This window comes from Magnolia sinica, chromosome 7, assembly GCF_029962835.1.
Source record: "Magnolia sinica isolate HGM2019 chromosome 7, MsV1, whole genome shotgun sequence".
NCBI lineage: Eukaryota > Viridiplantae > Streptophyta > Magnoliopsida > Magnoliales > Magnoliaceae > Magnolia > Magnolia sinica.
The window spans coordinates 88,717,886-88,789,974 of NC_080579.1; the positions used below are offsets into that span (position 1 = coordinate 88,717,886).

The window sequence follows — 72,089 nt, forward strand, 5'->3', positions numbered from 1 at the left end:
CTGATGTGAGGATATAAATCAGGACGATCAAAACTCAAGTGGACCACACACTTCGGAAACAGTGGTAATGTGTACGCCCACCATTGAAACCTTCCTGGGGTCATCCCTGATGTTTATATGGCATCCAAACCGTTGAAAAGGTGAATCCCATCAGGATGAAACTAAAAAAAATCTAAATATCGGTCTGATCCAGAACCTCAGTGGGTCAGAATAAGGTTTCAATGGTCGCCCTCTCCATACCCAATTCCTCATGATGTGACCCACTTGAATTTTAGATTGTTCTTATTTTTATGATAGCGTTCTAACACGATCTATCGAAAATGATGGACGGATAAGATGGAAGTTTTACATCACGGTGGGCCCCACATAGCCGTTTGTTGTACGGTCTCCTAACAACAAGCGTGCTTAGAAATGCCACCATATGGCAAAAGCCAAAAGCCTCCCTTCTAGCCGTTTTTGCCGTTTCTCCCTGCGCGCCATTTCCTCTCGCTCTCCCTTCTAAATTCCCTCTCGCTTCGCTATTCTCTCCCTCTGCATTTCCTTCTAGGTTTTCTCCATTTCCTCTCCTCTTCTCATTCTCTGCAAAAGCTAGGGTTTCTTTCCATTTCCCTTTTCCCTCCATTTTCAGATCCTTCCTGCAAGAATGCTAACCGTCGATCTTGTCTGGAAGTCTAATCATCGATCCGATCCTCAGATCAGGTCAGTTCGTTTTTTCGATGTTTAGATCTTTCACTATCTATTCCTTTAGTTTGTCATTATTTCGTGAATTTGATACTTCTTGTTCAGATTCTATGCAAAGTCGAAGAGTTTGAACCAGGAGATTGGGTTTTTTTCCAGGAAATCTGGAAATTGAGTGAGAAACGAATGTTTTGGTCTTCCCGATTTGTAGATTTAGTGGCATTTTCGTCGGTTTCAATTTGATATCTTTTTCTATTCTTGTACATTATTGTGCATTGTTCCGAAAATTGGAGTTTGCATTTTGGCATTTTGAGTTGGGATTATGAATGAATCCAAATCATGTATGGCACCCTGGATAACTCTGGATTTCAAATCCAACTAGGATTGAAAATCCTTCAAAAGGGTTCCTTTTAAAATCCAAGAGAAAGGTGGATTGCAAAATTTTGGAATTTGAAAATCCTTTCCAATTGTCATGACTGATCTCTCCTCTCAATGAAGTGGCCTTTTCAAAAATCCACGTTGCCAAACACAGTTTCTGAATTCCACAGGATAAAAGACCCATGCTGCCGAACACAACTGATAGAATGGAAATCTCTGGGATTGAAAATTCTGGATTTGGATTGTTAAAACCCAAATCTAATATATTTTCTAATTCTGGATTCGGATTTTTAAGTTAAGAGCCATATCTAATGTATTTTCTAATTCTGGTCATTGTTTGGTTCTAATATTTTGGTTTACTGTAGAACAGCTGCATATGCACAACAAGAGATCTTAGACTCATGCTGCGCGTATTTGTTCAAACTTCAAACTGAATTAAGCATTTTCAAAACCATCCCTTAATTTTATATTCCCATCCTATATAGTGTGTGATACTTTTCACATATGAAATGCTATGGCAATATGCACAACAAGAGATCTTATACTCATGCTAATGTGGCACACTTGTGCAAGACTTGGGCGAGTGATCAGGTGAAACCATCCGTGAACATGCCCTGACCCATAAAGTAGGCTGATCTGTTGGAGTGTTAAAGTCCCTTGATATACATTGATACACCATCCTCTAACAGCTTGAGGAGAAACTGGTTGTTTGACTTGGTATTAGAGCCTAGATCAGGCCATTCTGCATCAAACAGTTGAGAGGCGACATGTCAGCTTGCTGACATCAGCAGCAGTATGATTGGCGTCAGCATTGTATGGACGCATGAACTCTATTTGAGCTAAAAGTTTAGGGGTTTGATAGATCTTGATTTTAGAGGATTTTTCATTGATTTTTTGAGAAAATTTGAGACCTTTTATGGTGTTGTGGCCGAAATAGAGAAATTCAAAAACTGGGTCCCCAATAAGATTTTCTTTGATTTATCTTAAATCGATAAGTTTTTCTCTAGTTTCTTTTCTCAAAATGGATTAAAATATTCCTCCCAAGCTAATCATGAAGGAGTTTTTAGTTAGAATTCATGTTTGAGTGGGTTGTACCCTCAAACAGACGTGCGGCCATGCTTTTTTAACCTTTTTGAGTCAGATCTAACTATATTTGTTGTTGTTTTGGAGGATTGTTGTTTGTTTGTGGTTTATCTCTCATTTCCTTGAAGGATTGAATGAGAGAGAGAGAGAGAGAGAGAGAGAGAGAGAGTTGGTCGAAGTTTTTTTTTTTGGTTTTACTTGAAGCCGTCCTATGGACGACAAAGGCCCCTCATCTCTTGGCATGAGCTCTCTCAAATCCAGCCCCTTGCAGATCACCTCCATTAAATTGCATGGTGACAGCTATCTTCAATGGGCACAATCTGTAAAAGTATTCTTGAGAGCTCGTGAGAAGCTGTTGTATATTTTGGATGATCCTTCAAGCTTTATGGATGTCATCTACAAGTCCTAGACAAAGGAGAACTATCAAGTTATTACATGGTTGATGAATAGTATGGATTCTTTAGGTAGCCACTTAGTGATGTTTTCATTCTCGGTTAAAGGCATTTGAGATACATTTTATGATATGTTCTTCGAGTCTTAAAATTTTTCTGGGGCATTCCAGCTTATTAAAGAAATCGGTCGGTTCCAACGAGACTCAAGATCATTAAAAGATTACTATTCGACACTTTGAGGCATGTGGGATGAGTTGGACTTATATCAGTTACTTCCTTCCAAATGTAAAGACACATGCACATAAGTAGTGGGATGACACTCGCATTATGCAGTTCCCAGCTGAGTTGAACTCCGATTACCTTTGTGTTCGAGATCAAGTTGTTGTGTAGGATCCTCTTCCCCCGTTGACGACAATCTATACCATGTGCCAACGTGCTACTGGTTCTAGTATTCCTTCCCATTCATTTGTGCTACCAGAGCATTTGACACACCTTGATGGCAATTAGTCTTCTCTTCTTCCTGGCCTTCAAGCACCATTCTTGAGTTCGAGGCGCACTTTTAGTGATAGTGGTCATGGTAGAGGCCGTGAGGGAGATCGCAATCGAGGCAGTCATAATCTTCGTGGTCGTGATGGACGTGGACGATGATATGATGGTTCCTGCATTTGTTCCCATTGCGGTAGAACCAATCACATTGTTGATTATTGCTAGCAGTTCCATGGTCGTCCAACATGTGTCATCCCTTTTGTTACCGCCATAGATACTCCTGAGGGACAACTTTCCACACCTGCAGTTGAGCAGCCTCCTTCAGGGGAGTCTCTTATCATTTCTCGGGCTACATATGATGCCCTGAAGCGGTTTCATGTTCGTGATGTTCTCGAGCCTTCTCATGCAGCTTCGACCCAGTCAAGTACCACTGTTTTTGCGTCTTTCTCTCTTACCTCCTAGGTCATAGACTCTAGAGCATCCTCCCACATGACTGGTAAGTCATTAACTCTTTTCCTCTTATTCCCCTTCTCACCAATCTCAGTATGTCACTGTCGCATATGGAACCCAAACTCCCATTTCTGGGATTGGATCCATCTCTCTTTCCCATTCCTTGCCATTATCCACAGTCTTGCTTGTGTCTTGTTTTCCATTAAACCTATTATTTGTTAGCTCTCTTACTAAATCATTAAATTGTTCTATTACCTTTTTCCCTTCTCATTATCTTTTTCAGGACCTACAGACGAAGAGAGTGATTGGCGGGGGGCATGAGGGAAGGTTGTGATGAATGGTCAGGTAGGGGTTATAGGTTAGGGACTGGATCATAGTCTGTGGGAGGGTCTGAAAATGGATCAAAAGGTAACGTAGCAGGACCTTTGTATTGTACTAGATCTTCCACATTAAAAGTAGAGTTAATCCCCATGGTAGGTGGAAGGTCTATTACATATGCATTAGGACCCAGTTTCTGCAGTATTTTGTATGGTCTTGTACGATGCACTTGCAACTTTTTAACAGTCCCATGTGGGAACCGTTCAGGCCTCATACAAACCATGACGTAATCTCCTACTTGGAATTCCAGAAACCTGCGATGAGAATCAACAAATGCTTTGTATTTTTCATAACTTAAGTTAATCCACTTCATGATCTCACTATGCAACTCATGTATGTGACGTGCAAACTCATGTGCTGACTCAGAGGATGAGCTGCAGACTTTGGATCCTAACATCTTGGAGCGTTGTAGGAGTTTTAGTCTGCCAGAGGCGAACTCTTATCAGTTGAGGAGGGTTGATGAGGACATCGCTTCACGTACACCTTTACGTACGTATCAGAGGAGGAGGTGGGCCACACCAACTTCTCTGTGGCTAGGTGGGTACCCATGATCATATTGAAGACCCCATGTGCATGTGTGCGCATTTGGAAGACCCCACACTAGGAAGATGGTCATGGGTCGCTTCAGGGAGTGATTCGGACCGTCAGATTCAAGGGATGTGACGATCGGGCCGTTGGATTGCATGGATTACATGATCAGGTCATTGATCGTGGATCGTTTTCATCATTATTGGACATTATTAACTTTTAGGATTTATTTTATGATTGATTTATCTTTTAGACGCCTTATGAGTGATTTTATTTGATTTTTCATTAGACTAGGGTTATTTTGGTCAAAATTCATGAGATAGGGTTTAAATTGTAATTTTGAAAAGTTGTTGAAGCTATTGGGGGGGGGGGGGTGGGGCGGGGGGGGGGGACCTCACTAGGTTTTTTGAGAAAAAAAAAGAAAAAAGAGAAAGCTCTTTGTTTTCTTCTTCCATCTTTATTTGATGTGAGGGTGACTTCCATGTGAATTGGAAAGAAGATTGGTGCGAAGCTTATCTTCATCAACGGAAGTACTAGGCTTCCTTCTATCCCCTGCACTCTCATCTCTTCATCAACAATCAAGGTATTCTTCTAAGTTCTTCAATCTTCTTTCTCCTTCATCCCAAGCCATCAACGTTCTCCCAATCTTCATCCCTTACATATCTATCGATGAGCTAAACCTTCGAAACCTGAAACCCCACCTACCTAGCCCACACGTGTGATCATATGACCACACATGTGAACCCTTAGGGTTGGCCGTTCAACCTCACCCTTGCTCATTTGGCTTCCCATCACCCATACCACAAAACCTTGCATTCTCTTGTCCAAACCCTAACCCTAAACCTAGAAATCCCAAATCTTCCTATTTCGCTAAATTACCAAACCCTAGTTCTTTATAATCTTCAATTAAACCCAAATTCCTACATTCCCTTCATCTAAAACTCTAATTCTCTTATCCTAGTACCTAAACCCTTTAACCCCTTTACCAAATTTACCCCATTAACCATAATTCCAAGTCTTCCCCAATGTCCCTTGACCCTAATCTCACCCTAGGTAGTATTAGACCTTCTCCTTTCAAATAGGCTTAACCCTATGCAATTTGGGTGTCCTTACATCCATTAGATCCTAGTTTTCCTTATTTAATGGTCTTGTAGGATGATGCTTGTTAACCTAGGCTTGAATTATATATGATCTCCTTTTGGGATTTTGGTATTTGTAATGATGGTAGCAAGTTTTTTTTATTTTAATTAATTAATTTAATTTTGTTGGTTGATCTCACACAATATTTGAGTTCATGCATTAGTCGTACATCAAATTTGGTCTACATCTCACAATGAATCTAAAGCAGATTGCTGAGGCCCCTAATGCTATCAATCACCGTCTAACGATCATTAAAGTGCACAATAGAGGCACTGCTACTCAATTAATTGTGACCAATGCGCACATCAATCAACTTGAGGCCTTCATACAGGCAAACCCCGACACTGTGGAAGATGTTCAATCTTAGGCTGGAGATCAAGTTGAAAGGCGAGGGTGTGGTCTTGACCTAGGCATTGGTCGTAGTCGAGCACAAGTGCAACCACAACGTGAGGAACTTCATGACTGTCATGATTTAGACGCACAAACCATGAAAGGTGTAAAAGTTGAGGCTCCCAATTTTAATGGTCGGTTGGACCCCAAAGCATTCCTTAATTGGGTGGCAGACATGGACCACTATTTTGACTGGTATGATATGTTTGATGCCCGTTGAGTGATATTTGCCAAGATGAAGTTGGTGAGCCAGGCCAAACTTTTTTAGGCCAACATGGAGCGTAAAATTGAAAGGAGAGGAGAACCCCCAATTGTGCACTAGGCTGAGATGAAAGAGGTCCTTAAAAAATATCTCTTTCTTTCTTATCGCTAGAGGCTCCTAGACCAGTGGCAGGCCTTGCGCCAGGGACCCATGACTGTGTCAGACTACATCGCCAGGTTTGAGGAGTACATGATGTGATGTGAAATTGAGAAGGACCCGATGATTACATTGTCCGGATTTAGGATGGGCCTCCGATTTGAGATCCAACGAGAAGTTTATTCTTATGACATTGTAACATTAGAGCACATGTACCAAGTGGTGCAAAACATTGAATACTACCTCAAAGCACCAGTTGGTAAGCGTTATGATTCTCAAGAAAAGTGTTAAGACTTACCTTCAAGGAACTAGGTCTAACATGGGGAGTTAGTCCAAGCCCCAAATTGGTTCCCAGCCCAACCCTAGAGATGTCAAAGGAAAAGGAATAGCAAGTGCTAGCTATACGGGAGGTGAACAAATGCGGTGCTTCAATTGCCAAGGATTTGGTCACTTCGTGCATCAATGTCCCTCAAAAGAGAGGAACAAGGCCCTGGTAATTGATGATGGTGAGGAAGAAGGGGATGAACAGGGCAATTTTGAAGTAAAAGTCTATCAGTCCAATATCACCGGTGCTAGTGATGAGAAAGTAGAGGAAGAAGAGACCACCACTTGCAGTAGTTAGGTGTGCCCTGGCCAATGCTAAGGAGAATGATGATTGGTGTCAAATTACGGTATTTTACACCTATGCAAAATGTGGAGAGAAGAATTAAAAGGTGATCATCGATGGTGGTAGTTGTACCAATGTGGTCTTCACTAGCACTTTATCTTATTTGGGTTTTAAACTTGAACCACACCCTTAGCCCTATAGAGTTTCATGGGTGGACGCATCTTCCAAGCCTGTTACCCAGCGATGTCTTGTACCTGTTAATTTTGGATCCTATTCAGATTTGCTGCGGTGCGACGTTTTGCTATGGATGTTGGACACATTATCCATAGTCAAAATGTCGAGTTACACCCGGATTACAGATGATGAGTTGCAGACTTTGGATGTCGATATCTTGGAGCGCTACAGGAGTACCCATCACACGAGACCTCCCGCTTTGATACCGATTTGATGCAAGACAATTAACCACTTGCTCTAAAAGCTCGAACTGATAGAGCGTGGTGAATCAATTCCTTTATCTCATAGCCTAGGCCCCACATCTATTTTCACACCGAACTCAAGTGGGGTGCAGGGGCACACTCGGGGTGGGCAGCCCATATGAGGCAGGTGGCTGGTGTGAAGTGGGGCCCACGAGGGGGGTTCAGCCGGGGACCTAACCCATGGGATGTAGGGCCTGAGATATGAGATAAAGGGATTGATTCGCCATGCTTTACGAGTTCGAGCTTTTAAAGCAAGTGGTTAGTTGCCTTGCATTATCAAGCAGGACAACTAACCACTTGCTCTAAAAGCTCGAATTGGTAGAGCATGGCGAATCAATCCCTTTATCTCATATCCCAGGCCCCACATCCCATGGGTTAGGTCCTCGGCTGAAACCCCCTTGTGGGCCCCACTTCACGTGGGTCTCCCCTCATACGAGCCACCCGCCTCACATGGGCCGCCCACCCCGAGCATGCCCCCGCTTCACATAGGCCACCCCACTCGAGCCTGGTGTGAAAATGCCCTTGCATTAGTGTGTCAGCTGAAGAAGGTTCTTTATGGACTCAAATAGTCACCGCGTGCATGGTTCGAAAAATTTAGTCAGGCTCTCATAGAGTTTGGCTTTGTTCATAGTCATGCCAACCATTCCCTCTTTATATGTCATCGATTGACGGGCATCATGGTTCTCACTGTGTATGTGGATGATATTGTATTGTCAGGCAGTGATTTTGTTGGAATGGGAGATGTTAAAGAATTTCTGAATACCAAGTTCGAAATCAAGGATCTTGGTCATCTTTGCTACTTCCCAGGAATTGAGGTTGGTCGATCCCCATTTGAGGTGGTCTTGTTACATTGAAAATATGCTCTTGATTTTCTCATGGAGACTAGGATGTTCGGATGCAAACCTATTACTACCCCCTTGGATACTTCGCAGAAGCTTCGGTCAGATGATGGTATTCTTTTTTATCCTGGGATTTATCAACATCTTGTAGGCCGGCTCATTTACTTGACTATTATTGGCCCAAATCTCTCATTTGCGGTGAGCATTGTTAACCAATTTATGCAAGCTCCCCGTTCTTCACATCTCACATAACGCATACTTCGGTATCTTAAATCAGCCTCGGGCCTTGGCCTTCGCTTTCAATCTCATGGTCATCTTCATCTTTTTGGCTATTCTGTTGTTGATTGTGCTGGTGGTACCTATGATCGCCGCTTTACGTCAGGCTTCTGTATCTTCTTAGGTGGCAATCTTGTCACACGGAAGAGCAAGAAGCAACCGGTTGTTGCTCGGTCCTCGGCTTTGGCTCATGCGACGTTTGAGCTCATGTGGCTTCGCACCCTTCTTGAAGAACTTGGCTATTCTCCTTCAGCTCCTATTCCTCTTCATTGCAACAATCAAGTCGCCATACATATTGCTCGTAACCCGGTTTTCTATAAGTGCAACAAGCATATTGAGGTTGATTGTCACTTTATTCGAGAGAAAGTTGCCTCTAAGGAAATCTTCATTCCTTTTGTTCGATTCGGGGATCAACTTGCTTATGTTCTTACAAAGTCTTTAAGTCAATATGCTCTTTATTGTGTTCGTGACAAGTTGATTATGATCAACATCTATGCTCCAACTTGAGGGGGAGTCTAGAGGGTGTTAGTGTAAAGTGTGTGTTAAGTGGCTCTTTTAATGTAAATGCATGCGCACACTTTCTTCTTCTCCTGTAGTGTACTATATGTTCTATTTTAATAAAACATAGTGTGTGTGGGCATGTTACATATACACAACATACACACAACATTTTCCCCAAACTCTCTTCCTCTCTCTCACTTTTCTCTTCTCTTCTCGACACCCTAGTCATCAAATCATCTTCTACTTGATCCACTCATTAATGGAGTCATACTTGTATGACAAAAAGTGGATGGTTAGAAAGGAAACCACTGCAGCTTGTATTCAACATATGCATGGCTGGGGTACATGGGCACACGTTAACTAAATCTCAACTGTTCAAAATGTTTTTAGACGGCAACTCTGGAGGAAGACAGAGTGATCAGATTACTCTAATATTTATTAGAGGACATATGTTTGTTGAATGAGGAAAATGAGTGGTCCACATTGATTATCCTATAAAACATGAGGGAGGATTGGAAAGCATGTTGGGGAGAGTATTTATATAACAAATTGTATTATATTTTTAAAAATTGAAAATAGAATGCATTATTCACATGTAACATGGAATTTGAAATTTAAATAAGGGTTATTAAACATTTTGAGAACAACATATTAATACTATAATAGATTGTTTCCTAACATAGAATGCATGTCATTCATACATTGAATTTGTAATTTAAAAAAGTGTTATAAACATTGTTTAACATACTATGTCACACGCAATGGATTCTTTTCTTGAACTTTTATTCTATCCACACGGGCCATCCAAACTTGCCTTGCATTTCTTTCCTTCAACTATTTATATGGTGGCAGCAATCCGGAGTATTTATATGTTGGCAGCAATCTGGAGTTGTTACATTAGATGGTCGGGATTGAACTACATATACATGCAATGTGTACTGCATAGGTAGAATGTGGAAGGATGAATTCCAAAATTGCTTGGAGTTGATGAATTACAGTGAAAGATAAAAAAAAAACTGGACATGTGTATTGAGAGCGAATGCTGCATTTAGGCATATTTTTGGCTATTCTTGTTAATATGGGAATTGTATGACATGAGTATATACATTGTATTCAAATTTCAATTCTAAAAGTGGATCCTCGGACTCAGATCTCAAAACCATTGGGATGGATCTCACATTCGATGTTGCGTACAAAAAAAATTTCTTTAATGGGGCAATCGCTTTCAATTTGCGACCTGCAAACAGATGAGTAAGCTATAACATTCATGCAATGGATGGATCAAAGTTTGACGAAATAATGGCATGTTCACACAGAACCCATCTGTTATATGTCCTAGATTTGCACAAGTGTGCCATCGGGGACCGTGGGATGCGTGCTACAATTTGTTTCATCAGTCCTTTTTTGCTAAAGTTGCTCTAGCAATATCAAGGCTGGCCCCCTTAAGTGAGCATTCCACTCTCTCCCTCCTTACAATCTCTGTGTGCATGGAACATGACTAGGGTGATTGGACAATTGGTTTGATGGGCTACCATGTGGATGGACCACATCTCTAAAATTTTGTTATTGGATGATCCTAGATCCATTTGGTATAAGTTCTCCTGATTCAGATTGGACTTCTGTTCATTTTTTTCTCAACCCTCAGTCCCTTACCAGCTTTCCATTTTCAGACCTCTGATTCATGACTAAGATAGTTTGGTTGCCTTGATTTTTACGTTATGGCTCATTTCCTCACAGTCCAGTAGATTAATGGTCCTAGTCTCTCAAAGCATGTGCCTCATGTGCAGGAGATGTGTAAGAGAGGGAAAGAGTGAAATGCTTGCTTGAAGAGTATGCCTTGTTAGTTTTGTGATCTAATAATCGAGATGCAAGTATTGTATTTAATTGAAGGAGATGAATTTGGAGAAGATGGAGGATGAAGGGTTTGTTAGAATGCAACATCCATATGAATCTTTGGAACACATTATTTGAACATTTAACTAGTGTATGTTACCTTATTTCCCATTTCTGATATGCTTGGTTCTAACTAGTCTTTACTTTTGTACTCAATAGGAACTTGTTTAAAGGCAACAACCCCCAATTTTTTACTTGCTAAAAACATTTCATAGTGCTCATTATAGGTGATTAAAAAAAAGAAAAAAATAAAAAAAAAAAGAAAAAAGAGGAGGATTGGATTGGAAAGGGGCAATTGGGAGTTTAGCAGAACTAGCAACTGCACATCCGTAGGCACTGATGTTAGATTTAAGTGGGTAACCAAAACAAGAAATAAATCTGATTGTCAATTGTATCCCATACATATCTTGGCACAAGCATTAAGGCATAAGTTTTAGATAATTGGACCTAGTGAGTTTCAAACCAACATTCAAGTAAAAAAGAAAAAGAAGAAGCTTAAGAGTCATTGTGATGCAGGGAAGAGCATGAAATAACAATGAAGAAGATCATCGTCTTCCTCAAGTGATTAAAACCTTGAATCCACAAGGAGAGTTCTTGAGTCCACAAGAAAATAAGTGAGAAAATTTGGGCATTTTATTGAATAATAATCTAAAACTTTTCGATTACATCGCTTGTATATATGACTCAAAACCCTAATTCGAAAGTTACCTAAAAATAGTAAAACTCTTCTAAAGCCTAATTTGGCAAAAATATAAAGTCTAGATAGACCTTACTGGAGGATTTCTAGCATGATTACAAGAAATTTCTAGAAAGACGGAAATCCTAAAACTCTAAAAATAAGGAGATACGACACAAATAGAAATTACTAAAAATAGTAAATTTTCCTAAAATCGCAATGTTGAACCAGAGGGGTGCGTTTTCTGGCAAAACGGATGAATTCGGCCAGCATATCAAGCCGGTTGACCCTAGAAGCATCGTTCCATAAAGATCTATAGGTCGTGCATTTTGTGATGATGCCCAGATCGAAAGTTACGGCTGATTTACGATCTTCACATCGAATGGCAATTTCTCCCTATCTGGAATGAATTTCTTCAAACCGGATGCCCCTAGGGCCTAGTTACATCATGCCCTATGTAGGACTTGGCCCAAATCTGATGGACTACTTCCACTCTTGTTTGGGCTTCTTTTCGTCCAACCATGCAAGGAATGCATCTGTGGCACGTCTTGCATCACATTGGACCCCTAGGGGTTCTCGAGATGTGGCCTTGATTTGGAATCTCATGGTTTCTGTGCACTTTGGCTGATTACTTATCTCAATTCTTGCTCCTGCTTTTATTGGCGTTCCTGTTAACTAGCTCTTGAAGGGTTAGCCCACCACCATTCCTTCCACACGCTCCGACTATAACAGAGGAGTTGAAACTTGTTATCATTTGAATAAATTTATATTACTGTAATAATTTAAATAGAAAAATTATTACATGATGATCCATTGCCTTAATGGACTGTTGTATTGCCTTTTCTTTTGAATAATATCTTTGGATATCCAAAGAAGGTCTATGATAGTATCATGTGGTTAATTTGTTAACTGTGAAGAAGTAAATGTCCTTAGTTATGACAAAATTAATGTAGCATTATCGTTTTTCCAGTGAAATAACTAGGAAATATGTTTTTCTGTCTGCAGGTCCTAATAAGTAGCAGAGATACTTTGAAGCCATTGTATATGTTATATCTTCAGCCATGTTTGGAGTTCCTGCATTGGTTTCTACTAGAAACCCTATACTACGTCGTTCTAGTAGCAAACTCATTGACCCTGGTAAAAAAAGCTTTGATCTCTGGATCAACACCAATTTTCTTTAATCTTTTAATTTATCAATTTTCTGCATTCTAATCTTTCAGAGCTATTCCAGGTTCATCTGAACTGGGAAATAATGTTGAAGAGGGCTCCTTGTTTCCAACAGAAGTTAATGAAATGAAAACTGGAAATTCACAAATTCACAGTGGTGTATTAATGCCATCACCAATCTTTTTATGGAGATTCAAGGTCAGGTTCTCAAATCCATCATAGGCATTTCTTCAGTGATTTTAGTTGAATGAATATCAAAATGATCCAAAGTTATCTAACCGAGGTGCTTGTTGAAGAGCCATGAACATTTTCATTTAACTTTTTCTTTTCATTTTCAAAAAGCTGGTGAACCATGATGCCTCTCTTCAATAGATTTGAATCAAAGAGTTCCATCATAGTCCAGCTACATTTTTACTATTCTCTATTCTCATTATGGCAGTTCTCAATTGAAAGTATAAGAGATATTGTTTTTAAGGACAGAAAAAAAAAGAAGAAGAAGAAGAAGAAGAAAAGAAACTACATAGTGAGTTGTGATTATATTCTCATTATGGCAATCCTTAATTGGAACTATAAGGGATTCTATCCACCCCCCACCCCCCCCCCCGAAAAAAAAAAAGGGTAAAAAGAAAGAAACATGTTGGGATCATTTATGCTTCCCTTTAAATTATTGTCTAGCTTCCTTTTTTCAATCAAATATGGCAGGCACTAAGAGAGGTGGTTAAATTGCAGCATGATAGTGAAGTTGGTAATGTGCTAAAATTTCTATAAACCAATGTTAAGTCTGCTGCTACGTTTTTTTTTTTTTTTTTCTCAGCATGCCTTGCTTGCTTTGTAGGCTTTTGGTTGGAATTCTATTCAGCTCTCTCATTATTTACTTTACCTTTAAACCAAATTATGTTGAAGGAGTATGTGGCTGTGATGCTCAATAGAAGTATCTTTGAACAAGAAGTTCACTGATGGCTTTCTTTTCCCACTAGCTATCTTCCACATCATTTTTATCACAATTGCACCATCTCTTCTCCATGTATCTCCAACAATGTAAGGGAAATTGTGGAGACAATGCGCGTTGAATTGTAATTTTTTTATATCTATATGGTAAATACATTTAATCTGCCAGAACTCATATATTAAAAGGGTTGCAGCAGTTCCCAAATACCTTCTAATGCAGCAAACCATAACTCCATGAGCTCTTTTTCTTTCAAAGACTTCTATATATGATGTTCCTTCTGGTGTTTGTTCGATGTAAAACACACCCACACACACACACACAGTTCTTCAACCATCTATTGACTTCCTCTTTCTCTTCTGCCTGCTGTCACATGGGAGTTGTTTGGTCCTACGGCACCCCTCTAAAGATGGCAGCGTTTGGATGGCTCACTGGAACAAACAAGGTCCAAAAAAAGAAAAAAAGAAAAAAAGGGAATGATCCTGCCTAATAATATCTGTAGCCCTTGCCTTAAGAATGAAGAGACAGTGGACCATCTTTTTATCCACAATCCTTTTATTTTAGACATTTGGTGGAGCGTCTTGCATTTGGCATGTGTATCTTGGGTAATGCCATCCAAAGTAGATCCCCTTTTTTGCTCCTAGCACACGGAGGATGGAGGGAAATCCAGCAGGAGGAAGTGGCGGGTTTTGTTGCTTGCCGTCTTTTGGGTGGTTTGGGCGGAGAGACAATCGAGTCTTTAGGAATCTCTCTCTATCTTTTGTGACTTTTGATTGATTTTCTTCAAAGTCTTAATTTTGTTCAGGGATTGGGCGCTGTAATTGGGTCAGTTGGGGTGTAGCCTTTGTTTCCTTCCCCTCTCCTCAGCTTCTTTAGTGTGTTGGCTCCCTCTTTTCTTTTCTTTTCTTTGTTTCCTTTTTGTTTTGTTTTTTTTTGTTTTTAAATTTTTTTTTTTTTTTTTTTTTTTAAATTTTTTATTGTGTCTCTCTCTTCCTGCTTGTCTTCTTTCGTGGGTTTTTTTGCCCTTTCTAATAAAGTCGTTCATCTTTTTCTTTTTTTTTTTTTTTTGTTCCCTGTAATTTATATAAAAAAAAATCAATTCTCAAAGAAGTTTATCGTTTCTTTTTTAGTATTTCGATCCTCCAACCTCCAAAGTTGGAGTGCTTGCAGCACATGTTGAAATTTTAGCAATAGTTAGCTCAATCTTTGGGTGGTCCTTTCCTGTATGACCTTCATCCCGCTACGATGTCTTTGTTGGTCTCATATAACCATTGTAATTGGAAATCATCTATGGATTTCGGGAGTATTATTTATTTGAGTTGAGTGGATTTAGAGAAGAAAATAAGAAGAAGGAGAGGAGAAAAAGGTGTTTGGAAGAGAAGAGTGTTGTGTGTTAGGGCTTCCAAGAGCTAACAAACCTTCTAGTATATTACTAATGAAAAAGAGTTACATACTTCTTAAGAGTAGACAAAGTGATACACACGTACACACCCAAGATACATAAATACAACAGTCGAAGCATTGATGTTGATCATGCCTAACTTGTCGGTAATGCGATGAAGAGCATCACGACCAATAGATTTGGTGAGAACGTTTGCTAGCTACTCCTTGGAACTAATGAAAGGGGTCTCAATTTCCTTATTAGCAACTTTTCTTGAATGAAATGACAATGTCTCAATGTGCTTAGCATGCTCATGAAACGTAGGATTGCTGGCAATGTGAATCATAGCCTGAGTATCACAATGTAGGAGAATGAGACTAAAAGAAACTATATCCAAGTTCCTACTTAGGGGTCTGAAGTCATCGGCTTACTTCCTAACATCTCTATCTTGGAGAGAAGATCAAGTGCATATTTCCTTTGAGATAGCGCCACTCTCGACTTAGATCGAGCGACTTCAATTCTTAGAAAATATTAAAGAGTCCCAAGGTCTTTGATCTCAAATCTAGTCTTGAGGAATGATTTAAGGGCAACAATACTCTTAGTATCATTTCCGGACAACACAATGTCATCCACATAAATGATCAGCATCATAACCCCTATGGGCCGATGACAAATGAAAAGAGAGTGATCTACTTGGCTTCGACCAAAGCCAAAATTGACAGAATTGATCAAACCAGGCACGAGGAGACTACTCGAGACCATAAATAGACTTCTTCAAATGGCACACAAGATGTGAATTGCTTAGCGAAAAAAATCCCGGTGACTGATTGATATGCACTTCCTTAGTATGATCACCATGAAGGAAGGCATTCTTTACATCCAATAGAAACAAGGGCCAAGACAAATTTACCACCAAAGAAATAACCACCCAACCAGAGTTAAGTTTCACCACAAGAGAAAACCTTTCAAAACAGTCAACTGCATATGTCTGCGTATAACCCTTGGTGACCAATCGAGCCTTCTATCGGTCAATAGAACCATCCGAAAGGTACCTAATGGTATAAATCCATTAGCATCCAACTATCTTCTTACCCTCAGGTAAAGGAACTAGCTCCCATGTATTATTTTTCTCAAGCGCTTGCATTTCCTCCATCATAGTCTGTTTCCAGTCAGGGCTACTCACAACTTCCTTCAAATTATGTGGAACAATGGAGGAGGATATAGAAGCTACAAAAGATTGGAAGGAAGGCAAAAGGTGCTGACAGGAAATAAAAGTACTAATGGGATGTTTAATGCATGAACGGGAAGATTTACATAGGGCAATGGAAAGATCATCATGAGATTGAGAGATTGTATGTGAACCACTAGTAGAAGCAGATGGAATGATAGTAGGTTGATCAGTGGAGGGTTTAGTCTATCGTTGATACACAAGTATAGCTTGGACGAGTCCTAAGGAGTGGGGGCATCATCAAGACAAGGGATTGAAGGAGGTATATAATTATATTGCAGAAGCTCTCCCTAATTAGTAAGAGGATCGTGTAGTGATTGACCTTCATTAGAGAAGTAAAGGACATCTTCAAAGAAGGTCACATCAGCTGATACATATCTCATATAGGTCAAAGGGTTATAACATTTAAATCTCTTTTAAGACCGAGAGTAACCTAAGAAAATGCACTTGATAGTTTGATGACTCAACTTGTCGTTACTACCATCAAGAATTTGAACAAAGCAAGTACATGCAAAGACTTCAGGGGATAAGGGAAAAGGTTTATCATGTGGGTGCAAGGTTTCAAATGATGTCTTATTTAACAATATTCTAGATGGTATATAGTTGATAAAAATAGAAGCAATGAGTAAAGCATCATCCCAAAAGTGTTTAGGAAGGTTCATACCCAGTAGAAGAGCACGTGTGACCTCAAGAAAACGATGATTATTGCTCTCAGCAACACCATTTTGTTGAGAGGTTTGAGGACATGAAGTATGGGATAAGATACCACGACCCTACACCCTGATCCATAGCTGAAGTGGTAGACTGAGTGAAAGATACCTTGTTTCAACACTGAGGTCTTGGTATCGATCCCTAGTGGGGTGGGCTAACAGTGAAGTGTGAACTGACGGTGGGGTGTGCTAACAAGCTAACAAAAAAAAGAAAAAAAAGAAGAAGAAGATACCACGGTCCTGCAAAAACAACAAGAAAGCATTCAACATATACTCGCTGCCATTGTTAGGCTGAAGAATTTTAATAGAAAATGGAAATTGGGTGATAACTTCATTGTAAAAAATCTTGAACATATCAAACACTTCATGTTTAGATTTCATATGATACACTCGTGTCATCCATGAACAATCATCAATAAAGGTGATAAAATATTTAATAGGAGCAGGATCTTCAACATCAGAATGAACTGACTCAAACGATTTAGATTTCCTCTCAGATGAACTAGGAGGAAATACAGCCTGGTGATGTTTGGAGAACTCGCATGTCTCACAATGTAAAAACTTAGAGACAAAAATCGAAGAAAATAAAAGCTTTAACATAGACAACGATAGATGTCCTAACGACAATGCCATATACACATCGACTCTCTATCTAAAGAAAAAGCATTAGATGTTATTACTGGTGCATCATCTAAGAAATAAATCCTTTCATATTCATGGCTCCCATCAATCATCTGCTTCTTCAGGAGGTTTTAAAACACACGGTGAGAAGGGAAAAAGGTAATTGAATGGTTTAAGGATTTTGTAATAGAACTGTTAGATAAAGGACTAAGAGAAAATTTGGGAACATGTGGGATAAATGATAAATGCATGGTGGGAGAAAGGTTGATGGAACCAGTATTAGAAATAGGAGTCTGGTTTCCATTAGCAACAGTAACAAAGTGTGACTAGCTAGAAGATAGATAAGAGTTGAGCAGATGAGATTTACCAGTCATATGAGAAGTGGCTCTAGAGTCAATGATTTGGGGGGGGGGGGGGGGAGAGCGTTACCTGACTAGGATACAGTGACTCTGGAAGTAGTAGTAGTATCATGGACATGAAGTCGTATCAAGTCATCATAGACCCCATGTCACAAGACAACAGAATCACTTGAGGTAGACGTCTCATGGGGCACTACAAAAGATGGGTTTGAAGTTTTCCCAGAACCAATGGAGGCAATACTAGCCAGAGATGAGTAGAGAACGGTTTGATGATTATAATGTGAAGAAAAGAGGAGAAATTGAGAAAGAAGAAGAAGATGGAGGAGAGTTTGGGAAAGATGTTGTGTTAGGCTATCTTGCCCTAACACACAATATTTTATTATAATAGAGCATATAGTACACCGCAGGAGAAGAGGAAAGTGTGCAAATGCACTTACACCAAAAAGGGCCACTAGGCCACTACACTATACACTACACTATACACTAACATTTTCTATATTCCCCCTTAAGTTGGAGCATAGATGTTGATCATGCCCAACTTGTCACGAACACAATGAAGAGCATCTCGACTCAAGGACTTTGTAAGGACATCAGCAAGTTGATCCCCAGATCAAACAAAAGGAGTGACGATTTCCTTAGAAGCTACTTTTTCCCGAATAAAGTGACAGTCGACCTCAATATGCTTGGTTCGCTCGTGAAAAACCGGGTTACGAGCAATATGGATGGCCACTTGGTTGTCACAATGAAGAGGAACATGATTCGAATGAGGAAAGTCAAGTTCTTCAAGAAGGTTGTGAAGCCACACGAGCTCACACATCGCATGAGCCATAACACAATATTCTGCTTCAGCCGAGGACCGAGCAACAACTGGTTGCTTTTTCCTCTTCCATGTTATAAGATTGCCACCTAGGAAGGTACAGAAGCCGGATGTAGAGTGGCGATCATAAATACTACCTGCACAATCAGCATTGAAATAGCCAGAAAGATGAAGTTGACCATGCAACTGAAAGCGGAGGCCAAGACCCGGGGCCGATTTTAGATACCGAAGTACGCAGTAGACAGCCGTGAGATGAGAAGTACGGGGAGCTTGCATGAATTAGCTAACAACGCCCACCGCAAATGAGAGATCTGGGCGAGTAATAGTTGGGTAAATAAGTCGGCCTACAAGTCGTCGATACATTCTAGGATTAGTAAGGAGAGCACCATGGGAGTGGTAGCAGGCTTGTACCCTAACATGCCGGTCTCCATGAGAAGATTGAGCGCATATTTTTGTTGTGATAAGACCAATCCGGATGATGAGCGGCCAACTTCAATTCCGAGGAAGTAACGAAGAGGACCAAGGTCCTTAATCTCAAACTTAGTCTTCAAAAATTCTTTGACCTCCCTTATTCCAACCGAATCACTACCGGATAAAATAATATCATCCACATAGACAATGAGAACCATGATGCCTGTCTATTGATGACATATAAAGAAAGAATGATCGGCATGACTACAAACAAAACCGAACTCTAAGAAAGCCTGACTAAAATTTTCAAATCATGCACATGGGGACTGTTTGAGTCCATAAAGAGCCTTCTTCAATCGACATACAAGCGCAGGGTTGTGAGAAGCAAGAAAGCGAGGAGGTTGATGCATGTAAACTTCCTCTGCAAGGTCCCCATGGAGAAATGTATTCTTAACATCAAGTTGAAACAAGGGCCATGATAAATTAACGGCCAAGGAGATCACAACGTGAATTGAATTAAGCTTAGCCACCGGAGAGAATGTCTTGAAGTAATCCACACCATGAGTCTGTGTGTAACCCTTAGCAACAAGATGGGCTTTATAGTGATCAATGGAGCCATCTGGAAGAAACTTGATTGTATAAACTCATCTACATCCAACATGTTTATGCCCTAAAGGAAGTGGCACAAGGTCCCAAGTATGATTCTTCTCAAGAGCAGACATTCTTCTATCATCGCCTTCGTCCGGTCAGGACTTTGAAAAGCATGTGAGAGAGACCAAGGAATAGTCTAGGATGAAAGGGAAGCTGCAAACGACTGAAAAGATGGTGAAAAATGATCATATGAAACGAAATTACTAATGGGGTGTTGAGTACAAGATCGTGACCCTTTGCTTAAGGCAATGGGAGATCTAAACTCGAGGTAGGAGAATCACCTAAGCCAACATCCAAAGTGAACGGAAGAGTAGATGGCTGAGTGTGTGAAGATTTATCTCGACGATGATACACCTGCAGAGGCTTAGGCTCACCCAAATCACCAACAAGATGCTGAGCGGAGGGGAGAGGAGTTTCCTCATGATCACTAGTGGAAAGAGGAAAAGGATAAGAGTCATACTCCCCCTGACTCGCAAGAGGATCACAGAGAATCTGCTTGGAGCTGAGAAAAAAGAAATATCTTCAAAGAAGGTTACATCGGCAGAGACATATTTCTTGCAAGTCAATGGGTCAAAGCATTTATACCCTTTCTGACTCCTAGTATACCTTAGAAAGGCACATTTAATTGCCCTTGGGCTAAGTTTATCATTACTTCCATCCAAAATTTGAACAAAGCATGTGCAACCAAAAACTTTAGGTGGTAAAGAAAATGGATTATCATGAGGATACAATAGAGTAAATGAAGATTTGTAAGACAGGATACGTGAGGGTATATGATTAATAAGAAAAGTAGCAGTTAGAAGAGCATCGTCCTAAAAATGTTTAGGTAAGTGCATACCAAGCAGAAGGGTGCGAGCAACTTCAAGAAGATGACGATTCTTTCATTCTGCAATACCATTTTGTTGAGGTGTGTGAGCACACGACGTCCTAGACAAAATATCATGTTCCTGCAAGAAGGACAAAAAGGCAGTAGACATGTATTCCTCTCCATTATCAGAATGGAGGGTTTTGATGGAACATTGAAATTGAGTGCGCACTTCATGATAAAACACTTTAAACGCATCAAACACTTCACTTTTAGATTTCAAAAGATAAATCCAAGTCATTCATGAATAATCATCAATAAAGGTAACAAAATATCTAAATCCAAAAGTAGAGGTAACTGGAGTTGGTCCCCAGACATCCGTGAACCAAAACAAAAGGTTGAGATTTTGTCCCAGAAGAGCTAGGAGGAAACGTAGCACGATGATGTTTAGACAATTCACAAATATCGCAGTATAACGGTTTAGTGACAGATAAGGAGGGAAACATAATTCGCAATCTAGTTATTGATGGGTGGCCTACGCTGCAATGCCACCGAATCATGGACTCTCGATATAGAGAAAGGGTATTAGAAGTGGCAATGGGTGTATCATCGAGAAGATAAACGCCTCCTCGCTCATGCCCCCCACCAATCACTCTCTTCGTCTGTAGGTCCTAAAACAAACAATAAGAAGGGAAGAAGGTAATGGAACAATTTAATGATTTAGTAAGAGAGCTAATAGACAATAAGTTTAATGGAAAACGAGGTATATGTAAGCCTAAAGACAGAGACAGGGAAGAAAGAGGGATGGAACCAATTTTAGAGATGAGAGTGTGGGTTCCATCTGCGATTGTGACATACTGAGTGTGGGGAGAAGGAGAATAAGAGGAAAAGAATTGAGACTTATCAGTCATATGGGAGGAAGCTCCAGAGTCTATGACCCAGGAGGTAGGAGAGGATGATGCAAGAAGAGCAGTACCTGACTGGGTCAAAGCTGCGTGAGATGGCTCAGGAATATCACGAATGTGAAGTCGTATAAGGGCATCATATACAGCCCGAGAAATGATAAGAGACTCCCCTGAAGTAGATTGGTCAGTTGTCGGGGTGGAAGACTATCTTAGGAGCAACTGTGGATGCAACAGAAGCAGCGGCATGTGTAGGACAACCATGTATCTGCCACCAATAATCAACGGTGTGATTAGTTCCACCGCAATGTGAACAAATGCGGGAACCATCATATCCTCGTCTACGTGCACCATGACCACGAAGACTACGTCCACCATGACTGCGATCTCCCTCGTGGCCTCTACCACGACCACCAAAACCAGAAATGCGCCCTAAACTTAGGGATGGTACTCGAAGGCCAAGAGATGACTGATCGCCAGCAAGATGTGCTGAGCGCTCGGGTGGCACAAATGAATGAGAAGGAAGAGTAGAGACAGTAGCACGGCTGACACATGGCATAGACTGTCGTCAATGGGGGAAGAGGATCCTGCATAACAATCTGATCTAAAATATGAAGATAATCAGAATTCAACCCAGCTAGGAATTGCATGATACGAGTATCATCCCACTGCTTATGAGCATGTTCATGATCCTCTTTACATTTGGAAGGAAGAGGCTAATACATATCCAACTCATCCCACATACCCTGAAGCGTCGAATATTAATCTTTTAATGATCTTGAGTTTTGTTGGAACCAACCAATTTCTTGAATAAGCTGGAATACACGTGAAAAATTCCGAGATTCCGAGAACCTAGCCGAGGATAAAAACATTACTGAGTCGCTAATCGAGGAATCCATACTATTTAACAGCCATGCAATAACTTGATAATTCTCCTTTGTCCAAGACTTGTAGGTAACATCTGTAGAGCTTGGGAGATCATCTAAAATATATGACAACTTCTCACGTGCTCCTAAGAAAACTTTTATAGATTGTGCCCATTGAAGATAGTTGTCACCATTCAACTTAGTTGAGGTAATCTGCCAGGGGTTGGATTCAAGAGACCCTATGCAAGAGATGAGGGCCCTTTTTCAGCCATAGGAGAGTCCAAGAGAGATAAACCTATGCCAAGAGAGGCCCTATGCCAAGAAGAATTGATTCAAACAACTCTATCCCACTCAATCTTTCAAGATAATAAGATATAAACCTCCAACAAATAGCAATCATCCAAAATAACATGAAACACAGTAAAAAACGGCCCAATCGAGTGAAAAACGGCCCAGCCGCACGTCCATTTGAGGTTAAAACCCTTCAAACATGGATCTTAGGTAAAAACTCCTTCATGGATAGCTTGGGAGGAAGATTTCGGTCAATGTTGAGCAAAGAAATCAAAGAAAAGCTTACTGATTTGAGGTAGATCGAAGAAAAATGGAAAAAGGGCCCAATTTTCAAATTTCTCTATTTCGCCCAAAATACCATAAAAGAAGGTCCAAAAATTTCTAAAAAAATCATGACAAATCTTCTAAAATCAAGATCTATCAAACCCCTAAACTTTTAGCTCAAACGGAGTCCATGCGTCCGTATAACGCTAACGTCAGCAAGGTGAGGTGTTTATTCTCAATTTGTTGGACGCGGAATGCCTGGATCTATGCTCTGATACCAAGTAGAGAACGGATTGATGATTACAATGTGAAGAAAAGAGGAGAAATTGAGAAAGAAGGAGGAGAGTTTGGGAAAGATGTTGTGTTAGGCTATCTTGCCCTAACACACAATATTTTATTATAATAGAGCATATATAGTACACCGCAGGAGAAGAGGAAAGTGTGCAAATGCACGTACACCAAAAAGGGCCACTGGGCCACTACACTATACACTAGCATTTTCCATAAGATGTACCTGCCTAAGATGGATGACCAACAATGTCTTAGCATCGATCAACAAAACCCACCTTAACAGACACGAGATCGATCATGGCCATGACCATGTCCACCTCGGCCACGATTACCACAACCCACTAAGCTCCATATCATGGTCCCTTCCTTGATTTCCATATCCAAACTCACTTCCACGACTCAATGCACTCCATCTTAGGGCTTTAGATCTGGGGCTGCAAGAAGGTTGGTCTACAGTAGCATACACAGATCGATCAGACGATACAAGAGACGTTGAAGATGATACAACAATCTATTGAACCAAGGCATAAACAACAGTCAAGGAAGGGAGGATCTGTTACAATAACTTATTCCCAAACACCTTGACATTCAAAATTAAGCCCAGAAAGGAATTGCATGATTCGGGTCTCTTCACGTTGCTTCCATACAAGATCATAATCCTTTGTACAATCAAAGGGAAGGGGATGATAGAGATCTAACTCATCCCACATACCCCAAAGAGTAAAGAAGTACTCCTTCAGGGTTCTCGAATCCTGATGAAACTTGCCAATATCAGAGATCAACTTATAAACCCAAGATATGTTTTGAGCTTCTAAATACATGTCATGCAGAGTGTCCCATGTCTTTTTGGTAGAAGATAGGAACATGACCGATTTGCTCACAAAGGGATCCACACTATTGAGTAACCAAGCCATAACTTAGTAGTTTTGTTTAGTCTAAGTCTTCAAGTTCCCATCTGTATGGTCAGGAGCATTGTTCAAGATATATGTAAGCCCATCTCTTCCTCCTAAAAACAGTTTCAGGGATTGAGCCCATTGTAGATAATTATTACAATTCAACTTCACTGTTGTAATTAACAAAGGATTTGATTTCGAAGACCCCACATCGGATCCGAAAGAAAGCTTGTCCCCCATAAGGGTTCACAAGCACAAAACCCAAGCAATTAAAACCCTGAAAATAGGGCACTCACGTTTAGTGTTCGGAGTATCGGTATCGCTACAAGTTTCGCTGGCTAGGGATATGGAAACAATATCGATATCGCCAATAATATTGCTGATAACCAGAAATGCGGTGAAAAATGGGAAAAATGGTGGAATTTTTAGCGAAACTTTAGGAGATGTTAAAATGTACATATTTGTATATTTGAAATAAAAAAATTTGCAAAAAGAATGCATACATAACAAGTTTCCATTTAATGGCGCCTTAAAAGCATGTGTTGTTATAAGAAATCAGTCCAACCATCCCATCTTGCCTATTTAACCATCCAACATTCTATCCAAATATCCATTGATATTGCAAAATATCAATAACACATGATATTTCACCAATAAATCAACAACAATTGGAAAGGAAAAGAAAGATTGTGGTCTCAATATCGTGCGTGTTGCGATATCGATAAGATCGAGAGATTATCAATATTATCAATGACATTAAAAACTACAAATAACCATGTGCCCATGAAAAAAAATTGAAATTTTTTTTTTTCTAATAAACAAAATTTTGATGATTTATATATGTTGGCGATATTATTGAAATATCGTCGATATAGTTATCATACAAGCATTACCTAGAATTTACATTGTCGAAAATATTGGCAATATTGATGCATTAACAATACAAGTGACACCTAGAATTTACATAATTGAAACTATTGCCGATTATATTAGCGATATTGATACATTAACAATACTTAGCGATACATTGGTAATACCTGGAATTTTTTATACTACCAGCATTATCGATATCGCTACTAGTGTTATCGGTATCGCTGAGCTGGAGATAAAGATAATATCAGAGATATTTCGATAATATCGGAGATAATTTGAACATTGCTCACGTTTAGGTTAGTCAGCAAAACAAATGATGCACAATTCTTGGCAAAATCAGGGTCCAAGAACATTACAGACCAAATTCAGCCAAAATGCTCACAATTTGACCTCAATCAACCATAAAATACTACTGCAAAGGCCGAAAAGTATGCTAGATATACATAGGTACTTCTAGTGTATGGCTAGGGTCCCTAGAACCCAAAAACGGTGGAACTAGTCCACTATATGGGCTAAACGCACCTTAAAAACACACTCTGATGGGTAACCACTATACAAATAGTTAAATACACTGAATCTAACCCATCCCGTTGAGAAATTCCTAAGAAACATCTACCGATTTTGGAGATATATATATATATATATATATATATAAATAATAATAATAAATTAAAAAAAAAAAAAAAACACAGATTTGGGATTTTTCCGCCGAATGTGAAAAATGGTCCAAACATACCTGAAATCATCTAAAAAAAATCCACAAATATCTAACAATTCTTCTAAAATCGAGCTTCATCAAACCATACTTTTTCACAATCTAAGATTTTTGTACAAATGTACAATTGCTTATGTCAGCCGTACGGTTGTTGACAACAGCAAGTTCCTATAACAATGATCAATGTGAACCGTTTTGCTTTGATGCCAAGTTTGGTTGAGTGGATTTAGGGAAGAAAATAAGAAGAAAGAGAGAAGAGAAAAAGGTGTTGGTAGAGAAGTGGTATGTGGTAGGCCTTTCAAGACCTAACACACCTTATGTTCTATTACTAATAAAAAACAGTTACATATTCCTTAGAAGTACAGAATGCCATACACATGCACACACCCAACATACATAAATACACCACCATTCACTTTTCTTGTGCATTTACATGCACATCTTTCTCTGAGCAACACATCATGTTGGACCTAATTGCCATTGATTTTACAGGTATTACTCTTTCTCATTTGGGGCTGCATTTGTTGCAAGGTTCGTTTTACTTTATCATTCCCATATTGTAGATTGGAGGTTTAGGAAATTCTAAGGGAGATACTAAGCAATAATGAATGGAATGCTGATAATTATATTCTTAGACACATTTCTTGAAGCGCAGATTAGTTGGGACTCTGTCATGATGATGAGTGTGGATTTACGGGACTTATTTCTTTATGAAGCTTTCTTGTATTATAACCCTTTTCTTCTTGTGGTATGTGTTTTATTTTATTTGTTTAGAATGTTAGATTCTTCAAGTTTCATATGATTTTGGACTGGTTACTTTTTCTTCTTCTTTTTTTTTTAATAAAGCTTTTACACCCACATATCATTTGCTTTATTCTATAGGTGGTTTCATTTTTGCAGACTATGATGGTTTGGCTTTGGGGAGTGAATTTATGGGTCTTTGCTCAATCCTCTGTGAACTATTCAAAAATATTTGATCTTGACCCCACTCATCTTACACACAGAGACATATGGAAGGTATTAGCATCGACAACTACCATGCTGATTAAAAACTATGCTTTGATTTGTTTGTCTTTCTTTGATTAGTAACCTTGTTAGTATTTAGGGAGATTCGTTGCTTTTGCTTACCTTTGGCCATCTTTTCCCACATATTTTGTTCTCTAAATTTCTAATGTAATGCTAATTAGTCTAATGATAATTCTTTTAGAATGTTAGACTTGGGAACTTATGAACCCTAATTCTTCTTTACATTCTAAAATAAGGCTGGGAATTAGACGCTTTTTCCTACTTGTAATTTTATTTTTATTTTTTTGTTGTGGTTAATTTATATCCCTGTTTCTTTTATACACTTTTTTTTTTTTTTTTAATGATTAACATGTGAATGGTTGCTCATTTTCTTTGAAATGGACACAACATCTTTCCTTTGAAATTAACACGCTTGCTTTTATTTCCACTTTTACATACTCAAACCAAGATTGGAGAATTCTTAGAATTGAATCATGACTTTTTGGAGTTTACCCATTTTTAAGCAAGGTTGAGTAGGAAAGTTAGATGATTCATCCTATATGTAGTATTCGAAATATTGGTATTGCATTACATATCACATCCTCAAGATATAGATACGTATCAGTTATCACACAGGATATATCTTTTGTATGGGGTAATTTATCATACTTTTTGGGAAACATGGGGAAACATTGGGAAAATGATTGAATTTTTCAATAAAACTTCAGGGATTGTTAAAAAAGACCTTACTACACACTTTTAAATCATAACATCTTAAAAAAGAAATGCACATAATAGGTTTCCTTTGTATAGGGTCCTAAGTTATGCGTTGTCTGACTGAACTAATGCAATTATATTCAAATTGAATGCATAACATTTAGAGTGTATCTGATGATCATTTCATCAAACACTCTTAAGCACTTCGAAATAGTCTTAATTGACAGTTGGTTGAATGGAAATTTCGAAAAAAAAAATAGTTTAATAAAATTTTAATTAATTTTTAATTAAAAATGATTTTTATTTTCCAAAAATTGACAAGGACTTAACAAAGCAGTAGATCAGCCCTAATACATGCTCGATTTCATGTTTGGAGTGCAACATTGCAAGCTATTTGGGAGAAATTGGGGAAATTTCGAATTTTCCCCAAATTTCCCCAAATCGGACCACCTACACTCAAATTTCAAAAATATAGGATATGTGATAATCATTTCATCAAATACTCCTAAATACTTCAAAATTAGTCTCAATTGATAGTTGGTTAAAGGAAAATTTTTTTTTTTTTAAATGGAGAATATGAAGAACCAATGGATATCGAAATGAAAGCTCCAACTCCATATTTTTTAATGCAAAACATGAAGAACCAATGGATTTATAACCATTTGGCACTGATTTAACATAATTTCAACAAAAGAAAAAGGGGGGGGGGGGGGGGGGAATGGGAAATTGAAAATGCTCACCGGATTGAACACGTGGGATATATCGGCACTACTTGTGCATTTCGTACCGCACAGGTGGGATACAAGATATATCGTGGGATATATCGGCCAATGTTGTTGATATTTAAAACATTGCCTATATGAAGGATTTAAATCAACTAAGTTTTCCCAAGATTTTTTCATGACGTCATTTCTCTCTCGAGTCAAAAGAGAATCGTTTGAGTCATGTTGTTTTCCGGTCATTGACAAAACTCAATTTAGTTGAGTTAACCTTGTGAAATTGTGACTCAGTGAGTTTGGGTACAATCATACCAACACTAATGCAATGGATCCCATCAAATTCAACATCGTGATTCAGTGAGCTTACAAATTCAAAAGATTCTCACTAGTCAACTACTATAAGGTGCTTTTAGCTTTTCATGAATAAGCTACGGTAATTCTAGTTTCTAACCTTTTAGCTACAAGAGTTACTTTTAATTTTGAATCTCCACTCATAGGGTTGGAATCCTGTTTGAGGTTCACTTGTACTAAGGTGTGAGATATATCCAAGGAAGATCTCCTGAGGAAGTTCGGCTTTGTCAGCAACACTGATGCAGCGAGAGGCATGTATTGGGCCGAGAGCCTTGATTGTGGACTCTAATAGGTGAGGACCCAAACTTTAGCTAAAGAAGTAGCTTCTGACATTGATGTCCCTCATGTCTGAGTGGTCAGATCTTCCTAGTCATCAGAACTTGAGTCCGTTCTCTATTTGTTGTTAGAGGGTTTTAGAAGGTGTTCATTTTGTACTCATTGTTTCTCCATAGCATCCACAACCAACTGAAGAGGTCCACAACTTGAAGATTTGAATCATGCAGAGTCCTAGTGGATTTTATTTTTAATTTTTTGTAGATCTTATTCAGTTGTTTGATGCAGTGTTTTAAGTATCGATATCGCTACAAGTTTTGCTGGTTAGGGATATGGAAACAATGTTCATATCACCGATACCCAAAAATGCGGGAAAACATGTGAAACATGGTGACTTCAAGAGATGCTAAAAATACACGTATTTGCATATTTAGGAATATAAAAAAATGCAAAAGGAATGCGTACATAATAAGTTTCCATTTAATGGGGGCCTAAAAGCATGCGCTCTTATAAGAAATCAATTCAATAGTAACCAAAATGAGTTTATCTACAATCTATTACAAAGTCAAGCACCATACAACAACTACGACATGTAAAAGTAAATGAACTAAAAAAACATACCTATCTGGGCATGCATCCATCTAACCATCTCATTCATCCAACCATCCAACCATTTGTCAATCCATTAGTGCAGCAATAGATCCGTCCATTAACCATCCATCCATCTATACATATGCATGCATACAAACATGCATTTCATCATACAACATGCGCCCATAAGAAAATTTAAAATGGATTTTTTTTTTAATAAACAGAATTTTGGTGATAATATTGAAATATTGCCAATACACTGGTGATATAAGCAACATCTAGAATTTACAAACTTGAAAATATTGGTGATACATTGGCGATATTGATACATTGGTGATATAAGCAACATCTGAAATTTATACAATCGAAAATATTGGCAAGATCAATGCATTGGCAATACTTGGTGAAATATTACCAATACCTTGAATTTCTGAGACTACTAGTGTTACCACTACCAATGTTGTCAGTATTGCCAAACTGGATATATGGATAATATTGGGGATATTATCGTAATATCGAGGATACTATAAACAATGGTTTTTCGTGACTAACATGGCTCTTGCCATCCTTAGTCCAATTTTTATTCCTCCATCAATTTGATCATCACACTAGATAAACCCAATGGATCGTGGATTTGGCATGGGCCGCATGGCAGTATGTGGTGGCTCCTCATTCATCGGAGCCTGCTGACTTCGATCCATTTGGCTCAATATAATAGGTCTAGGAGATATATCCGAGGTCGTTCTCTTGGGGAGGTTTGGGGCTATTAGCAGAATTGAGGCAGCAAGAGGCACATACTGGGAGAAGGGGCTTGATTATGGACCCTCATTGCAACCCTTAAGGCCAAGGCTCATCTCCGATTGACTAGAACTTCAGAGGCATCAGAACTTGAGGCTCCTTGCTCATGTTACTAGACGGGTCGATAAGGAGCTTATTCTAGAATTATCATTTTTACTTAACGTGTGTAATGAGGAGGTCCATAGATCATTGAAAATTTGGATCAGGTAGATTCCTGAAGGATTTTATTATTATTTTTTAAATTTTTTAAATTTTTTAAATTTTTTAAAATTTTATTTTTATTAGTTTTTTTTTCTTTATGAGGTTTTGCTGGTTGTGCCAACCAGCATGGCTCTCACCAGCCTTAGCTTGATCTGGTATCCTTTGCCAACTTATCATCATCCAGAAGGAATCCCAATGCATCATGACTCTAACTTGGAGGCTCCTCATTCATTCCCAGCAAATTTTGATCCCAGTGTCGCAATGCGATTGGTCTTCGAGAGATTTGTCCTGAACGTGTCTCTATATGCACCTGTTATCTTCTGCAGTGATATCAAATAGTTACTCACAAATTTCACAATCTATTTTCTAAAGCATATACTCATTAATAATTCAGTGAAATTATTTTACTTAATAAGTGCATAACTACTCACATGGTGTGAGTGAAAGTCTGAGAATGTAGCTTGCTTGAGATTAGATGCATGGGTTGCTTCTTGCTAATCTGAAGGATATTGGATGAGATTTTATCCGTTTAGGAAGTATTGATCCACAGTCTCCTGCTTCAAATTCCATTATTATTATTATTTTTTTTCTTTATTTTTTTTTATGAATGGAAGATTTTATTGAAAAAGAGGAAAAAAACTGCAGCAAACTAGACAAAAAGAGAGCTGGACAACACCCGCCGAAAATAAAAATAAAAAATCAAAGGAAAAATCACCCACAAATAAAAAACAAAAGGAACAAACCGGCAAAAACAGAACGAGAGCCCGGCTGGGGCAAACTTCATCTGTAGATCCTATCCGCACATTAGCAGCTACCTCCAACTTGAATGGGGAAATAAGGCAGAACCCCCCTTCAGACGCTTATGATGCTTTCCCCAATTGATGACCAAAGAGTCGGTGTTTCAAAAAATAGTCTCAACTATGCAAGCTTTCCCCTCGAAGATTCTTTTGTTGCACTCATGCATATGCACCAAAGGGTAGCTTGGAGAGAAAGGTCCCACTGAACTGTACCTGCGAGACCCCAGGCCACGCACCGCAACCTTGAGATAAAATCTGCCACCCACTTACCCACTGAATACCGAATGAAGATCCCTGCCCAAATTCTTCTTGCGATGTTGCAGAGTAAGAGATGAGGGACAGTCTATTCATCTGTGGCACACATGATACATCTATTAGGCAGAGAAATACCTCTATTTTCAAATTCCATTATGTTTGAAAAGGCAAAATCTGCATTTATGATGAAAATAGCAGAGAGAAGCAATTGCAATTTATGAGCTACTTAAGTTGAATTTAATACTTAACTAACTACAAGAAAGAATTGGATTTTTTATAATAATATGGGATGAGCATTATATGTAGCCATATGATAGTTTATAAACAGAGCGAGGACTGGAGAAAATTTCATTTGACCTATTGTTCTTGCTTCCTTCTTAATAAGAATTTTCTTTAAACACCCAAAAACTGTTGGCCTCTTCTTCTTAGTTGTGGAGTTTCTGCTGGAAAGATTGAAGCATAACTTCTCTTACACTCATTTGATTACTCAGGGATAGGAGTTGGTGGAAGCATTTAAGCACCTCCAAGAAATCTCCTCTCTGTGGCTATTTTAGCCACTACAATGTTGAATGTTTTCTGTCTTCCTCTTGCTTGACATTCAGCTCAATCAACTTTTTGTGAAATATTACTTTACCAATCTTACAACTATTTTGTACTTTTTGATCAGATATTGAAATGAAAAAAAGAAAAGACAGTCTAGGACATTGGGGTTTATCTGTATTTCTTTAGCCAGTTCAAACAGTTATCCCCAGCGTAGATCTTTGGCCAATTTCATACATCAACATCTGATCCTTTTCTTTCTAATGAGTGCACATTTTCCTAATTATAGAGAAAGAGGGCATTCCTTTTCCCCATGGTTGCAGAGGCCATATATATAAAGGTCTGAGTAAAGACTAAAGTTGGGTTGCCTGCTTCTACCGAGTGTTTTACCATAATGCTTAATTGTTCTGTGCAAAAATTTCTTTTGGTCATCTCCCATGCATAATATCCATCTCAATATGCACAGTCTATCTTGGAAGTTTGTGGGTTTCTTTACATACTAGATTGTGTTTTTTTTTTTTTTTTTTGGGTAAATAGGTTTATCAAACGAACTAAAACATTTTCCTTGTCATTTTTGAGCAGTGTGCCACTTGGATGACAATTGTTGTCCCAACTAGCATGACTGCATACCTTTATCTCTACTCTCATGGAGAAGTGTCTTTCGCTGAATCACAACCAGTGTAATATTAACTTCTTCTCGCAATTTTCTGTGTTGTTTTAACCTTCATTTGGTTGCACCATATGTCATGAAATTTCATGACATTTGGTGCAACCAAACGTGCATTAAGAATTTGATCGTCAATATTAGCAGTAATTTTTTTACTCTCTTTCTTTCCTTTTCTTTTATGAATGACAGAAATTTATTAAAAACAAAAACAGAAAACCACAAAAATCCGAAAGCAAAAAAATTAAGATATTCTTTCCACTATTTAATGTTTGTGATATAAATTAATAGATTGAAGTTGTTGTTATGGTGGGCTTGTTCAAGTATGATTAGTTTTGAATGCTCCAGAATTTAGGTTCATATTCTGTCATTCATTCTGAGATTTGTCTTTCAATCATGAACAGTTACATATCCTTTCTTTTGTATCAGTTTATCAAGGTATTTGTCGTGTTCAAGTATTTAAGTTGGTGAAACATTATGACTGAAGCAACAATTTGTAGATGTGAAGCAATATACTTTTGACTGGATGCATGATGATTAATTAAGTTTACTATTTGTTATTATTTTTATGATTATGTGTATAATATTATCCCCTCCCCATTGAGTCACACCCTCGACTCGGTGACTGAGTCAAGCAAACTCGGGTTTCCAGAGCCAGGGTGTGACACAACTTCAGTCTTCAAATCTGACCACAACCTTCAAATTTGATTATAGATACAATTGTAGATGAGAGATGGCCCACTTTGACCCATCACATGGGTAAAGCCTAAAAGTGGGCTTTACATGCCTTTGTTGAACATGATTACTCTACCTACCAAGTTGTGGTACAATGAGAAAATGTGGAGAGGTTAGATCAGCCCAAACACGTTATGGTTTCTCCTTGACAAAGAGAGAGAGAGAGAGAGAGAGAGAGAGAGAGAGAGAGAGAGAGAGAGAGAGAGAGAGAGAGAGAGAGAGAGAGAGATGAAGAAAGAAAAGAGAAAGGTGTCGGATCAACGATGCTTTGATACCATATAAAATTGTAGGGAAAAGGTTGGGTTAGGAAAAAAGAGGGAGATAGCAACTAAAGAGCTATCACGCCCCCACCCCTTGTATTATTAGATTAGGGCTAACAATAATAATGCATAATTACAAAATTGCCCCTCTTACTTAATCCCTAACAAAGTTAAGGCCCATGGGCTTAAAACTTAAACCAAAACATATGATACCCAAGCATAAGAAGTGAACCACCCAAAGGGGACCACTGATCACTAGACATGGCATGTGTGGACCCCATGTGTGGTCCACACGTGCTCGAGATAAGGACAAGAAACAGATTTGTAGAGGATGAAGAAAATAGCCTTGATCATTGGTCTCCCTTGCTTCAAGCCAAACCAATTTTTTTGATATCCTTGTTCTTTCCTTATATTTGCTTCACCACCCCCTCCTGATCTTCCCTTAGGGTCTGTTTGATTTTCCATGATATATGCAAATCTTGGTAAATCAGTAATTATTATTCTTTCACTTGGTTTGAAAATGTGAGAGTAATTCCACCTTGAAAATTGATACAAAAGTGTTGACTTAAATATGTGGACCCCACCGTAATGTATATGATATATCCGCACCGTCCATCTATTTTATTAAAACATTTCGGGACATGAGCCGAAAAATGAGGTAGATCCAACGCTCAAATGGCCCACATGAAAGGAAATAGTGGCCTTAATTCGTCCACCGTTGAAAGTTGTTTCATGCATTGGGCCCACATTGAGGTTTTTTCATCATCTAACCCGTTCATAGTGCCACATAGACATGTACAAGGGGAAAACACAAATATCAGCTTGATCTAAAACTTTAAGGGCCCAAGAAGTTTTTAATGGTAGGCATTCGATTCGCGCTGTTTCTTGTGGTGTGGTCCAGTTGAGCTTTGGATCTGCCTCATTTTTTTGCTCATGCCCTAAATTCAGCTAGCATAACAAATGATCAGTGTGGATAAGTCACATACATCACGATAGCCCCCACATTGATTTCGTATATTTCCCGATTTAAGTGTTAAAAAAGTAAGTTGTCACATCTGCATTAGGAAAGATGTGATAATTACCTAGCTAAATAATTATTACCCATTTACATGGTAATTACAGTTGAGCCGAAAAATCAAACAGGCCCTTATTGTGACTCAATTTGATGCCTGATAGTTGGTGCAATGCTGTACATCTCCTATGTGCAAGTGTGTAGCTCGTGATCAGCAGCAAAGTTGGCGACTCACCCTCCTTGACCCTCAATCGTTTGCTTTCCCTTCGAGTTGTGGATGCATTAGTTGTGCTGGGGATTATTACCATATTGGACAATGTTGGCATGCAAGTGTTGTTAATCTGAACCTCGGTCATGGCTAGTTCTAGAGCCAAGGTAAAAGGGAAAGGTTGATGTGAGCTGGGCAGCCAATCCTAAAACTTTTGCCAAACTTCTATTTAAAAGCTGACTATAAATTGCTGGTGGAAAAGCTAAGATGATGGTGATGAAGATGACAAACAAAAGTAAAATAAAAATTGTTCTTGCCTTTACAATCACACTTGCCGTGCTTTCTCTTGTCATGCTTAAGAATTAGTTTGGTGAAAATTTGTGCAACCGCTCTAGTTGATGACTTTGTTGCTCATATGTTTATGTGAAACTGCTCTAAGATTTTCAGTTTGACCATTGCAGGTAATATTATATGCTGTTGTTCTGATGATTCTCATATTCCCTTTTGATATTTTTTATTTATCATCCCGCTACTACCTATTGAGGACACTTTGCCGGATAATACTCCCATTGCAGGCAAGTATTGAGTTTTCTTTTTCTTTTTTATTTACTTAATAATTCCACCACTGGTTGTTAAGAACAATCTGGCAGTTAGTACTCCCATTGGAGGCAACTAGTTAAAATTCATTAATCGTCAATGAATACATGCATCCTCTAGACCCCTCATTGTCAATTTGTCTTGAAGTACCGAATTCATGATATTTGGTGCAACAAAATGCACCTGAAGCTAAAGGTAATCATTTGAAAAAGAAAAAAAATAAATCGTAATGTAGCTAAATGTTTACAATTTTCTTTTCTTTTTTCTTTTTTTTTTTTTCCACATTATAACCTGCTTCAATGAATCTTTGATGAATACAGGCAATAACATTTTCTGACTTTTTCTTGGCTGATATTCTAACCTCAATGGCAAAGGTATGCATTTTGGTATCCTTCTTTCACTCATTCTACTGGGTCAAACACAATCCACGATTTCCACTTATGTTACCATTTTCAGATCTCAAAGGCACAATGTTCATATATATATATATATATATATATATTCCATTTTCTCATTTTTTTTAAATCAAAACTTGCCACACTGACTTGAGAACTGGGGATGCTTCTCACTAGTAGAGGGAAAAAAACACAGCTCATTCTTTTTTCTCATTTTGTAGGGTGTTTAAAATTGATTTCCATCAATCCTTATCCTCCTTTGGATGAAACTGGACACTTGACATCTCTTTACAGGAACCTTTTCACTTCTATATCATCCTCATTTTCTCCATCAGCATGGTTCTTTTATGCTGTGTTAGTTTAGGACTACAAAAGGCCAGAACCTTTATAGTGGCCCTATCATTTTAAACAATTAAGTGATGGTATTCTTCTTTCTGCTTGTAATTATCAATTGTCTAACAGGTGTTTTCAGATTTGGAGCGTTCAGTTTGCCGGATGGTCCATCGACTGGTTAGTACTGAGATGTCATTGCTGATTTCTTTACATATTCTTAGGACCTAAAAGCATCATTCTCAATGGTGTCACACTTTTGCCTCAACCAAACCACTATCTGTTTGTTTATTTCAACATCTTTCTACAGCTTTGGACTGTTTCCACATTTTCTACTTGGCAATTTCCCTTGTGTGGGTTCTCTCCATGAATTGCAATATTCCATATGCCATACTTTTTCATTGGACTTAATCATTTCAATAGTTAAGGATTAACTTTCAACACGGTGTTATAATCATCATCCTCATCATCATTTAAGCCTTACCCAACTAATTTGGGTTGGGCTGCAGAACCCTGTTCCACCATGCCACTCTATCAAGGAATACATCATTAGTTAAACTATACGTCATCAAGTCTTTCCTTACTACCTCCACCCATGTCCTTTTGGGCCTTCCCCTTGCCCTTGTAGACTTTCAACTAAAGTATAGTTTTTATCAAATGCATTTCTTTATATTTCTTCAAGTCTTTATATCACTTCAAGTTATTGGACACTTCTTGTTAATGCTTACATTCGTCTTTGTTCAATATCATACAATTTCAGTATTTTATGGGTATTTATTTATTCTTGATGCAACAATCTCTTCAAATTAGATATAGTTAGTGTTCGAAGTTTTGGTATTTCTACAAGTTTCGTTGGCATAGGATACATAAACAATATTGATATCGTCGTGGGGAAACATGAGAAAAACGGTGGAATTTTCAGCGTAACTTTAGGAGATGTTAAAATGTACATATTTAAAAAAAAAATTAAAAAAATTGCAAAAAGAATGCATACATAATAATTTTCATTTAATGGGGCCTTGAAAGCATGTGTTGTTGTAAGAAATCAGTCCAACCATCCCATCCAACCTATTTAACCATCCAACCTTCCATCCAAACATCCATCAATATTGCAAAATATCAACAACACATAATATTTCACCAAGAAATCATCAAAAATTGGAAAGGAAACGAAATATTGTGGTCTCAATATCGCGCATGTTGCAATATCGATAATATCGAGATATTATCAATATTATCAATATTATCAATGACAAATTGAACACTACTACAACTATTTTCCCATGAAAAAAATTGAAATAATCTTTTTTTCTAATAAACAAAATTTTGATGATATCAATACGTTGACTATATTATTGAAATATCGTCAATACACTTAATGATATAAGCATTACCTAGAATTTACACAGTCGAAAATATTGGCAATACATTGGCAATATTGATGCATTGGCGATACAAGCAACACCTAGAATTTACGTAGTTGAAAATATTGGCGATTACATTAGCGATATTGATACGTTGGTGATACTTAGCGATATATTGCTAATACCTGAAATTTTTGATACCACTAGTGTTATTGGTACCATTGAGCTGGAGATAAAGATAATATTGGAGATATTTTGATAATATCGGAGATATTTTGATAATATCAGAGATAATTCGAACACTGGATATAGTTGAGATTGTCATACTGATTTGTTTTTTAGTTGAAACTTGTGAAAAGCCCTGCATGATTTCTTCTGTCATCTTATTGAAATTATATATGATAGTGGGCATAGTTGGTTGGGTTATGCTAAGCTTATCCAAGCTTCATCTCATAAGATGATGTACCAACTTGTTTGTAAGAAAAGCAAAAGGGCATAAGATGAATAAAGAGACTGGAGAGCTTATAACCACTCTCAGAAACCTATTCAACTCATCCTAGTTACTTGGTTTGACAAGACCCACAAGTTATAAGTTTTTAAAGCTTAAAACTACGGGAATGTTCCTTCTATGTGAGTTTTGTTTGTTTGAGCCAGTTGTACATGATAGTGGTCATAGTTGGTTGGGTTATGTTAAGCTTATGCAAGCTTCATCTCATAATATGATGTACCAACTCATTCGTAAGAAAAACAAAAGGAAAGGGTGTAAGATGAATAAAGAGACTAGAGAGCTTATAACCATACTCGAAAACCTAGTCAACTCATTTAAGTTACTTGGTTTGACAAGCCCCACAAGTTATGCGTTCTTAAAGCTTGAAACTGCAGGCATTGTTTGGAGTATCCCCGATATTATGGAAATATTTTGTATCTCCAGCTCATTGATATCAATAACACTGGTAGTGATATTGTAACATTGGTAGTATCGGAAATTCCAGGTATTTGCGATGTATTGCTAAGTATCACCAATGTATTGATATCATTTATGTATCGCCAATATTTTTTACTATGTAAATTCAAGGTGACTCTTGTATCGCCAATGTATTGCCAATATTTTCGATTGTGTAAATTCCAAGTGTCGTCTGTATCGCCAGTGTATTAACAATATTTTGATAATATCGCCGATGTATCGATATCGCCAAAAAAAATCTGTTTATTAAAAAAAATCCATTTTATTTTATTTTTAATGGGTGCATGATTGTATGCGGTGTTCAAATTGTTGACGATGAGTGATTTCTTACAGCAACACATACTTTTAGGCCCCCATTAAATGGAAACTTACTATTTATACATTCTTTTTGCAATTTTATAATTCCGAAATTTGCAAATATGTGTATTTTAACATCTCCTAAAGTTTTACTGAAAAATTCCACTGCTTTCCCCATGTTTTTCCAATGTTTCCTCATATTGCCGGTTATTGATGATTATCGATGGTATCAATATTGTTTCCATATCTTGGCCAACAAAACTTTTAGCAATATCGATACTTCAAACACTAACTGCAAACAGTGTTCGAAGTATTGGTATCGCTACAAGTTTTGCTGGCCAAGGATATGGAAACAATATCGATATCGCTGATAATATCGCTAATAACCGGAAATGCGGGGAAAATTGGTGGAATTTTCAGCGAAACTTCAGGAGATGTTAAAATGTACATATTTGTATATTTAGAAATAAAAAAATTTGTGAAAAGAATGCATACATAACAAGTTTCCATTTAATGGGGCCTTAAAAGCATGTGTTGTTATAAGAAATCAGTCCAACCATCCCATCCCACCTATTTAACCATCCAACCTTCTATCCAAATATCCATTGATATTGCAAATATCAACAACACATGATATTTCACCAAGAAATCAACCACAATTGGAAATGAAAAGAAAGATTGTGGTCTCAATATCGTGCATGTTGCGATATCGATAAGATCGAGAGATTATCAATATTATCAATGACAAATTGAAAACTACAAATAACCATGTGCCCATAAAAAAAAAAATTGAAATAAAAAAATTTTCAAATTTTGATGATATCAATACATTGGCGATATTATTGATATATCGTCGATATAATTATTATACAAGCATTACCTAGAATTTACATTGTCGAAAATATTGGTGATACATTGGCGATATTGATGCATTAGCAATACAATTGACACCTAGAATTTACATAATTGAAACTATTGGCGATTATATTAGCGATATTGATACATTGGCGATTATATTAGCGATATTGATACATTGGTGATACTTAGCGATACATTGCTAATACCTGAAATTTTTTATACTACTAGCATTATCGGTATCGCTACCAATGTTATCAATATTGCTAAGCTGGAGATAAAGATAATATCAAAGATATTTCGATAATATCGGAGATAATTTGAACACTGACTGCAAGAATGTTCCTTCTTTTGAATCTTGTGTGTTTAAGCTAGTTGTACATGATTTCTTGCATGTAAAAATAGACCCTTCTTCTTGTTGCCTATTTTGCTTTCTCATCTTTCAAATTTTGGATTGCTCCACGACCCATAAAATGTTCTTTACAGAGTTATACTTTTAACATAATGCATAACACCTCTTACTATAAAATGTTCTTTACAGAGTAATACTTTTAACATAATGCATAACACCTCTTACTAAGCATTTTGAAGGTTGTACGAGGATTCATTTGCCAAACCATCAATGGAGGGTTTTGGAGTGCTTCGGCTTCAAATTTTTTATGTGGCACTATAAGAATGGTGGATGTTACATGGCTGCCATTGATTTCTCCATCATCACTTCTCGCATGATCTTCATCATCATTAAAGCCTTGGGGTCAGCTACATGAATTTTATTCCACCATTCCACTCTATCAAGGACCATATACTCAGTTAACCATAGGTTATCAAGTCTTTTCTACTACCTCTACCCATCTCCTTTTGTACTTGAATACTTTTAAGAATGATATCAACTTCCTTCTCCTGATTCCCCAACACCTCCCTCTTCCAATCGTTGGTTCTACCTTTTAACAGTTTAAGTTTTTGACTTAGCTTGAAACCTGCATAACCCCCCACCGCAAAGGACTTCCACCACTCTCTCACCAAAATAGAGAATCCCTCTACATCTAGCCACATGAGCCCAAACCTAAAGGGTCTTGGCCCCCAGTTCTCCTCAACTTCCAACAAAATCGGACAGTGATTGGAAGTTGGCCATGAGAGACCCCACTGATGTGTGCTAATGAAAACTTCTCCAACTACTCCATCGAGACCAAAAACCTATTGGTTGTAGACTTGGCAACACTATCTTGCCCATTCAACTACGTAAATTTCACATCCCCCATATCATGCCTCCCACATAATCTAAGAAGTCTCGCATATTGCGAGATGTTTGGCCTCCCGATTTTTCTTAGGTAAACCTTATCACCTTGAAATCCCCCCTCCCCTCTAAACACACACACACACACAAAGGAATTCTCGACCTATTGTGAGCTGCATTAGTTCATTCCATAGTAAGGTCCTCTATGCCGCCTGGTTTGGCCCGTAATTTGTGGTGAACATCCATTTGAACTTGGGCACTTCTTCTGCAAGGTAAGAAGAACAAAGAAAGAACCTTTCCGCCACTTCTCCCTGATCCATACCTACGTATCTCAAGCTACCCCACCCCTAAAACAACAGTATCAAGAGACCCAATCTTTGCTCGTAACATCCCCTGACGAGCCATCATCTTCTAATCAATCGTGTAAAGCTTGGTTTCCTAAAGAGCAATTAATTTAATTTTCAATTTGTGGCAAAGATCTCTAATATTTCCTCTTTTTTGTTGATACCCCAGGTCCCTGATATATTCCAACTGAGGATCTTCATTAGGTCACCAATCTTCCCCATCTTCCCTTCCACTCACTCCACCTAGATCTAGTAGATGGCCAACCATATCCCAAGATAGTAGAGGTGGCAATATCACAAGGTGTTGATGTTGATGTGGTCGGAAAGGAGGCAAGATCTCTCTTGAAGCTTTTGACTCATTGTTAAGGGATGTTGGAGGCAGCCAAGCATAAGGATCTCATAGATACATGATGGACACACTCCCTCTGATACCGATAGTGACACGGAGCAACAAAGGTGGTGGCAATGATGGTGACAACGGTGGCAACGAGTGGTAATGTCCATAAAGAGAGTTAGAATTAGAGGCCTCTTAGGCAGCTCCCTATAGAGAGAATTTAAGCACGCCACTCAGGAAGAAGACCATGGTTCTCGTCCTGTCCTAGCACGGGCTTCTTAGCCGAAAATAAATATGATTGTTGTAAGAAGAAGCAACTGAGTGGCATCAAGGAATCTTTAACAAAAAGCACAGGGTCCATGGATGTCAATGGTGGCAGGGCAGCTTTAGTTCTATGCTACAATATGGATAATGGATTGTATGGTTATAGACCTCTTGGATATGCGACGAGGGACTTTAGTAGTTATGACATGCAGATGCGATCATTTGACTACGGATATAGGTAAGAGTATGCTTATAGGTAGGGATATCCAGGATATAACTATGGTCAACAAATGTATATAGGAGTCACATATATACCTAGCCATATCTAGTTCTAGGTTCACATCAACCACAAACTGTGACGATTACACGGTACCCATGGATTGGCATACTGATCCAATTCGGAGAGGATGAGTACTAGTGATACTTGAGAGAGTATCTAAGTTGGTATCATTCTACTATGACCTAAGCACACTATTGTCGATTCATCGAGCAGCAATACTATGGCCACACCAGTGGAGATGGAAACAGTGACTTTAAGCCACCTCGTAACTTTGTGGGTTTTGAGTATAGGATATGGATGGATCTCGCTCACGAGGGCTTGGGATCATGCTTACAATCATTGGTGGGAATTAGGTCTCAATCATGATTTAGATATGAATATGGGGCATAAGGAACTGGACTAGCAGAATCCACTAGCAAAAATGTTTTTTATTTCTATTTTGGCTTTTGAATGATTTGGTTGTGTTTTCATACTTGTCTGATATGATTTATGAATGATATGAACTCATTTTAGATATAATTGCATCACTTTTGTCAAACAGTAGACAGTTTAGGACCTTATACAAAGAAAGTAATTATACGTTCTCGTTTTTTATGATCGTTTGAGTACCAAGTATTATAATGATGTCTTTTTAACATCCCCTAAAGTTTCATTGAAAAATTCAATCATTTGCCCAATGTTTCCTAATGTTTCCTAAAAACAGTGACACATTCCATACTTTCAATATTTCCAGTGCAATACTAATATGTTTCCGTATCCCAAGCATGCAATACATGCGTCAATACTGACATTTAAATCACCAAAAAAGGATAGGGGCTTACTGCTGACCCTTGGTGTAAGCCTACAGTAATTGGAAACTTGTATGTCTCGACTAGTGGGTGTGGCACGTGCATCACACTTGGAGAGAGTAGGGAAGAGAAACAACGGAAAGAGAGGAGGTACAAAGTGTGACTTCACACACTTTTGGCTACATGCAGAGAGAGAAAAGGGATTTCAACAGTGCACAACCCATGACCATTTTTCCGGTGTTGTGGCCCACTCATGACATGGATGTTAATCATGGTGGGCCCCACATCAATGAATGGAAAAGACAAAAATGCCCCTTGGTTGAAGGGCCACACCAATCCAAAAACTACTTGTTAATGCTGATTCTGTCAACTAATTAAGGGGACAAAAATGTCCAAAAGCTACCTCCATTATATATAGTATAGATTTGTTACTGCTCCCTCAAACATATCCTTACTCATGTCAATACCATCAATTCTCACATGTTCTGGGAAATTGATATTTTATTTTTGTATATGTGTGTGTGTTTTCGGATTTGTGTATCTGCATGGACTATCTTCTGCAAGCCGTTTTCTTTCCTCGTGCTATTAATTTTGTCAATGGACTATGAAGGTACTCTTCCTACCTAGAAATATGAAATTCCATCAAGATTCACGGAATTTCTCAGATGGTGGACAAGAATACCTTGTTGATAAAATGACATAAACACCTCAATGACACATCAAATTGAAGGAACTTTAAAGAACATAACACTTAAATAGTTTATATTTCTCTATTGGTTAAAATACTTTATTTCTATAATTTGTATATTTTTCTTCAAAAACCTCAGCCTGTGTTTGGAAATGCTCGAAACTGTTATATGGCTTCATTGGCAGGGCTACTTTGTTACAAACACACTAAGCATTTGGGGAAGTATAGAAAACAAAATCTTAGTAGGTTGTCAGTTTTCTGCTTTTTCTACCTGAAATAACAACCCCTCATTTCAACTTGTGGGAGAGCCTTTCACTGGCCTACAATTCTCCAATCTACCTTCACAAAGTACAATCTCATAGTGTGATTTTGACCGTTTTCCAGTTATAATGTGAAAAAAGAAATGTTTTTATCTTGACAGCCTGTTATAATGATTATCAAACTTGATTTATGCATAGTTTTCTGCAGTAGTATATTCACATGTAACTAATTAATGCAAGGGCATTTTCACACCGGGCTCAAGTGGGGTGGCCTATGAGATGCAGGGGCACACTTGGGGTGAGTGGCCCATGTGAGGCGGGCTACGTGAGGCAGGTGGCTCGTGTGAGGCAGAACCCATGTGATGTGGGGCCCAGGAGGGGGGTTTGGCCAAAGACCTAACCCATGAGATGTGAGGCCTGGGCTATGAGATAAAGGGATTGATTCGCCATGCTCTATCAGTTTGAGCTTTTAGAGAAAGTAGTTAATTGTCATGCGTCAAAGTGGTATTCGAGCGGGAGGTCTCGTGTTCAAAACTCCTCACCGGGGGTAATTAATGCAAGGGCATTTTTACACAGGGCTCAAGTGGGGTGACTTGTGAGATGCAAGGGCACACTTAGGGTGGGTGGCCTGTGTGAGGCCAATGGCTCGTGTGAGGCGCAGCAGAACCCATGTGATGTGAAGCCCACGAGGGGGGTTCGGCCAAGGACCTAACCCATGGGATGTGGAGCCTGGGCTATGAGATAAAGGGATTGATTCGCCATGCTCTATCAGTTCGAGCTTTTAGAGCAAGTGGTTAGTTGTCCCGCATCACTAATCCACTTTTGAATGTGATTCGTTTGTTCATTGATGAGTTTTTGTTGGCGTTTATTATTTATACTGAATGACGAGGCTCAAGCCAGTCCCTGATTTTGTTTCCAAAACGTTACTGTTTATTCAAATAGCTCAGCATCATAAATTCCTCGTTCCCTGCAGTTTATGCATCATAAAATTCTCAGTTCCTGTAGTCTATTACTCAGATTCACCATTCAATTCCCTATTTCTTCTGGAATTGTTCGTGGACATGGTGTGCAGAAATTTTCTTACTAATCTACATCTTTACAAATTGTGCTTATTTGACATAGTGTACTTCATTGCATTTACCGGGTAATAATGCGAGGCCTCTGCTTGTTTGACGTGAGCACCCTATTTCTTGTGAACTTGTAGGTTCCAACAATTGCATGGTTGGATGCTGATCCTGTTTGTGGTAGTCAGTCAATTGCAATCCCATTAGTCCTTGTCTTCCCTTATGTGTGCCGTTTCTTCCAATGCCTTCGGCAGTACAAGGATACTAGAGAGAAAACATCCCTTCTGAATGGTAACGTCATTTTGGAAATTAGTTCTTTCATTTCCTTACTATAAGATTACTGTTATAGTTCTTTGATTTGAATGGCATCAGTGACATCTCTTTGTAATAAGTACTTTTGTTTCTTTCACTTCTTGAATGGTAGCGTCTTTTTGTAACAATTGTTCCTCGAATTTTAATAGTTGACCGTTTGTCATTGACCATCCATTTGTGGCCACAATCAGGCTGTTATTGTACATTTTAGCTTACGAGAATTGTACTACGACCATGATTTGGACAGTTTAGATTCAAATCATGTTCCTCATGTGGAGAATCCTGACCACCACTAAATTAGATGTTTGATGAGAAATGATTTAATAGTGCTCCACCCAAAATTTCAGTCCTTTAGGCCAGTACTATACATGTGGTTGGCCCATGGCCTGGATGGTAGGGTCCACCCTTTACATGGTTTGGTTGTTGGGTCCTACACAAGTGATACTTTGGCGGGAAATGGGGCTGCGTGCTATGTAGCCAGCTGTAGGTGATCAGTTCTCAAGGGTATAGTCTAAACATGAGATACATTAGCTCAGACTGTCAAAATAGTGGGACCCACTGAAGATAGGTCATCATCCGAGAGTCAGATTGATTGGATGACCCTAAACTCCAGTTAATGTGCATGTTTGTTGCGCTTGGACTATATGTGAACAGCAGATTGAACTTTTTTCTAATCTACTGAATTAGGTGAACTCAAACTACAAATTGGGGAAATTAGAAAACGTACTAAATGAGCCTACACCAACTAACTGTGCCGCGAACTATGATTTTTTATTTTTTATTGACAATGATTTTATTAAGAAACAAAAAGGAAACAAAGGCAGCAACAAAACAGGGATGCCAAGAGAGTGACTGAACTACATCCCAAGAAAATCAAAATTACAACCCTTTAACTTAGAGACACAAGAAGTCCATTCAATGTCCAATGCTCTAACCCTTTGGGAAATGCCTTGCACTGACTTCATGGCATTATTAAAACACCTCTCATTCCTTTCTTCCCAAACAGCCTGCCAAATAGCAAGCAAAGCCATTCTTCAAAGCATCTTCTTCATATTCCCAAGACCTACCCCATGCCAAAACTTTAAAAGAAGATCCACCGATTCCCGAGCCATCCACATCACCCGAAACCAACCCAAGATATCTGCCCATAAACTGGTGGTCCACTGTCTCCTCATCCTGCATGCATAAACTGCAGATGTTCGGAATGTCCATGGCTTTTTTTCTAAGGTTGTCTATAGTAAGGATTTTCTTCCACCCTACTAAATAACCAAAAGCCGCTGCGAAGTATGAATTCGAATGAGAATCGATCAAATTGTGATTCAGGAATGGGGAATGATACTTCCTAATGTTTTGCTAATGTGTATGGCTAGCTCAAAATCGATTGATCATTTGTTTATCCAGTGCTCATTTGCTTCTTCTATGGAGAACGGGCTACTGTCGAAGTTTCATATTTCTTGGGTGTTGCCGTTTTCTATTGGTCAATTTCTTATGGGTTGGCATGGCATGGCGATTGGAAAGGACCTCATGATAGTTTGTCATCTCTGCTTGCTGGCCGGCCTATGGGTGTTATGGGAAGAGAGGAATGAAAGATGTTTTAGGAATTTGAGCCACAGTTTGGGCTGGGTGGTTTTGAGAGTAGCAGGTCTTGCTAATGGTTGGGTGACAAGTCTGGGAAGGGAAGTGGATTGTAATCTCTTGATGTAAATTTGTGGGATTATGTTGTTCCTCTTCCATGTATAGTTTTTGCGCCTCCTCGGTGCTTTTTTGTTAATAAATTTGCTGTTACCTTCCAACAACAACAACAACAACAACAAAAAACTGCGATTCAGGTAACTATGAGTGTATGGGTGATGCAAGGTTCTATAGCTAATATGTTTCCTTGTGGGGCAGCTGTTTGAAGGTCGGGGAAGACAGATTTGTTATCTTGTGTCTTTTTGCTATTCTTTCCAGCATTCATAAAGAGATGAGCCATCCCCATTTCCAAGACCAAGTCAAAGTCTTCCCATCAATCGACTGTTTGATCAAATCATAAGATCCCTTGTAAGTTGGGCTATTGTAGGGAATTAGAGGCATTCAAAATATGGAGCTTGAACTGCTGGAATATAGTGCCATCTCAGGTGGAGATGGCGTCTGTTCAAGGAATTGTAATGCAGCAAGCACAATGAGCCTGTAGTCATTGGCTCAGTACTAGTTCTATGACTCATATAAGTGCCATTTTTTTCTTATTGTAATGAAATTTCATGCATGCTGCTTGTATTCCTTCCTTTTACTTTGTTTAAGAATAGAAGATGTATTTGTAGAAGACGTTGTACTTGTTTATACATTTATCAGCATATTTGTGATTGCAAAAGGTATTATCATCACATCTTCACTTCTACTAATTCTTGTTGTTTTTACTTGTTGGTTATTTTCATCTGTAGTCAGCATTTTCACTTGAGTTTTATTGCTTGTTGTTCATGTCACCTAGAAACATCAAATGGATCACTGTAATACATTAAACACAATCTCCTTCCCTTTTTTCTGCATCCTAGTAACTTTATTTTTCATGTGATTTTCAGCTTTAAAATATTCAACGGCAGTCCCAGTGATTTCTCTTTCGGCTCTTAAATACCATGTCTTCCCTGATAGGTGGACAAATGTTTATCGCCCTCTTTGGCTTCTTTCGAGCATTATAAATTCATCATATTCATTTTACTGGGACCTGACCCGTGACTGGGATCTGAGGTATGCACATTTCTTGCCTGGAGGAAAAAAAACATATTGTCAAACATCATGGGTTAGTACACTGTTAGTCATGCTCTAAACACTGCCTTCTCTTTTTGGCAGCGTTTTCTCCCGAATTTTCAAGTTCAAAAACCCAAATCTATGCTCAAATGTGTTATATGGACAGCAATGGGTAATGTTGCATAAATGAGATCATTTCGTGAAGTGGGCCATGCTTATGTTTATTATGAAATAACAGTATGGAAACACAGGTTTATTACTGGGCAATCGGAAGCAACCTGGTCCTTCGGTGCACTTGGACGTACAAGCTATCAGCTCATCTCCGTAGAAATTTCCTGACTGTTTTCACAATTACGGCCTTGGAGATGTTCCGTCGCTTCCAATGGGTTTTCTTCCGAGTAGAAAATGAGTGGAATAAGATGACCCTCAAGCTGAGCTTGCAGGTTGCAGTGAGCGACGTTCCGAAGGAGGAAGACAGACTCCTTGACCCTAACAACCGTAATATATAGACCTGGTATCACACCCACAATCTCATTCAGTTTTACTTCTCGATTGTCTTTTGCCTGGAAAGGCTCCCCCCCTCTTTCCTTAGTCAGGTCCATTTTATGATCACAAGGTTCCATTTTTAGGAAGAATAGGTTGGCCAATTGTAGGACACATGTTGTTTGTACCTTTCTAGAATTATTTATTTATTTATTTTGGCTTCATATTTCAATAATTGCTATGCTGAAGGGGGGGGGGCAGGTTCTTCTTCCTTCTGGGGTTTTCTCTATAAACTTGCCAAATGATGTTGGGGATTTTGTGCAAGGGGTTTGACTACACTTGCAATCTAATAGGGTGTGTTTGGTTGCACCAAATAACAGGCATTCCAACTCAGTTCATAAGGTGATTACCACCTGGATGGAGGGAAAACACAAATATCAGCCTGATCCAAAACTTTTGTGGCCCCCAAGAAGTTTCCAATGGGGGGCGATCAATCCTCACTGTTTCTTGTGTAGTCCACTTGAGTTTTGTCTCTACCTCATCTTTGGGATCATGTCTTAAATTGAGCTGGCGAAATGGATGGACAAAATGGATATAACACAAACATCACAGCTGGCTGAGCTCAGGTTATGGAGGGTGGATATGACACAAACATCACAGCGGGCTGAGCTTAAGTTATGGAGGATGGATATAACACAAACATCACAGCGGGCTGAGCTTTAGTTATGGAGGAAGGAAGCGAGAACAAGGTATCAACAACAGATTGTGTTATGAAACATCTCATGTTCATATCGACCAATTATGCACCTCTGCTTCTAATGTTGTAACTTGTATAGACCTCATACCATAATTGTCTTAGTTCTTTTGTATCATTTGCTTCCTTTCTTCTTGAACAATCACTAACACTTATTATTATCATTATGGATCTACTTACAGAAATTAGGGAGCTGATTAGGTGTGCCCGTGGCCTCACCCAAGACGGTGCGGCTCTTACCATGGGCCCCACCTTGATATATGTATTCTATATCCACACCGTCCATCCATTTTGCCAGGATCATTTTACAGCATGATCCCAAAAATGAAGAAGATCCAATTCTCAGGTGGACCATACTATAGGAAACAGTGGTGATTAAACACCCTACCATTGAAAACTTCATAGGGGCCCACCGTAATGTTTCCATAGTGTTTTATTTGCCATCCAACCTGTTGATAAGGTCACACAAACCTGGGTTACGAGAAAAACACAAATATCAACTTGATCCAAAACATTTGTGGCCCATTAATGATCAATCACCACTGTTTCCTATGGTATGGCTCACATGAGAATTGGATCTTCTTCATTTTTGGGCTCATGCCCTAAACAATGATCTGGCAAAACGGAAGGACAGCATGTGTGAATATAGAATAAATACATCAAAGTGGGCCGACAATAAGTCTTGGGTGAGGCCGAGGTGGACCTAATCGGCTCCCCATAAATTATTGCTTAATCTCTGCATTCACTGTGTATTCCTAACTAAACGTATATTTCAATTGTTCAACCATATCATTTTACTGACCACAGAAGTTGGGGTCATAGTCAACTCACATCCATTTAAAATATCATTTCACTCTACCTAATCCTACTTCACAAGTTGCGACCTCCAAGACTGAAGAATGCTTGTATCCGGCCTCATAATATATTACTTCCAGGATAAGCTTAACAGACTCATCATGATGTTTTAATGACATCTAACCCATCCATCATGTGTGCCCTCTCTTTATCTTCTAGGATCAAGAAACTCAGGTTCATCCAACACTCAGGTGGGCCACACCACGGGAATGGTTGGGATAGGGACACCCACTATTAAATACCTTCCTCATTGTAAGCGGGGTGCACTTTGTTTTGCTGAGCATTCGATTAGATGGTTTTGAGGCAATGATTTTACATGGTGTGGCCCACCTGAGTTTTGGGATATAAGGAGAACGGGAGGGGTCACACATGATAGATGGATTGGTTGTCACTGAAACATCACGGTAGGCCTCACATGTACGTTCAGCATACCCTATAGGCCTGATCCAATACAAACGGTTGTTGCCTTTTAATTTACAAATGGACGCGGATCTCGTGCAGTTCCTGCGCTGGAAACCTAGGTGGGCCCACCGTGATGTTTGTGAGAAATCTACTCTGTCCATCCGTTTTGTGAGCGCATTTTAGGACCTAAGATCAAAAGTGAGCAGGATCCAAGACTGAAATGGGCTGCACTAAAGGAAAAGGTGGGTAGGGAAATTCCTACCGTTGAAACCTCCCTGGGTTGACAGTGATGTTTACATGCCATCTATACCGTTCATAACGTCATTCCTACTGGGATGACTTGAAAACACATTTATTAGACTGATTCAAGACTTCTATGCCCCACGAATATTTCAACACCGGATGTTCAATCCTCACGTTTTCGGCCTAGTTGAGTCTTGGATCCGGATCATTTTTGGGCCCATAGCCTAAATGAGCTCAAAAAACGGATGGATGGGGTGGATTTCTCACAAACATCACAGTGGGCCCCACCTAAGTTTCCAGCGCAGTCAAATTAGCATGCGGGGCCTATCGTGATGTTCCAATGACATCCAACCAGTCCATGCACGCCCCCTAATGCTGTCCGAGCTCCACATGGGCCTAGCACAGTAGACCGGAGCCTGACCCAAAAAAGATTAGTAGGGCCTGAGCCCAATCCAGACTGACCTGAAAATTGTTCAGGTTCCTATTTTCAAAGGCGAATGTACCTAATCCATCCACTGATCAAGTGGGCCATGCATCTACAAAGAAATTTATATTTATAAAAAATGTAAACCAAAGGTTACTATTGCATGTATTGCCTAACCCTTGATTGGAAGTGATGCAACACATGCGGGCCAGGCCGGGCTGCCTAGGGCTAAAACGACCTGACCTAAGCCCGGCCCAAAAATTCAACGGACCATACATTCCAGGCCCTATTGGCCCAACGACCCTCTATGAATCATTTGTATGCATGAGACGATACAGACACGACCAAAGGTTGAAATGGAGGCAGCAGGCAAAATAACCAAAGTAGCTGTTTCTCCTCTCGAATCTCTCCACCAACACCACCACCATTCCAACCCCACCACTCTCTCCTTATTCAACGGTTGCGATGATGCCCGCCAAATCCACGCTCGCCTCATCAAAACCAAGAACGCCCATAACAATTTCTACCTCTCCAAACTCCTCTCTCGCTTCATCCAATCCAACCACATTCATGAAGCTCGCCTCCTATTCGACCATGCCAAACGACCCAACACCCTCGTTTGGAACACTCTCCTCAAAGGCTACGTCGACAGCGGCCTCTTTCTCGAAGCTCTTCTCCTTTTCAAGAAAATGCGGAGAGAAGGAATCTCGCCCGACTCCTACACTCTACCTTTCGTTCTAAAAGCATGCGGTGGGTCTGGCACCGATGTATCGTCGATTGGAGTTGGAACTTCTGTCCATTCCGTTGCGGTTAAGTCCGGTTTGGATGACAATCTCTTCGTTCAGAATTCTGCCATTGATATGTACTGCAGGTGTTTGATGATTGAATCTGCACGGAAACTGTTCGATGAAATGTCTGAAAGAGATTTGGTCTCGTGGACGTCGATGATTTCGGGTTATGCTGGCTGTGGCGACATGGAAATTGCGAAGTTGTTATTTGGGTCGATGGGCGAGAAGGATATTGTGTCGTGGGGGGCAATGATATCTGGTTTTGTGCGGAATGGTTGTCCAGATGAAGCTCTGTTCTTCTTCCGTGAGATGCAGTTGTGTGGTGTTCAGCCTGGCGAGGTTGCGATTGTCAGCGCACTTTCTGCTTGCGCGAGCTTGGGCCTCAGGAGTATGGGGCTGTGGCTTCATGGGTTTGTGGTGAGGCGTGGTTTGGAATTGACAGCTTTCATGGGCACCTCCCTCATTGACATGTATGGTAAGTGCGGCGATGTGGACAATGCACGTCAAGTGTTCGAATCGATGCCTGAGACTACTCTAGCTTCTTGGAATTCTATGATTGGAGGGCTTGCCATGAATGGGAGAACTGAAGAAGCTCTGTCAACGTTTTCAGATATGGAGAAAGCAGGAATCAAACCGAACTCAATCACCCTTTCTAGTGTTTTATGCGCTTGTCGGCATGGAGGACTCGTCGAGGTGGGCCATTATTATTTTGAACATATTAGCAAAGAATACAACATCTCCACCAACTTGGATCACTATGGATGCATGGTTGATCTTCTGGGTAGGGCAGGTTATGTGAATGAAGCTTACGAACTGATCAAAACTATGCCTTTTGAGCCCAATGAAGTCATCTGGGGAGCATTGTTAGGTGCATGTAAGATCCATGGAAATCTCAAACTAGGTGAACATGCAATCGAGTGGCTTGTAGAGCTCGACCCACATAACAGTGGGAACTATGTGCTGCTCTCAAACATGTATGCGACACTCGGTAGATCGGAGGATGTAGAGAGGGTGAGAGCAGAAATGAGGGAGATGGGTGTGGAGAAACCTCGAGGTTGTAGCTCCATTGAAGTAAATAGCATTGTTCATGAGTTCTACGCCGGCGATCACTCACACACAGATGTCAACGAAGTCTATGAGAAGCTTACAGAGCTGTACTGTAAGATGGAGGAGTTAGGATACCAGCCTAGTGTAGATTTGCAAATGTATAGTGTAGAAAGCTATTGAGATTAATCGATCTGCAAACCAACATCTTCCTTTCTTCAACCTTTGTCTCCTGAATGAAAATGATATCAATTTCATTAATATTGCGATGTAATTCCTGTTGGGCTCCGGCCTTGGCATATATCGCCACGAATCGATCAGTAATTGAGCTTGGGCTTGGTCATTTTAGCACGACCTGTGACAGCCTGACTTCAATGTGTACATGCCTCGTATTCCACATATATGCCATTTCAATCATCAGTCAAGCAACATAGGCATCTTGCATGCAGACCTTGGTTTTCATTTCTCTAAAAAGTGTGTATTTCTTTCAGCATTTGCGGCACAACTGATGAAGGAATAGATTAGGAATGTTCACTGTCAGAAATACGGATTTTCCTCAAAATTTCAAGCAGGCCGTTTTGAGCACTGACTTGGGCATGAAATGCTTGGCCCATGTTCCTCATGCCCAGCTCAGGACTAGCCCTTATCATGTCAGGCTGGGCCCGGCTGATCTGGACACAGGCAAAAACCCAACCGATTGTGATCCCTAGATGAAATGCAGCCCACTGATATATATAAATTTCATGAAAAAATTTCAATGAGGAATGATGTTTGATACCCTCTAATACATTGCCTTGTTGTGGTACAAACTACGAGCAGTTATATGATATCACACAAGGAATTTATCACGTTATGTTTCTGTGAGTGCCTTGCGTGCGAGCACGGATGCTCTCACTTTCTCGGCTTCCTCCGCTCTCTCCTTTGCTCTGGTTTTTCAGTGTAGTTGTTATCATTGAGGTGTAATGTTATGTAGTTGTACATATAACAAGTACCAGAATTATCCAAACTATCATATCCTAACACGAGTAAAGAAAGCACTCCACAACAAATGTTGGCATAACCATCAATTAGAAAATAAAAGAGTTTCTTCTACCGTTGTCCAATCTATGGAGAACCACTCCCATTAAGGACATGATTCTCTATCCATTTCCTCTTCTCATGGCCCATGTTCAGAAGATAGCCTGCCAAAGTGTAATGCCCTGGATTTCGGGGGCTAATTAAATACTCGACTCCTGATATCCTGGGTGCCACTTACTCTTTGCGGAAGCGGGATTCTACAGTTCGTTTCACCTGGCATTTGAACAGTTCATAAAATTAAAATAGAGTATGCAATATACCCTGGAATAAACGTAAATTTTAACGCAAGTAAAATGTCTATCCAGAATATGGAACTACATCTGAGCAAAATTTACAGTTCCAAAAATACAAAATGTGTCGACTCTAAAATCTCTTCGACATCCCACATGTGTCCTACATCGGCCCACGTAGCAACCGGAAGTACAAGGACTCCTCCGAGTTGTGTACGCTTTCTCCAATGCATCAGATTCCATAGTACCTACATCTATAATAGTATCTAGTTAGTGTTTTAAAACATCATCCCAGAATGGGAGTGAGTGATCAACTCAGTGGTTCCATTGACTCTAAGTTACGCATGTTATCAACTCTATTAGCACAGGTAATGATAAAACAACTTAAATATGCAGTTTCTAAGCACTATTGTTAATGCACATACATGAGGTTATAAAATGATGCATGCTCTTACAGTCCAACATACCCTTATAAGCAACTTCAACATTAAATTCGCAAATGCCAACACTCCCTCATCACGTGATTATAACACCCAATTCGCCACAACCTAGACTAGTGTAATGGGGTGAATGTTCATGTTAGCCGAGTAATTAAAAAAATAATACTCAAATGAGGGAAACTCTCATACCATTGCTATCGAGAAGAATTCTGTATATATAGCAGTTTACAGATGATATAAAAATTATGTCTTAGAGTAATTGTAGGAATTGAAAAAATTATACGAGAGATTAGCGTATAGCTATAATTACAATCTTTACATAAATGGAAAGGAGTGAATGAATCAAAATTCCTTAGATCATGGAATCGAATCGAATCGAGCTTGCTGTCATCTGTTGACATAATCTTGCTGTCATCTGTTTTGGAAGGTGTTTCCTTAATATGCCCTTGCAAGCTCATCGGGGAAGGCTGCACGTTGAGCTTAGACCGAAGATGGGAAAACCTTGTAGAAACTAATGCTTTTGTGAGGCCACCGGCTAATTGGTCCTTGCTTGATATAACGCGAACTTCCAATGATTTCTGCTGAACTCTTTCATGAACGAAGTGGTAGTCGATTTCCACGTGTTTTGTACGTGCATGAAACACTGGGTTTGTTGTGAGATAGGTCGCCCCTATGTTGACACACAAGAGAACGGGGCGCTGGGAAAGAAAAATGCCGAGCTCACGTAGTAGAGATTGGAGTCAGATAGAATCAGTCGTGGCATGAGCAACTGCTTGGTGCTCAGCTTCGGTGCTTGATCGAGCCACAATCGGTTGCTTTTTAGAGCTCGATGAGATTACATTGTCACCAAAAAATATGCAAAAACCAGAGGTTGATTTCCGATCGTCGGGGCATCCGGCCCAGTCGTCATCGGAATAAATTGAGAGCTGTGTAGACATGCTAGGCCGAATGAGTAATCCAAAATTAATGGAAAACTTGAGGTAACGTAGTATCCTTTTCACCATTGTCCAATGTTCATCAGTGGGTTTGTGCATAAATTGGCACACTTTATTTACGGCGAAGGAGATATCGGGCCGTGTCAAAGACAAGTACTGCAAGGCTCCAACTATGCTTCGGTAGGTAGAGGGATCAAAGTATGGAGCACCCGAAAATAGTGATAGTTTCTGGGATGAAGACATGGGTGAAGAGACAGGCTTGCAATCAAGCATTTTCGTGCTACTGAGAAGATTATATATGTACTGACTTTGAGATAAGAATAGCCCCTCTTTCACGTGATGAGCTGCAACGCCCAAAAAGAAACTTAGAACACCCAGGTCTTTGACAGTAAATTCACTGGCGAGGGCGAAGATCAATTTAGATATAGCTTGTGAGGTGGAGCCAGTGATGATTATATCATCAACATATCCTAGCACAACGAGAGTAACCAAAGCTTGCCTAAATGTGAAGAGAGAAGTATCAGATCTTAAGTTGACAAAGCCTAGTGATTGAAGTTGCTCATGCAGGCGGTGGTACCAGGCCCGTGGGGCTTGTTTCAAGCCGTAGAGTGCTTTGTGCAGTCGACATACATGATTAGAAAAATTGGGATGAACATATCCAAGAGGTTGATGCATATATACCTCCTCCGATAGATTCCCATGAAGAAATGCGTTTTGTATGTCAATTTGATGAATTGGCCAGTGTTTGGAGACTGCAATGCTTAGAACAAGCCGAATGGTTGTGGGCTTGACCATTAGACTGAATGTATCGTCGAAGTCGATTCCGGGCTGTTGGTGGTAGCCCTTTGCAACCAGCCGTGCTTTACGGCGTTCGAGAGTGTCGTTTGCATTGAGTTTGGATTTGAAAATCCACTTGGAGCCGACAATGTTCATGTTCATTTGTGATGGCACTAGAGACCAGGTGCCCATCCATTGCATTGCGCCACTCATTGTATTTGCTTGCTTCTGTATAATGCATGGGGGAGTCAGGAACACTACCTGCAACAAAGAAAGACTGCGGAAGTGGGTAGCGGACTATTCCATTAGTGAAGGTCTTTGGTTTGACGATGTGGTTTTAGGACCGTATGGTCATTTTGTGGGAACGGAGTACCAGAGGTTTTGCAGCAGCGGCAAGCTCTATTGCTAGTTGGGTGGTGGATATGTTTAAGGGAAGAGCAGGGGAAGGTGGTGACAAACCAGAAACAAGGGAGTCATTTGAGGTGGGAGACAACATGTGATTGGATGGATTGGAGTGGGACGACGTTGTTGCATTAAGATGTGAGGTAATGGGGGACATGTCGTTGGCATAAGGAGATGACTCATGGGAGGATGAGTGGGTGTCATTGATGTTGAGGGGAAAAGGTAGAGCAACAGTTGGGCTGTATACGAGCTGGGTGGGAGTGGGTTTGTGTGAGGTGCTGGCAAATGGGAAGATGGTCTCATCGAATATAACATGCCGGGATATGAATATTTTGCCACTTAAAATGTCCAAGCACTTGTATCCACGATGCATGTTGCTAAGACCAATGAAAACACATTGCTTTGAGCGAAAATCAAGTTTGTGTTGATTGAAGGGACGGAGGTAGGGAAAGCAAGTACACCCAAAAATTTTAAGTAGTGAGAAGTCGGGAGCATGTTTATAGAGTTTTTCAAATGGTGAAATACCAAGTGGAGTTGTGGGGAGACAATTTATGAGATACGTTGCTATTAAAAAGGCATGATCCCAATAGGCATGGGGAACACTGCCATGAGATAGAAGAGAGAGTCCCGTTTCAACGATATGATGGTGTTTCCTCTCAACGAACCCGTTTTGTTGTGATGTGTGAGGACAAGTTACACGATGTTGAATGCCAATTTTGTCAAAGTATTTGTGGAGGGAGCGGTATTCTCCTCCCCAATCCGTTTGTACTGCTTTTATTTTGCTTTCAAATTGGCGTTCAACTAGTTTTTGGAAGGAATGAAAATTTTGCATCACATCCGATTTGTTGGGTATGGGAAAGAGCCATATGAATTTACTAAAATGGTCAACAAATGAGACATAATATTTGATAGGTTATAATTGGATGGCTTTCAATTCGGGTAAAATTAATTAATGATGGATGCAATTTCACATGCCAATTGTGAAAATTAATTTTGTGATTCTTTATATATGAGTTATACTCAGTTTGTATTTATATGTATATGTAGAAAGTATCGTATACATATAAAATATGAACATGTGTTTGCCATGATTAATTGTCGTGTACTTGTACTAGTCGTACGTGTGTCAACTCCTTGGTAAAAGGAATTGTCTAAATGTGTGTTATCGCCAACATACGACATGTATGTGGGACTATGTAGTCTAAGTGTTTGTAGAAATGTCTGAATGGTTAAGTGTGTAATATATTAACCTATTATGGGCGTTGAGAAGAGATTCTTAACTATCCTATTGGTGTGTATGATTTCCTACATGCTATTTACATTCCTTGTTGTTTAACTTCAAGTCTTACTTATGTATAAATCTATGTTGAGTTGACATTCATCACATGCTTCCATATTGTATGATTAGAATTGTTGTTCCATTACTGTGAGATGAATATCTGTTATCATTGAATGTGTTTGGGACTATGGAATAGTTCAGGAAATCGGTAACAAACCTTGAGTCCGTGGCCGAGGTTGTTTTCGCCACGAAGGACGTGTTTGACGAACCCGTTTTGTTATGATGTGTGAGGACAAGTTACACGATGTTGAATGCCAATTTTGTCAAAATATTTGTGGAGGGAGCGGTATTCTCCTCCCCAATCCATTTTACTGCTTTTATTTTGCTTTCAAATTGGCGTTCAACTAGTTTTTGGAATGAATGAAAAATTTGCATCACATCCGATTTGTTGGTTATGGGAAAGAGCCATGTGAATTTACTAAAATGGTCAACAAATGAGACATAATATTTATTTCCAGTGGTTGACATAATAGGGGATGGACCCCATACATCAGAGAAAATTAATTCAAGAGGAGAATGAGAAATAGACTTTGAATCAGAAAATGGAAGATGATGATTCTTTCCTTGTTAACAAGCGGAACACACCCACCGTTTTATTTGATGAGAGTAGTAGAGAGAACTTGGAGACGAGTTGCCGAACGGTTTGATAAGATGGATGGCCCATCCGACAATGCCAGACATTTAGAGGAGCGCGGTGAGAGAGGAACGATTGGTGAGATGTTGTTGGTGTAGTTGATGGTGGGGAGTAGAGGCCGTCTTTAGTTTTGCCGTGCATTAGAATTCTCCCCGTGATTCCATCCTTAACCAAAAAGAAAGATGGGTGAAACTCAATATAAACATTATTTTCACTAGTAAATTGACTCACAGATATCAGATTCTTTTTAATCTGTGGTACATGTAATAATTGATTATATTCTTTATAGGCAAACCTGCCCATCGCCAACATGGATTTGATCACCTCCATGGTATGGCTCCGAGTGTAAGTTGAGGTTCTGTAAATCATTTGTGAGATGATTTGTTGAGCTAGTATCAGGGTACCAGTTTGTGTCCAGAGTTGATGAGGGCGAGGTCATGTATGCTGTCATGGTTGGAGGGGCACCTTGGTACGCATGATCGAAGCGATAGTAACACTGTATGGCAGTGTGACCAGTTTTGCCGCACACTTGGCAAGATGGTCTCGGGTTGGGTGGGTTACTCTGATGTGAATTTTCTTGCCCACGTCCACCACGACCTCTGCTTCTGGAGTTGGAATTGCTGTAGGATTGTTGAGGCTGTGATGAACGTTGGTTTTGTTGGGATTTTCCACCACGATTGCGTTGATCATTCCGGGTTGCCACATTCACCGAACCGACTATGGCGTCAAGAGCAGATTGTTGTTGCTCTAGGCGTAACTCAAAGCTGAGGAGATGGTTAAACATCTCTTCGAAAGTCATTTTGTCAACTTGAGTTGAAATAGAAGTCATAATGGCATCATATGAGGTGTCGAGGCCTCCAAAAAGGTAGGCAGTGAACTCATGACTTTGTAGGGGCTGTCCAATGACAGCAAGAGTGTCGGAGTAGGATTTCATTTTCTGAAAATAGTCAGAAATTGACATATTTCCTTTCTTGGTGAGAGCCAAGAATTGGCGAGTCTGAATTGCTCGAGCTGAAGAGATGGAGGAGAACATTTTCTCAAGGGAAACCCATACTTCTCTAGAAGTTGAGAGACCTACCATCTGAGCCAAGATGGCCTCGAACAGAGAGGATACCTTGATCATACCCAGAGTTGAATTTTGGGTTAGTAATTTCTGTGGGGGCAGAGGTGGAGGTGGCTGTATCGGGGTTGGGTATGGTTGGTGGGGGGGCAGATATGGTTCCATCAACATATCCAAACAAACGTTGGCCACGCAAGTAGGGGACGATTTGTGTTTTCCAAAGGAGATAGTTGTCTTTGGTGAGCTTGATTGTAACCAGACTATGGATGCTTGCAGGGTTAGTAGGAGTATTGGGTGAGGCCATGGGATCGAGCTTGGAAAAAAAGACAGAGGTCACGATTTTGCTCTGATACCATAAAGAATAATACTCACAGGATGGAAACTCTCGTACATTTGCTGTCGAGAGGAATTCTGTATATATAGCAGTTTACAGATGATATAAAAATTATGTCCTCGAGTAATTGTAGGAATTGGAAAAATTATAGGAGAGATTAGCGTATAGCTATAATTACAATCTTTACATAAATGGAAGGAGTGAATGAATAAAATTCCTCATATCATGGAATGGAATCGAGCTTGCTGTCATCTGTTGACTTAATCTTGTTGTTATCTGTTTTGGAAGGTGTTTCCTTAATAGTAATTAATTAAGCTTATTCATTCAGCATATTTGATAAGCTAGAATACCCCTAGTTTGGACATTAGTCTCATCTGTATTACTAGGTGCGGGGCGGCCGTAGCAGCTCTATATACGTGTCCCTTGATCCGTATTCGAGTTTATCACCCAGGAGATAACTCCTCAATCAATGTGAGGCTAACACTGGCCCAACCAACTGTTCCAACTAATCACTAAAGACCTAGATGACACAACCCAGATGCACATGGTTATGCAACCCATCAACGGGTGGAAGGCGCCCATAAATATATAAGAGTTGTTACCCAAACACAAATATGGAGCGGTCGCGGCATCATTACAGTTTGATGTACTAGGCTCATAGTATTCTTGGTTGCTCATTGGTCACTACAGGAAGGCTCGTTACCCAGCGTATGTCGACAACACGGACACGGTGTCTCATACCACCATGTCCAGCTCATGAGACTTGAAGATCGTACCACTAATGGTTATTAGTAGAGTTTTCAAATGATATGGGGTATTTTAGATTCAAGCAATCGCGATCAAACATGGTGGTTGTTAGACGAGTTTGGTTGACTCAGGCGAACATTGGTGTAACCGACATTGGGTGCAAGCATCCTACGTAGCCTAGTTACTATCGATCATCCTTGTTTGGCCCGGATCAATCGAATGAATCTAGGATAACCGACCAAACCCGGGCCACCCCTGTATTCTGCGATTTGCCGACTAACCCAACTACTCAAGTAGTCCTAATCATTCGGTAGAACTAGTTAACCCACAATAGTAATTTACAAGAATGAAATATAGGTAATAAATCCAGCAATTTAATCATCCGGGCATTTCATCGAACATGCGAACTTCACCATATCAGCAATAACAATTTATGAAAAGAAAATCAAAATATACATATACAAATTAGCATGCATTCACACATTCACAAGTATAAATCATTAACTGAGGCATAAGACTCAATAAATGGCAACTTAGGGATAATGGTCCGCTCCTTGGATTGGTATGTCGAATTTAGACTCACTCCTAAGGCTAGGGTTCCATAGGTCAGCTCACCAGTGCCCTGCACTAGCATGGTTAGCTAGTAAGAGCACATACGATCGGCCTTCAAGGCCCAAATCACAAGAAAATGCTCAATAGTACCTTTACTTGTTGTCAAGGCAATTCTGGTGGTATGGTGCGATCGCGGCTACACTGTCAGCTAGCAAGGACGGGGCATGTCTCCTCTAATCAACCCCTCTCTCACATCTCCTTCCTCTCTTCTCCTGTCTCTCTCTAGTTGCAATGAAAATTTTCGTATGAGAGTGAAATGGTGAAAATGGGGGGCTATTTATAGTGTCAGAATGTGCACAAATAGCCCAAGTGCCCCCTTTTCCATTAAACTTGCCCTGGGGAGGCTGTTTTCGATTTACGGGGTCTTTCCAAGGGCCCATTGACTCATTCATACCATGGGGCAGGTGCCCCACTATGGGATCTATGTTTTGTCACAACCGGGCGGCAATCGGATGCTTCGATTAGCCGTGGCGACCCCACTTGCGATGAACTATCGTTGGTGATCGATCGGGGTCTCGGTTATACATATATGAGCGGAGAATTATCCTTAACGCATATCTCGAGTTTAGTTGCGATCTAATGGTCTAAAAGTTACAACTTCACAAAAGAGTGGAAGGCCTATTTCACTTAAGTTTCAGATTTCAGCTTAGGATTTTTGCGTATTTTAAGCATTCGACCCATGGCTCAAGTTGAGCAGTTTTGGGCACTTTCTTGGTTCGCCACCCCTGATGGAAGTCAAGCCAACTAAGATAAACGTTTTTCTATAACATCATGTTTAGTGACCCACTAATGAGCGGTCGGTCTAAAGCTTATTCGAATAATCAGGGCATTTCTGTAATGAATTAAGTATGAAGATTTGTTATGCACAATGATTAGGGTCTAGATTAGCTAAGTCCATAGTGTGGCCTATTCGTAATTAGCGAAAATAACGATTTGGTCATAATCACTCTAAACTGTTGGTTCATAGGCTAAATAAGTAAATGGATTGATTTGGTTCGTTAATTAAGATCTGACCCCTAATTATCTCAGCCTTAGGTAGGTCTTTATTTAATTACGGTTGTCTTGATTAGTCAGTAATAGGTTAGCTAGATTTAGACCATATGTGAACAAATCTCGATGCTAAACTCGATGTTTAAGTGATCGGGTGGATTCGTTGGCTTTCCATAGTTGATTAATCGGATTTGTGCGATTCTTTACTAGTAATACTCACGTATAGGCTTATTTCGAGCGTCAATGGTAAGTAAGTGACAACGTAGGCTAGTCATATCGAAAATTTTTCAGGATTTTTGAAAGTATAAAATAGTGAAAATTCAGGATATTTCACGTAGTTAGATCATTTTATAAGACTTTCGCAGCCCAAACTTAGTCATCAGAGTTAAGAGTTAAGTCATTCAACGTCATTAAGGATTCGCAGCACCCGGTATACACGACTCATGCCCTTCCCTTGACACATTGTAATTATTAGCGACTTAACCGCCTCAGCCATATCCCTCATCTTGAACTCAATATAATCACACAGTCTAGACTTTTTCTACTTTTTCATGTCGATCATTGTTAAGCGAGTGTTTCTAGAATCAAAAGTTGTATCAATTTGGTTATTCTTATAGTGCTGAGATTGTCTACTCAACCCATCATCCCAATATATCTGTGGACCACTGTTGTCATCTTCATCATTTGAAGATAATCAAAATATTTGAGTTTCTCATCCTGACAAGTCCATCCTGACGAGTATGAATCAGAGTCCAGTTCATCTCTACAGCGTCGTTCTCCGAAACGGATGATGAGTACATCGTATTAGCAAAAGAACCAGAAGCACATTAATTTTCAATAATGAATGCCAAGTCATCATATCTCTCTATGTACTTTTCGTGGACTCTCTCAGCATATGGGTGAGACCATAAGATGGAAAAATACGAAATTCTAAATGACATTGTTATAAAATAAAAATAAACATAGAAAAGAATGGTAACTAATAACAATATAATTTTCGGGAAGGTATACCACATGTAATCGTTCTCAACTTTGTCTGAAGTAATGACCATTTTCTCATCAGGATTACATCCAAATCCACTTGCACTAAGCACACCTTTGATTGTATGGTATAATCTCTTCAACATGTGCATAATATAATCTCTTCAACATGCACAACCGATTAGAAATGTTGTTATGGTTCAAAAGTATTCCACATCTCTAGTGGATATCTATTATCATTGCATTGTATACTTCTGATTTGAAACTAATGTCCCTCTTTCTACTTAGATTCACTTGCTAGACTAGTGCGTCAATGAGAGCATTGTCCATCGGATCTGTCTATTGAACTTGAGGACACTTCCTACCTATAGATTTGTTTAGAATGATCTTCGTTTAACTCAGAGGAGATGACACTTTATGAATAAGAGGTATTCCCCTTCTTTGATGGTATAACATATTTTCTATCAAATAATGTTCTACCTTTCCCAAGCGATGTTACACCCCTCTCAGATGATGTTACACTATTTTCGGGTGACGACCTTTTATTCCTATGAACATTTCCCATAAGGTTAATCCGAAGTAAGTTCATTGGACTTATGCACCATTAATCGTCAATGCAAACAAGAATATTTAGTCAAATTAAACATAGCAAAAAACTTCATCACTACACATAAATATATAAAGAAGTAATTATACAAAAATTAATTCAGCAAACTGTATCACCATGCAAAAGTATGATTAAGTGTCAAGGATAAAATAGTTTCTAAAACATATGTCCGGCTAAAAGCAATAACACAAAAGGTTGAATGATGCAATTAGTATCTCATTAACAAAATAACAATGAACTTAAAAACGTTGGCGGGTTTGTAAGAGGCTATTATTCTACATCATTTTGACAATTTCATTCCTCTTCCTCACCTATTCATCTCTCACCTGCTAAGTTACGCTTGCTAGGGCACGACCGTCCTCGGCTTTAATACCTTCCATAGGCGATAGCGTCGCGTCCTCCGTACTATCTCCATCATCCTTAACTATGTCAGTTAATCCATCTTCACCAATTATACAGATGAAATTATGAATGACACAACAGGCTATAACAATCTTCACTTGGGTAATGAACTTGAAATGTGATGTTGTCTGAAGAATTAGAAATTATCCATTTAAAAGGCTTAAATAACACTCGTTGACATTTCCTTGTTAAGCGTGTCGATAATTGAAAAGTTCTTTTTGATTAGTTGGTTTCCTTCCTGTTCAAAACTCATTTAAGTGATAACAACCTCATCTATATGGTGTCATAAAATCAAGAGTATGTGTATATCCCGCATCTACCACATAATATTTACGTACAAAGTTTAATGTATTAGTACGATAAGATGATGTTATAATCTCTATTATCATGTAATGAGGCAGGCATTGAATGTTTAACATGTGAAACAAGGAAATGATCTAGCATATAGGAGAGTACATTCTACAACATACGAGCACCAGATACCAAACCATACCAACCAGCCAAGACATGAATTTCATATTAAAAATATAAGTTTCCATAACATTTTGTGATAGAAAATCCTTTCTATTACAGAATGTTGAGCTTGTATCCTTTGACAAATAAGCGGGGATGTGTGTGCCATCTAGGCCACTAATGCAATCCTACGAGAATATATTTATTAAAAGTGGCTACTTTGTAGAATATATTTAGAAAGCATATTTACCATTCATATAGATGATTTGTACATATTTATCTAAAAGTATGGACTCCACATTGCGTTGTTTGCTATTTCTTTTAGGGTCTATTTGTTTTTCAAATCTCACAGTAAATTCAGTGTAAATGGGCAATTATTACTTTTTTTTACCTGATTGGAAAAGAGAAAATGAGATTGTAATTTCACCTCGAAAACAGTGGCGCAAAACAGTGTCATCTTACCAAAATTATGATGGTGAAATTTATGAGGCCCATCACTATACATGTGTTTGATCCACACTGAATATATGTTCTACGTGCTCATTTTAGGACATGAACCAAAAAATAAGATAGACACAAAGTTCAAGTGGTCCACACCACGAAAACATGAGGAATTGAACGTCTGCCATTGAAATCTTGAATGAGCCTAAGGCCCACAAAGATGTATACCTTCCATCCAACTTGTTCATAACATTACACAAACATAGATGAAGGGAAAACAAAAACAATAAGCTTGATCTAAAACTTCTATGGCCCCTAAGAAAAATTGAGTGGTAAGCATTTATTTCCCAATGTTTCTTGTGGTGGTGGTGTAACGTCTTGGATTTTTCACTGTTTTGAATTTCCAAAAATTCTTAATTTTTTTAATGTTATTAACTTATTTTACCTCTTACTGACCATCAACCCTCAATGTTAGTTTATACCTGGGTGGAACCAGTAAAGAACCGCACAAGTCCGATTAATCAACCGTAGGAAGCCAACGAATCCGCCTGATCGCTTGAACATCAAGTTTAGCCCCATGATATGCTTACATAGGACCCAAATCTAACCGGCCCATCGCTAACTAATCAAGATAATGATAACAAATTAAAGATCTAATCGAATCCAAGTCAGATAAGGCCCGGATCTTAGCTAATAGACTAAATCAACCCTTTTACTCTTTTAGCCTAAAACCAGCAGTTTAGAGTAATCATGACCAAATCTCCACTTTTACTAATTATAAATAGGCCACACTATGAACATAGTTAATTCAAACCCAAATCATTGCTTACGAGAAATCTCAATACCTAATTCATTCCAGAAATGCTCTGATTTTTCGAACAAGCTCTAGACCGCTCGTTGGTAGGTCACTGGTTACAAAACTATAGAATAATGTTCGTCTTACTGGGCTTGACGTCCATCGTGAGACATCCAGTTGAGATTGTGACTCGAATCGCTCAACTTGGACTTACAAGGTCGGTGCATGAGTTGTGCGAATATACTTGTAACTAACCAAGAACTTAAGTCACTTATCTGCGTTCGGTCTTTGCCCAAGTTGTAGCTTTCGGACCATTAGATCATGACCAAATTTAAGGCAACAACCTAGAGTAATGTCCTATACAAATCCATATAGTTGCGGGCCTGATTGATAGTCGGTAACCATTAAACTGAATTCTGTTCCTACCCATCGATCGACGCATCCAAATGACAGGCCGTTTGTGTCTATGGGTAGATTATCGCTAGGGCCAACTATCCAATGGTGGGTGTCGACTCGTACACCCCGTAATAGCTCCAAAATGGTAGAAAAATGCCCCCTAGGGCTAGTATAGTGAAAACCCATCCCTTAGGGTCATTTACACCAAACCTGACACTATATAAAGGCCTTATTTGGGCACCCCCTCTCCCCATACGAATTTTTCCTAGGTGAAACAAAGGGAGAGATGAGAGAAATAAGGAGAACGAAGAGAGGAAGAAGAGAGTGAAGGAGGGTGTTGTTAGTGGAGGAGCCAAGGAAATTTGGAACCTTAGCAAATCTCCTTCCTTTCTCTCGCATTTACAACTCCAAGCTCCATTTCTAACCGATTGGGGAGGTAAGCACCCACTTTTTTGTAATCTTTTGTGTTGAGATAGGATTTGTATGTAACTTTAACATACAAGTTCATTTGACTCAGGATCTCTATGAATCCACCCGCAAGCTTGGCAACCCTAGATCATTTTTTAGAGCTCTCAACGATTCATAGGTGTGGACTATTATTCTTAGGTGGTCTAGCACCAATTTAGTATGAATCTAATGATTATGATTGCTTGGATGATGTATTTGAAAGATCTAGAGAAAACCTAAGCTAGATCTTACGTTTTAGATCCTCTCAACTAATACAGATTGATTATGGCATGTTTGTTGTTCCTCAACATGATTGGGCATGAGTTTGGTAAATGCATGTTCATTATTGCTTGATTCTTGTAATGATCCCCTATAGCTTGTATGTTACATTAATCCTTGTTGTATATATGTGCTTGCTTAAGTACCCAATTTATGTTAGGCTAGCATTAGTTCTTGTTGCATGTTTGTGCTATGAATGGTGTATAGCTTTTGATCTCCTCGCTAACTCACACCATACACATACACATTTATCTTGTAATATTGTTAATACTTGCATTTATAGAAAAATCTAAATTTTCATATTTGAAATATGAATGCATGACATCACTTGTATTAGATGTTATATTTAGAATTGTTGAAGTGTCATTGATTACCTTCAAATCCCTAAGTTAGTCAGGAAATCGAGGTGAGAGGAGGTGGTCCCATCGGTAGGCTTTCCTGAGGCTAGACCGGCGGATTTGGACGGATACGAATAGGCGACAATAGTTGGACTTCATGGGTTGCTTGTACCCGATGTCATCCGTCACGTACTCACTTGGACTCACACGGTCTAGTCCACGTACTAACTAACCATGTTTGTTAACCCCATTTTTCCACGCTTGTATGGAACCTGAAACACCCTTCAACCGCTGAAGCCCACTGATAACTAATTGAGACCGATCCACTGACTCGAGAGCCGGGCATGGTGGAATGGGACACTATGTCCGAGCTGTCGACCTACGCTGGAGTGACGAGCCTCCCCGTGGTGACCGCGAGCGATCCCTTCTCTCAGCACTCCCCATGTGCTTGAAGTTGGGGATGGAGAACCCGACGGAATTAAGGATCGCGTGGTCTTCGCTTCACACGTTGGGGAGCCTTGCCCTCGCAACCAATTTAGGGCATTGACATCGCGGGGTGTACTAGTTTCCCCAATCTGCTGTTTGAATGGACCTAATTAAAAACTCGGCTAACATGATCATGACCGCATCGTACTAGTTAGGTTGGCGACTCAGCAATTGAGGTCACAATGAGTGTGGTTGGTCATATGCGATCGTTAGATGGAGTCGCTCGAGGGAGTGTTGTTGTGAGGGCATGCATCATGTCATGTATTATGCACCTGCATTAACACGATTAGTTAGGAGTTTATGAATGTTTGCCTTTTATTAAATTCATAATATAATTGATATTTGTTACAACTTAAGACTAATAGCACCCACTAAGTTGATCATTCACTCCCACTCTGGGATGGTGTTTTAAAACACCAACCAGACTCTCCCGTAGTTGCAGGTGATGAAAAGTACGAGGAGCCTGGTGGCGCGAGTCTTGATGAGGAGGACGAGCTGTCCTACTTCCAGCTGATGGGCGGTTCTCCATCGGCTTAGTAGACGGCTCTTGGATCGCTGGGTGTTGGACTCAGCTCACCATTCTTTTTGGACATATTTTTGTGATTTTATTGGGCAACGCCTTGTGCGACTTATCCATATTTTTTTGAACTTGTATATGTATTTAGTCACTTTCATTTCAGTAGACTAGTTGTGATTGTGATTCGTGTTTCAAGTAATGCAGTATTCAGGCGGGTTCTCGTAGATCGTTCTGAATCGACGAGGCTTCAGGGTTATACTTGTAGTGGACTATTACATTTTGATATTTTGAAATTTAAAACAATACATGTAATTATTGACCTGGCAAGGCATACATACTTTGGGGACCTATACTGTGTTATAACGCTATACATATTTGAGTAAGTCTTCCGCTTGCGTATTACAACTGTCCCTAGATTATGTATTGCTGTTTTGGCTTAATCTTATTCATGTTTTATGCACTAATACAGAAAATATTTTATCATCATTAAATATGTTGCATAAGTGATGCATTGGAATTCAGGAGTTGGACTTTTACTCGACCCCCGATTTTCAGGGCGTTACAGTAAGATAAGATGATGTTATAATCTCTATTTTCATGTAATGAGGCAGGCATTGAATGTTTAACATGTGAAACAAGGAAATGATCTGGTGTATAGGAGAGTACATTCTACAACATACAAGCATTAGATACAAAACCATCCCAACCAGCCAAGACATATGAATTTCATATTAAAAGTATAAGTTTCCATAACATTTTGTGACAGAAAATCCTTTCTATTAAAGAATGTTGAGCTTGTATCCTTTGACAATAAGTGGGGATGTGTGTGCCATCTAGGGCACTAATGCAATCCTACGAGAACATATTTATCAAAAGTAGCTACTTTGTAGAATATACTTAGAAAGCATACTTACCATTGATATAGATAATTTGTACATATTAATCTAAAAGTATGGACTCCACATTGTGTTGTTTGCTATTTCTTTTAGGGTCTGTTTGTTTTTCAAATCTCACGGTAAATGCAGTGTAAATGGGCAATTATTACTTTTTTTTTTACCTAATTGGAAAAGAGAAAATGAGATTGTAATTTCACCTCGAAAACAGTTGCGCAAAACAGTGTCATCTTACCAAAATTATGATGCTGAAATTTATGAGGGTCATCACTATACATGTGTCTGATCCACACTGACTATATGTTCTACGTGCTCATTTTAGGTCATGAGCCAAAAAAATGAGATAGATACAAAGGTCAAGTGGTCCACACCACGAAAACATGAGGAATTGAACGTCTGCCATTGAAATTTTGAATGAGCCTAGGGCCCACAAAGATGTATACCTTCCATCCAACTTGTTCATAACATTACACAAACATGGATAAAGGGAAAATAAAAACAATAAGCTTGATCTAAAACTTCTATGGCCCTTAAAAAAATTGAATGGTAAGCATTCATTTCCCTATGTTTCTTGTGGTGTGGTCCACCTGAGCTTTGAATCTACATCATTTTTGGGCTCATGCTCTAAAATGAGAGGAAAAATTGAATGGACAGTGTGGATTAAAATCATACATAATAATAGACCCCATGTATTTTAATGGAAAAAAAATCTTCGCTCTCTCTGTTCCAGTGCAATAGCTTTTCAAAAAAGCTTCATGTCAACATCAGGTCATTGTCAAGAGGCAACTAATGGGTGTAAATACATGGGTAAATAATAATTATCCATTTACACTGTATTTACCATTGGATTTGAAAAACAAACAAGCCCTCAATGTATGTAGTCTAAAAAACTTCACATATTCTAAATAAAAGCCTATTACAACATCCAATACTCCATTAAAATGACAGCTCATCGTCTATCCAAATCGTGAAAAGTGATTGCCAATAACACGGTTACGTATATTATGACCGATAGTATGAAGAAAGATTACAACTTTTTCTTTTATACTGTATTGTCTTGTGTCAGACAGAAGATTTTGATCCCTTAACAACGAACCTAGTTCGAAAAAGTTATCTTTAGTCATCCTTATCTGGGTACGATATTCTCAATCATTTTTCTTTATAATTCCATTAATGAATTTATTCCTCTCAATCTGACCATCCTTGAGTGTTGCCTTCATACAGTAACGTCGATAATATTCAGTAATTCTCATTACATATGCAAATGCTACAACTGCCTTTACGCAAATCGCAATAACTATTTCATTATCACTCCAATTGCTACTCAATGACTTTTCTCTGCTATTGAAATAAATTTTTGTAACAATATTTTTTTGTTTAAATGACAAATTTATCAACTCAATAGTTTTATCGAACTACCTTTTTTAATTGATAAGTAATCTAATAATAATATTCAGGTCCATCCAATAGACTAACAATAAATGTCTAATATTTATTTTTTATATTTTGTAGAGTAAGGTTAATATAGTCGCAATTTGACTGACTTTGTTCTGCATTTATGAACATAATTATTTTAATCGGTACAAATATAATGTGGCAACAATGACAGTGTCAGATCTGAATGTTGAAACTTTGCATGTAGTATTACTTTGTAGATGTAATTTGCAACTGGTGAGTAGAACCTATTAATTATTATATGAATAATTTTTCTAATATGCATATAGTAAATCGTTAAAAGAAAATATAAGTAAAAATGATCACTCATAACTTGAAAGAATTACATAACATATATTATTTAGGTGAGTAATAATTTCTACATGGAAACCATCACAGCGAAATCATCAAAGTCATATTGCACATTAACATCCAAACATGCACGCACTTATAAAAGAAGACTATTTAACAACGTACTGCGAATAACGGACTAGTGTTTGCACCTTGATATAATTTGAATGCATGTTAGAAACCTTAATCAAGATTTTGATATTTAAAATAAATTTATTATATAGCCAATACTTAGGATTTCCATGAATCCAGTTCATGTATCTCACATCTCATACTCTGATGTAGGTCATTACACATGATTTTTGGAGAGGATGCATGCCGTTTTTGTAGCTATCCTCTAATCAGGATTAGGTCATACAAAGCCAACACTTTATTCACCCCATCTAATGAAAATACTTAAATTATTCAATATAATCTTGGTCAATAGCAACATTCACAGGAACATTTAAACCACATATCATTTTTTTTCCATATATGTGAAGAAAGAATAAATGTACATTCATAAAGCCGTATATGATCTACAGGTGTACATGACATAAAGACAAACATGGAAAGGGTGTTGGGTAAAAACGACATTTATATTGCAACTAACTCAAAAGAGATTGTGTACGATCTTCTCCTCTACTACACAACTAGAGATTTTCTTATAACTTTAACAAATTAGAAATATGTCAGCTACATGTATAACAGGAAAAATAGTATTGTGAGAAAAACATCAAACCATTTTTCTTATTACTGAAGCATAGTAGTTGGTTACT

The 72,089-nt window shown here is 39.0% G+C and overlaps 2 protein-coding genes across 5 annotated transcripts; both read left to right on the forward strand.

Annotated features, from left to right (window-relative positions):
- Nucleotides 1-473: 473 nt before the first annotated feature.
- LOC131251642 (uncharacterized) lies at nucleotides 474-48,924 on the forward strand. 4 transcript variants are annotated; one of them, XM_058252493.1, is made up of 15 exons: nucleotides 474-699; nucleotides 12,535-12,666; nucleotides 12,761-12,894; nucleotides 26,213-26,251; nucleotides 26,376-26,468; nucleotides 26,621-26,737; nucleotides 32,550-32,645; nucleotides 35,308-35,421; nucleotides 35,764-35,817; nucleotides 36,301-36,348; nucleotides 45,045-45,195; nucleotides 47,775-47,940; nucleotides 48,043-48,112; nucleotides 48,192-48,454; nucleotides 48,804-48,924. In XM_058252493.1, the coding sequence occupies exons 2-14, from the start codon at nucleotides 12,591-12,593 to the stop codon at nucleotides 48,447-48,449; spliced, it is 1,416 nt and encodes a 471-aa protein (XP_058108476.1). In that variant the 5' UTR covers nucleotides 474-699; nucleotides 12,535-12,590; the 3' UTR covers nucleotides 48,450-48,454; nucleotides 48,804-48,924. The 4 variants fall into 4 exon arrangements, with proteins under 4 accessions (XP_058108476.1, XP_058108475.1, XP_058108477.1 ...); XM_058252492.1 differs by lacking the exon at nucleotides 48,804-48,924 and having other exon boundaries at nucleotides 48,192-48,628; XM_058252494.1 differs by lacking the exons at nucleotides 32,550-32,645; nucleotides 48,804-48,924 and having other exon boundaries at nucleotides 48,192-48,628.
- Nucleotides 48,925-51,457: 2,533 nt separating this feature from the next.
- Nucleotides 51,458-53,116, forward strand: LOC131250701 (pentatricopeptide repeat-containing protein At2g29760, chloroplastic-like). The gene has a single exon (XM_058250982.1). It carries the CDS (start codon nucleotides 51,458-51,460, stop codon nucleotides 53,114-53,116), a length of 1,659 nt encoding a protein of 552 aa, XP_058106965.1.
- Nucleotides 53,117-72,089: the final 18,973 nt, after the last annotated feature.

What these genes read in the sequence shown, in the direction of transcription:
- LOC131251642 (XM_058252493.1), top strand. Translation starts at nt 12,591, where the DNA reads ATGTTTGGAGTTCCTGCATTGGTTTCTACTAGAAACCCTATACTACGT. An exon ending in GAAAACATCCCTTCTGAATG is followed by an intron (nt 45,196 to 47,774) that starts GTAACGTCATTT and finishes TGTGATTTTCAG; the next exon opens with CTTTAAAATATTCAACGGCA. An exon ending in ACCCGTGACTGGGATCTGAG is followed by an intron (nt 47,941 to 48,042) that starts GTATGCACATTT and finishes TCTTTTTGGCAG; the next exon opens with CGTTTTCTCCCGAATTTTCA.
- LOC131250701 (XM_058250982.1), top strand. Translation starts at nt 51,458, where the DNA reads ATGGAGGCAGCAGGCAAAATAACCAAAGTAGCTGTTTCTCCTCTCGAA.